Raw genomic sequence first — 72,089 nt, forward strand, 5'->3', positions numbered from 1 at the left:
CACCTCCTTCCTTTATATAATACAATCACATGACTGACTTGACTGAAAACGTGAACACTCAATGGAATAATCTAGGGATTTTTTATGACAGTAACAACATTGATAGTAAAAGTTTTACAAAAAATAATAAGCTAATGAGAAAAAACTTTTTTTTTCTTGCTAATTTTCTTTCTCTTTGTCTTTCTTCTCTTTCTTGCCCCAGATGAAGCATCGTCAGCATGGGTCAACCAAGTACAGGAACAGGTCACTGCTCTAGGATATGGGCTAGGCTTTGGAGATACCAAGAACCAAAGCAAGGTGCTTGAGGTCAAGAAGCTCACCATGTATTACAGAGATGGACATGTAACCTGATAATTGCAGTACCATGTAGCAACTATAGTGGATGTGTGTATGTGGGGGTTTAGCTACTTTTTTTTTTTACTCTAGTCTCTCACAAACACCTGGAAAAATCATATGTAAGGGACACACAAAACATCTCCCTTGAAGACATTTGGAATTTGCCAGAGTTTGTTCCATGGGCTTTCTCTGAAGGTTCACTTTACATCCTTGGTTCCCTGGCATTGACCTATAACATGACTCACACAAGAGAGTCCTTCAGGAAAATGAGAGAAATCAGGAGGCTGGAATAGGGTCCTGCACAGGGAAGGACAGACCCTGTTCCTGCCTTTCTCCACTGAGTGCATGGGTGGGGCTGGGGGTCATGCTATAAGTCAAAGGAACTCCATCCTTGCCCAGATAGCTTCCCTGTGGCAGAAGCATCATGTCCCGCCCTTGTCACCACATCTCACTGTCCACAATTACTCATCATCTCTACCTAGACAGCTCTGGAGAAGACCATCAATTGCCGATGCAATTCAGCAGATACACTTCATAAATTTTAATTACATTCCCACTGAAAATGAATGGTCAGAAAATATAAAACATCTGCCATCCAGATCATTTACATTTTTCATACAATAAATCATCAACAACATCCAAAACCATGGCTTAAATCATGTGAGTGTGGTAGGTCATGAAGAAGGGACGCCATCCATCGTGGGATAACTGTTTGGATCTCAGCCCTTCTTCCGGGAGTGGGAAGCAGGACAAAGAGACAGGGAAGCCACCCAAAAACCTAGAGACGTGGCGGAGAGCATTTTGGCCTGGACCTCATAACTGTAAGTTCCCAAGTCTTATCTAGAACCTGCTAATTGATATATTTACTACTATTTTGTCTGTAGTAAAACAGGAGCTTATGTAAGTAAAAGAGTATTTGGCCTATTATGACTGGGAAAAGCAGGCATTTATCACTCAAGTGGCTTGTTTATCTACCCTGCAGGTAGTATAAAGAGGCAGCTTCATTTTCAGAAATCAATTTTTATTAACATTATATTCATAAAACTCCCATTTGCCTCTAAGCATCTTCCATGTCGTAAAGCATGAGGTGGGGGCATTCCCATAGTGACGGGCCTTCTTGGCAGCCCTCTGGCAGGCAGGGGCTCTACTGCTAATGAGAGACTCTCAGGGAAACAGCGGCTCCACTAAGGTGTCCTAATTACCCCAGCCACAGACAGAAAATGACCTAAAATGGAATCCCGTGGAAACAGATTAAGGGACTGGGAGGGAAGGTCCGTACCAGGCCTGATGCACCCCTGAAGCCTTTTTCATTCGTTTGTGAGTTTTCTTTTTTATGTCTGGCTTCCAAACGCTTCCTCCCCCACAGAATGAGAGTGGTGATGGGGAGCATTCATTCTCCTTGTAGTAGACAGGACTATCCCTGGCTCTGGGGGAAAGCCTCCCAACCTGCAACATCAGTGCAGGTGTGGATGAGAAGAAAATGGATGTTGACCTGGGGTGGATTCAAAGGCTGAGTTGGAGGCGTGCATGATGGGGAGCTGCTGGCTCTCTCTGATTCTTGATACTACATCCAGCAGAAATCATGGGTGACCATTACCTTTTTAAAAGCCAAAGACATATTGGAGCTCTATTTCAATGCCTTTACTTTGTAGTTTGAGGACATGGGGACACAGAGGTACAATGACCTGCCCTGTCATGCTGAAGCAACTAGCGCCCATCTTCAGGCTCTGGATCTCCCGAATGCAAGTTGATGAGCATTTGCTCATGTTTCCTTTTTGTATTTACTGAGCACCCTTATAGGCTCTTCTGACTTAAATGTATGCCTTTAGAACAAAGCATTAATTCTCTGTGCAAAAGCTTTTTATCCTGATGAAGTCCCAATAGTTCATTTTTGCTTTTGTTTCCCTTGCCTCTGGAGGCAGGTCTAGCAAGAAGTTGCCATGGCCGAGGTCACGGAGGTTGCTGCCTGTGTTCTCTTCTAGGATTTTGATGGATTCCTGTCTCACATTTATGTCTTTCATCCATTTGAGTTTATTTTTGTTTATGGTATAAGAAAGTGGCCCAGTTTCATTCTTCTGCATGTTGCTGTCCAATGGCATATGAATATTACTCAACCATCAAAAAGAATGAAATCTTACCATTTACGATGGCATGGATGGAGCTACAGAGTATTATGCTAAGTGAAATAAGTCAATCAGAGAAACACAAATACCTTATGATTTCACTTATATATAGAATTTAAGAAACAAAACAGATGAACATAAGGGAGGGAAGGAAAAATAAAATAAGGTAAAAACAGAGGGAGGCAAACCATAAGAGACTCTTAAAAATAGGGAACAAACTGAGGGTTGCAAGAGGGGAGGTGGGGAATGGGGGAACTGGGTGATGGGCAGTAAGGAGGGCACTTTATGTGATGATTGCTGGGTTTTACACGCAACCAATGAATCACTAAGTTCTACCTCTGAAACTAACTTAAAAAACATAAAGCATTCACATGTGTGTGGTACAGAATTTTAGTGGGAAACATAAGGAGAACAGTATAAAATATGGCCCACTTCTCAGTAAAAGAACCCAAACCTGTCTCCAGAAGAGCATATGAGAGCATGATGTGATGTGTGAAAATGACAACTGCAGTGACATTGGCAAGCATTATGGTGGGTGCAGGGCCCTGGGCCACGTACAGGAAAGGCTGTGTACCTGCTGCTTGGGTTTCTTCTCACCCTGCCAGCCATGCCCCTCTGGCCTCGATTCCATGGGAGGATGCTACAAACACGCACCTTTTCAAGGTTGTTTTGACCACATTGGAGCAGGTGCTCCAAAATCAAACACACAACTTAACTCTCTTCTTATCCCTACAAGGACTCTGTATCCAGAGTCTGGTTGGGGCGTCGTCCTCTGCGTGGTGTATCTCCCTGCATGTGGCCTCGGGACATCCAGGCAAGTGTACTGGCCTTGCCTGGGGTGCATCCAAGTGTGCCTGGGCCTGTACTTGTGGACATCCTCGACCCAGCCCCTTCCTTCAGAGGCTGCATGGAACCCCAGACTGACCCTGACATGGCATTTAACAGCTTGCTTTTGCGTTTCTCACTGAAGTGAGCTGGGATGCCCAGTAATTTCAAACGATATACATGATTTGATACACATGAACACTTGATAAATTCATTAGAAGGTATCATTCAAAGTTAACGGCATTTTTTCTCTCTAGTATAGTCATTGCTTTGGTAGACCCTTTTTAAAAATAAAATTTTAAAGTTTACTGACTTTTTTTGTCTATTCTATTTTGAGTGAGGATGTTCTGGCTGACTAACATTCTCTTTTCAGATTCAATTGGATATGGTTCTCCACTGTTTCTTGGCTTTAATTATAGTGGAATGTGCCTGTGAGTTGTCCCACAGCTGCCACGTCCTTGTGAAGGGTAGCTGCTTTTGCAAGCCTACCGCTGGATAGCCTCAGTGAAAGTGAACTAGAAGTTGCCATATTTGTCTAGATAATTAAAAATGAGATGTGGTAAAAATGGGTCTGAAATTCAGATAGGCACTTTCTATCCTGCTTGAATGTAACTTGAAAGAATGCAATTGGTTTGGCATTAGCATATTTATGCTTCCTGGGGGAAAATATTTTTCATTGTAACCATCTGACAGGTCTAGAATCCTCTAGAAGACTGAGAGTCCTATCTGCCTAACAGGCAAATATTCCACGCACCTGTAGAATTTAATATCGAACGTAGATAATATTTTCCTTTCTATTCAGTTGGGTGGATGCTTCTGGCAGTGTCGAATTGTGAATCTTTACTTCTTTCTCATAATTTTCTAAAATCAAAATTAAAAAAAAAAAGATTAAAAAAAAACTAAAAATATTTATAGGAAGAGTCCCCTCCCCCCCCTTTTTTTTGGTCTTCTCTCAAAACTTCACTTTTGGGAGCTCCTGAAACAAATTTATTTAATTCCAACATGTATAAAAGACCAAACTTTTAAACCTCTCTAAGCAAATGAGATAAATTTTGGCTAAATGGAAAACATTAACCATTAAAACTTTTCCTGGTCTAGACTTCAATGAGAAAAGGTCTTAGGGAGCACCTAGGTGGCTCAGCATCTGCCTTCAGCTCAGATCATGATTCCAGGGTCCTGGGATCGAGCCCTTCATGGGGCTCCCTGCTCAGCGGGAAGCCTGCTTCCCCCTCTCCCTCTGTTGTTCCTCTTGCTTGTGCTCTCTGGCTCTCTCTCTATTAAGCAAATAAATAAAATCTTGGAAAAAAAAGGGAAGAGGAAGAGGTCTTGGGGGAAATTTGAGTGAAAAACAATAAAGTTAAAGCAAAGGAAAGTGGTAGGTGTACAGTGGGGAAAGCACAGCCCTGGGGACCAGGGAGCCCCTTGCCCTCACCGACATTCCACAGACATGGCATCTGGCTGGAGGGTAGCTCTGAGTTTGTGTTGAATTTGTAGTTTTCAGATACAAACAGAGCCATCCAAATATAGTCAATCACAAATCTCCCAGGCAGCCAGCGTTGTGTCTACCATCACATCAAAATAGAACTTATGCAGGAGTGTCTGTGTGAGACTCTCCCATGGTGGGAAATACCAGTCTGGGAGGTCTGTCATCCCATCAGTAAGCTCACCTGAGGACCTGGAGTTGAATCAGAGAAGGGGAGGACCAAACATGTAGATTGTTATTTTAAAGCACCCATTAGTATTTTCTAAGAATTGTTGACAAATGTGTTTAGTAAAATGATAAAGGAGGACAAATTAATGAATGAGATTTGCTTATATTTTAATAACAAAATAATTTACACTATGGCCAATGAATAAAATTAACAGTGTAGATGTTCCTTATGCCAGAATCAATAGGACCTCTCTGCAGGACACACAGCAGGCAGTCCCACTCTTTCTGTGTCAGACCACATGGTGCTGACACATACATGGTATTTCATTTAACCTCCTCCTCACATGGCTTGGCTTTCAGATCAGGAAACCATTGCCAAAGGCTTAACGGCCCTGTAGATGGGGTCAACTTGGCATGCCACTCTTCTGTTTAAATCCTACGATGATGTCCTAACACCTTCAAATGGAATGTAACTATGTGAACAGGTTATAAGAAATTTATACCTAAGGTGATGTCCTACTCCCTGTGTCAACAATTGAAAAAATCAGGTCTACTCTTCTATTTCCTCAGACTATATAGTTCTAAGCTTATCAATTCCTGAAAATTCCCTAATGTCTTAACGATTACTTTTTTTTAAACCACCGACTGATGACATTGGTAATCATCCCTGCTATCCTCTGGTCAGCCTATTTTATCATGTGGTTTTCCTCTTATTTTCCAAGTACATGTACAACTTCCAGCTGAGCCTCTGAGATTTTGGTTCAGTGACTCAGCTTCTTTCTCTGTAAGAACCTTTCTTGGTCACTTTGCTAATGTTCTGCTTGGATCATGAACATCAGCCGGCTTTGCAGTGCAGCCTCACAGAGTCTGCTCAACTTCCCTCAGTCACAATTTGTTTCCCTGAATTTTGTATGCCTTACAGATTTTCGACTTTGGTGAAGTTTTCTTCTGCCAGGAAGCATCTGAGTATAGAGCAGAGTGGGTGGCTTTTGGAAGACTTGCGTGTTCCAACACTGGGCTGAGGAGATACAAGCCACTGTCCCAGTTCTCACTGAATCCACATTTCCTACTGGGAATGGGGTCCTTTAGAAGGAGGGGTTTTGTTTGTTTGTTTATTTTTTTTTTATTTTTTTTATTTTTTTTTTATTTTTTTTACCAATAGGAAAAATTAACATCTCTTAACAGGTAATCTGTCCTCGTATTGTGACCTTGGTACTGATGACTTCCAATTAAGTCAGTTTATTTTTTCCTGACATCACAAGCTACATACTTCTTACACGTTCCTGCCCTGAGCAGCAAATACACTGCTTTTTCTGGTTATTGCTTTAAACCATACATAATGGGGTCCAGAATTATGTATCCACACTGAGTTCATCTCATCATCTGAGCCCAATCAGTCCTAGAAGAAAAGGTTTCTCATGTTTAAGACTTAAACCACTTTGGTGTGTCCCTCTGGTCTCAGCTCTAGATGCCTTTGGAACTGTCCAGTTTGGACAAATAGTCGGGAATAGACATCTTTCCTCTAGTCCCTAGCCTCTGCTCCTATCTATCTAACTTCCTGATACTTCCAAATATAGATTAGTTAAGAGAGGAAACATGAGAAGACAAAAGACCCGAAAGACAAAAAATAAAAATAAAACACACCACTGCCACTCATCAAGTGAATTAAATTTGTTTTCTATGAGTGATTAATTTTATATTATCCAAAAAAATCTGTGAAGATAATACACAAATGTAGAGATACGTGGATATTCCTGAATTTTAGGGAAAATCATAGCTAGCTAAAGTGGAGATTTAAAACTCAAATAATCCTGACAACTCAGCCTCAAGGGTATGTCAGTAAATGATTGTCTATGTTTTTAAAAAATCTGTGTGTGTTACGTGTACATTGTGTGTGCTTGGAGTGGTTTCCCACTTCCCCTCTCTCCCCCTTGGTCACTCAGGTAACAAAGGTGGCTGGTCATATGTATTATCTGTTCATCTTGCTTGGAGTACATGCTTGCTAACAGCAAGGTCAGTCAGTGTTGGTTAACCTCAGTGTATTTTGGGTCTGATGAAACAGACTAATCATGCATCTGCTGCACAAATATTAATTTTGAGTAGGAGACCTGCCATTTTGTGAATTCACAAGAAATAAAGAGATGTATACTCAGCCTGAGGATGTGTCTTTTTTCTTTAAAGATATATTTATTTGTTTGTTTATTTGAGGGAGGGAGAGAGAGCAAGAGGGGAGGGGCAGAGGGAGAGGGAGACAGAGAATCTCAAGCAAACTCCCTGCTGAGCTGGGTGCCTGACACAGGGCTCAATCTCACGACCCTGAGTTGGTGACTTGAGCTGAAATCAAGAAGCAGATGCTCAACCTGCAGAGCCACTCAAGCACCCTGGTCTTTTCTTTAAAAAAATGAAGCCATTGATAAAATATCCGTAAAAGTATACTTCTTATCTACTTTATGTTCTCCCAATTTCCTCCATAGTTTTATGTTAGGGTAGTGATTTGGGTATGTTACTACAGGGTCAGAGAAAGGAAAAATATAGACTTTCCGAGCATTTTTCAAACCATATTGTATGACTGGTTATCGATACAGCTGATACTATAGAAGGCAAGCACTGGTGTGAGAGACCTGCCCCTACTGGTTCCTGCTGCCTGGATCTGCCTGTGTGCCTGCTGCACATCTTCCCTTGACCTGGCCGATTCTACCTTCTCCAGCTGCTCCCTCCTGTGTTAATGGTCCTTTCCTCATTTGAGCTTATCAAAAGCATTTCTACCAAGATTTTTCCTTCTGATTTTGATTTGATGAGATAAAATACTTTTTTATTATTTTATTTGCAATATTCTTTTTCTTAGACTATTCAAATTTTATATTCTTTCACGTTTGGTGTCTCTACTGACATTTCTTATACCATAACCCCGTTCTCTCCCATAGCATATTCTCATTCTGCTGGATTAGGCACTATCAGGTTTCAAGACACAAAGTCAAGCTCTGGCTACCTTAGATGGTAGAGGTTTATTGTAAAGACACCAAGGGAAAGAATGACCACATAATATACGTCCTTGTCCAAATCTGCGCTCTATTGAGAGTAAAAAGAGGCACTATTAATTATGCCCTGCCACCTATGTAACTGGGACTATCCTGGTCAGACAGAGATAGGTCTTCCTTTCCTCCTCCTCTTCCCTCTCCCTTCCCTCTTTCTTCTCTTCCTCCCCCAACACCTTCTTGTTGCCCCACTAACTTCTGCTCATAGGGGAATATATCATTTCTCTCTCTGGGTCTCTTTTATCTATCATCTATCATCTATCTATCTATCTATCTATCTATCTATCTATCTATCTATCTATCATCTATATCTATTTATCTCCCAAATATAAACACTAGATCACCAGTGAATAAGTCTTTTTTATAAATTTTTGATTCTAGAATAATCCAATGCTGGGCTCACTTGCTAAATTCTTAGATAACTTTCACAATGGAAAATAATAGAGTTTTAGGGTTTAAGTTAGGATATGGATTAAGCTGTAGAGACAGAGACACAAAATAATAGTGGCCTAAACAATGAGGAGATGCATTCCAGTCTGACATAAAGATCTAAGCTGGTATGGTGGTTCTGCTTGGCAAAGTTGTAAGGAGCTTAGGCTTCTCCTACTTTACTGTTTCACCTTCCCAGATTTTGTCCACTTCACATGATCAGAGATGATTCACTGTCATATCCAGTTTCCTGCCAGTGGGAAGGCAAAAGAGTAGATGTGAGCACACTCCATTCCCCAATGTGTCCTCTACCATTCATGGCTCTTCTACTCAAATCATTTGATTTCCATTCATAGCTTATAGGCCAGAATGTAGTCATGTGTCTTCTATTAGCCACAAGGAAGCCTGAGAATTGTAGTTTGTCCTCTGAGAAGCCAAAATTGGCTAATTCCATTAATAAGAGACAAGAGGAGCAAATACACACTTTCAATCAATGGTTTCTGCTACATTTAGCACTGTAATGCTGGAGGATGTATTCATATTGAGACAGAAAATTCTTGCTGTTGTTTCCTCTTGGTAACTATGCTCTGTATTTTGTGGTCTTCAACTTACCATATTGTGATATACTCTAGGTAGCATCTACAAGAGCATTGTTATTTTGACTCAGAAGTTCTCATTAAAAATTATACAAATCTCTAATTGTGAAACTATTATTTTAGTAAATTACATGAAAAGCTTACCAGATATACCATTCATTTCCTAACCCAGACATTTTATTGAACTTAACCACAAAATCTCAAAGTGTTTTCAAGAATATAAGACTTTCTGAGGCTCTTTTCATTTTGTACATCCTGCATTGTAATTTATAGCTGAAATTGCCTTTTTCAGAGTCTAAAAATCTATTAGTCTGAATTTATCTTTTTTCTAACCTTTCTAAACATTCCATCATATCAAGGAGATGATGATGCTCATTATGGTCATTAAGATTCTGATGCAATTAAGTTGTATCCCAGTTAAGTGATGGGTTGTGATCCTTTCTCAGAATGGGACAATTTTCTATAGGCCCACAACTTCCACATCCTCATTAATTTGCAAGGATGTTTTAGGAAATGTGTTCTTGACCTTGAATGAAGTACATCTCCCAACTTTCAGCAAATCATTGCATTAATGTTCTTCAGATTATAACATCCATTTTAAAAAATCCCTCACCATTGTCCCCAGGAGAGTCTATAAAAATGCTCCTGTGCTTTGTTTGTGGTCACTTAGATAATAGGAGAGCTCCCCCTACTGATTGACATTGGGGAATTATGGAGGAGGGGCTAATCTGAGGCCCTGAGCTCTTGATCACCTCACTAATGCTCAGGCACAGACCTAGATGAAAATCAAAAGAAGCCTGTTTGACATTGGCTTTTGAAATACTTAAAAACATCAGCATTTGTCAGGTAGAAAGATTTTCATTTCAAAGTTCTAGCAGGTTATTATTATTCCAAGCAATGGAGAGTTAAAAAAGGTTGAACAACTATAATAATGATGGTGTCTGAGTGTGGGGAGTGATCAGGTTTTATTGTTTGTTTGCATAAAACTATCTCACTTAGTTTTGTTTGGGGTATGATGAAGAAATGTAGGCTAATTAGACCATGCAAATCACTTTGTTTTCTGAAAATTAATTAAGCTTTCATGGCCTTCCCAGGTTACAGGGCCAGGCTCACATCCCACACAGTTCCTCTGGAGTTACGTAGGAGGTGAGCCTGTCTCATGCTGAACTGTCAGATGATTCCATCATGGAAAGAATGGAGTTTAGTAATGTGGCGTTTGAAAGCTTGTTCAAGTTGTAAAATGTTGGATTCTATTTTTATTAAATCACTTAAACTTTCAACATAGTGAAAAAGATTTATTTAACATACATTTCACAAGCCATTTTGAATACATATTTTTTTGTGGAAAAAATACAGCAGAGGACATTTTTAAAACAGAAGTTATTGTCCTGAAGGGAGAAGACAAATGAGTTAACCATTGAAGTCCTATTGTTTCGTCAGACTGTTCATAAAAACATTTAAGATTTTATATTTGTAGTGTTATGAGGAAGCTATGTCCATCTCCTTCAGATATACAGATGTAAATTCTCTTTATTATTTGGGAATATTGCATATAATCCACATAAAGTTGTAGAGGCTGCAGAGAAATGTGTTATTGTAAGAACCCCCAAGTAAAGAAACTAAACCAAGCATCTGGAGAAGCATGTAATGTGGTGAGCTTGATAAAAATGCCAGATCTATGTGAAGAAAGGCTATTTTTAGTAATCTCCTTTTTGTATCAAAATGCTTTTTTTGAGATATGATATTTATTGAGACATGATTCATGTGCCATAACATTCTACCATTTAAAATATACAGTTCAATATGTTTCCTATATTTACAGAATTGTGTAATGATCACCACAATCTAATATTAGAGAATTTCATCATCTCCAGAAGAAACTCTGTACCCATTAGGGGTCATTCCCTGTTGTCCTCTCGCTCTTCCAAACCTCCACCCCAGCCCCAGCCAGATTCAGATAGAACTGACCCACTTCTATCTCTATGGTTTACCTATTCTGGACATTTCATATAAATGGAATAAAACAATATTTGATCTTTTGTAACTGGCTTCTTTTCACGACAACATTTATCTTTATAGTACATATGCCTGGTTCATTCCTTTTTTTTTTTTTTTTTGTATTACCAAATAGTATTCCATTTTATGGACATACCACATTTTGTTTATGCATTTAACAGTTGATGGATATTTGGGTTGTGTTCACTTTTTGGCTGTAATGAATAATAACTGCTATGAACATTCGTGTTTGAGTTTTGGGTCATATACTCTCATTTTCCTTGGGTAGTTACTAGGAGTGGAATTGCTGGCATATATGATGTCTCTGTATTTTACATTTTGAGGTACTGCCCATCTGTTTTCCAGCATGACTCTACCATTTTACATTCTTACCAGCAAGGTAGGTTCTAATTTCTCCACATCCTTGCCAGTATTTGTAGCTGGCTGTCTTTTTGATTATAGTCATTCTAATGGGTGTGTACAGGTATCTTATTGTGGTTTTGATTTGCATTTCCCTAACGGGTGATAACGTTGAACATTTTTTCATGCCCCTTTGCACCATTTGTATGTCTTCTTTGGAGAAATGTCTGTTCAAAACCTTTGCCCATTCTATAGTTGGATTCTTCTTTTTTAAAAAATTAACAAGTGTAGTTGATATATAATATATTAATTTCAGGTGTACAATATAGTGATTCAGCATTCATATACATTCCTAAGTGCTCTTACAATATTACCATATGTATTACCATGGTTAGCTCATTCTTTTACATTTTAAGATTTTTAAAATATATATATTCTGAATACAATGAAATTGAAAACAGAAAATCAACAAAGAAAAAATTTAAAAACCTGGTTCGGGATCCCTGGGTGGCGCAGAGGTTTAGCGCCTGCCTTTGGCCCAGGGCGCGATCCTGGAGACCTGGGATCGAATCCCACGTCGGCTCCCGGTGCATGGAGCCTGCTTCTCCCTCTGCCTATGTCTTTGCCTCTCTCTCTCTCTCTCTTTCTCTCTCTGTGTGACTATCATAAATAAATAAAAATAAAAATAATAAAAAAATTAAAAAACCTGGTTCTTTGAGAAGACTAATGCAATTGATAAGCTTCTAGCTAACTAGAAAAAAAATGACATAAATTATTAACATCAGAAATGAAAGAGAGGACATCATTTCAGGTATGACAGATTCTGCCAAAACTCACATAAGGAAAAATAGTCTGCCTGATTAGGCCCATATCTATTAAACAAATTGAACCAATAATTAACAATCCTCTCAAAGCAAAAGCACCAGGCTCAGATGAGTGCAGTGGTAATTTCTACCAAACACTTAAGGAAGGAGTTATACCAATTCTCTAAAGTCTCTTTCAGAATAAAGAAGCAGAGTGAATAGTTCCTAACTCATTCCAGGAGCATTACCCTAATATCAAAATTAGACAAAGACATTATAAGAAAAGAAAATAACAGACCAGTACATCTTATGAGCATGGATGCAAAAATCCAGCCCCCCAAATACTAGCAAATCAAATGCAATAATGTATAAAAAGAATTATACACCATGACCAAATGGGATTTATTGCAGGTATCCAAGACTGGTTCAACATTAAAAAAAACCCAATTAATGTAATCATCAACAGACTAAATAAGAAAAATCATATAATCATATCATACAATAGATGCAGAAAAAGCATTTGACCAAAATCACAATTAAACACCCATTCACAATTAAAAACCTTGAAAATTAAGAACAAGGGAACTTCCTCAATTGATAAGGAATATTTACAAAATCCTGCTGTTAAATTCATATTTAATGGTAATTAACTAGATGTTTTTCTGCTAAGATCAGGGACAAGGCAAGGGTTTCCCCCTCTTACCACTCCATTTCAACATTGTATTGAAATTCCTAGCTATACAATATGGTAAGAGAAGAAAATATAAGATATACAGATTGGGGAAAAAAAAGATACAGATTGGGAAGGTAGAAAAAAATCTATTTTGGTTCAAAGGTGACATGGTCATCTGTATAGTAAGTCTGAAGGAATCAATAAGACAACTGGGACTAATAAACAATTATAACATGATTGCAGGATACAAGGTTCATATACAACAGTAACTTGCTTTCCAATATTACCAACAATGAACAAGTGAAATGTGAAATGTGAAACACAATACCATTCACATTAGCATCACCCCAAAATGATGTAGTTAGATATAAATCTAACAAATCATGTAAAAAATCGACATGAAGAAAACTGTAAAACTTGAAATAAAGAAGAATTAAATAAATGGAGAGATATTCTATAATTATGGGTAAGAACAATCAGTATTGTTAAATTCTTCCCAAGTTTATCTATAGATTCAATGCAATCCCAATCCAAAATTCCAGCAAATTACTTTGTAGCTTTTGACAGAGTGATTCTTAAGTTTATAGGGAAAGGCAGAAGACAGGATAACCAACTCATTACTGAAAGAAAAGAACAAAGTTGGAAGACTGACATGACCTGACTTCAAGTTTTGGTATAAAGCTATAGTAATCACGGCAGCATAGTGTTGGTGGAAGAATCGACAGATAGAATAATGGAACAGAACAGTGAACCCAGAGATATGTCAACTGATGTTTGACAAAGGAACACAAGTAATACAATGAAGACAGGATAGTCTTTTCAACAAATGGAGCTGGAGCTGGAACTGGGCATCAACATGCCAAAAAAAAAAAAAAGAAAGAAAGAAGAAAAAGAATCTAGACAAGACCTTGTACTTACTACAAAAATTAGCTCAGAATGGATCATAGAGTTAAATGTAGAACGAAAACTATAAAACTCCTGGAAGGATCATGCAGGAAAAAAACCTGGATAACCATGAGTGTGGTGATGACTTCTCAGACACAACACCAAAGGCACAATACATGAAAGAAAGAATTGATAGACTGAACTTCACTGAAATGAAGAACTTAGAAATAATATTTGTAAGTGACAAATCTGATGAGTGACCTTTGTTCAAAATATCTAAAGAACTCTGAAAACTCAAAATCTGAGAATAAACAGCACAATTTAAAAATGAGCAAAAGATCCGAATAGTCATCTCGCCAAAGAAGATATACAAGTGGCAAATAAGCATATTAATAGATGTTCTATGTCATATGTTCTCGGGAGACTGGAGAGTAAAACAATGAGATATCTCTATACATCTAGTAGAATGGCCAAAATCTAAAACACAAACACCACCGGGTAATGGTAAGGACCTGGAGCACCTGGAAGTCTTTCACTGCTGGTGAGAATACAGAATGCTGCAGCCACTATGGAAGACAACTTTGAAATTTCTTACAAAACGGAACACACTCTTACCATATGACCTAGAGGTCATGTTTTCTGATATTTACCCAAAGTATTTGAAAACTTATGTCCACACAAAACCTATCACATAGATATTTATATCAGCTTTATTCATAATTGCTAAACCTTGGAAGCAAGTAAGATGTTCTTCGGTAGGTGAATGGATAAATAAACTATGGTCCATCCAGACCATGGAATATTATTCAGTGCTGGAAGGAAATGAGCCATCAAGTCATGGAAAGACATGGAGGAAACTTAAATGTGTATTGCTAAGTGAAAGGATCAAATGTGAAGAGGCTACATAATATATAATTCCCACCATGACAGTCTGGAAAAGACAAAACTATGGAGACAGTAAAAGGATCAGCGGTTGCCAGGGGTCAGTGGGGAGTGAGGGATGAACAGGCGGAGCATAGAAGGTTTTTAGGGCAGTGAAACTACTCTGCATGATACTCTCTAATTGTGGATACAGGTCATTATACTTTTGTTCAAATTCATAGGATGTATAACACCAAGAGTGAACCCTAATGTAAAACTGTGGACTTTGGGTGATAATGATGTGTCAATATAGGTTCATTGATTGTAACAAATGTACCACTGCTGGGGGCCGATGCTACTGGGGGAGGATACGCATGTGCAGGGGCAGAGGGGTCTATGGGGAATCTATATACCATCCCCTTAATTTTTTTGTGAACATAAAACTGCTCTAAAAAAATTAAGTTGCTTAAAAGGAGTTAAAGTCAGGGCATGATAGTTGGAAAAAAATAGTGGTTTTCCATGTAAAGTGCTTACAAGTGTAGTGAGCACTGAGTCCATGCTGGCAATTATTATTATCTCAGTCTCCCTCCAGAATTCTGATGAAGTTGGAAGTTGAGGCCACTCCTGATGGCAGTTCATTTTTCCCATAACCCTGAGCAGAGAGAATTTGCACAAAGAATTAAGATGAAAAGTCTGATTTTGTAGCAATAAACCTCTTCTTTCTTCTACATTTCCCCTCCATGTCCTTTCTCATAATATATCAACTTAGACATATTTTTTTTCTGTTATCTTTCCTACTTAATCAACCATTTCCCTAGATTCAGCCCACTGGAAATCATTCCTATCAAAATTAATGACAATATATTTTAGCCATTTCAATGAACTCACATTTTTGTGAGTTTTTTTTTCTTTTTGTCTGAGGATATGAGAGCCCATCTTAGCTATTTAATGGTGGACTAAACTATCAGAAACTAATTTGCATTAATAAGGGCCCTGTGACAGAGTTGAGGTTGTTGACAAAATTTATGTTGATTAGCAACATAGAAATCACAATACCTGCATTTATTTCTGTCCCCGTCATTACTGACAGTAATAGTACAGACATCTTGTCAAACATCTCCAGGCTTCGGCTTCTACAACTGATAAAGACCTCTGGTAGCTAATAGGAATATTGAAGGTGTCCACGGACGTTGATAGGGATCCCACACTCGTCCTGTCCTGAGACAGTAGGCACAGAATAGGTAGAGAGGCCAAGGTTGTCAGCTGCTATCCAGTGAATCCAGGGCTTTTTGAGTCCAAATCTTCACTGTATCACCCCGTTGCTGATGCACAGAAGTTCAGATAGTGTGATCATGGGGTGCCAAAATTCCCATGGCTCTAAATCCAGAGAAATGTAGGATCCCAGCTCTTACAAGAGAGAAAAGTAGTTGAGAGCCAGCCCAGAAGAAAGAAGCAGAGCTTCTGGTTGTGCACATGGCAGCCCGAGGCCGCCAGCCCTCCCCATGTGTGGGTGGGATACTGTGGTCCCTGCACAGTCTCAGAGGTCCCTGTCTGTGCAGAAACCAACAGGGCAGCACCCCCTCAGCCTAGCATTGCAAGACCTCCACCAGCAACACCTCGCACAGCAGACCTTTAGTGATGGGTGATTGATGTATCGCTTTGGTAAAGTCGAAGTTATTAATTTCTCTCAATCTCTTCTTTAGCTTTTATTTTGTGTCACCAATAGTTTTTCCCTACTATGTTGGGTCTCACTTCATCATGGAGCTCATACTTTTTTAGGGCAAGAAAGACAAATACGCAGACAAGGACGTGAGGCACCTCGAGTCAACCATGATTGTGGGATGTCAGTCTTACACACTTCTCCCCCCAACCTGCTCTTGCTGTCTCTAACAGCTGCTTCTGACTTAGAAGTCAGCTAGGTAAAAGAAGTTCCATCCTTTTGGAAGACTTTTCCTTGGTGTTATATGAGCTGTATCCCTCTTTGGCCCTACCCTCCTTTTTCGTCATCGGTTTTGTGTCTCTCTCTCTGTGTGTGTGTGTGTGTGTGTGTGTGTGTGTGTGTGTGTTTGATGCAATCTCCTAGAAATGTGTCAAAATTCCTGGTTTGCTAGTAAGATAATATTCATGAATCCCAACCCTGGGCTATAGCTAAAGGATGTTTTAATTGCTGGTTATTTCCTTATTGTGATAGTGACTCAGGAGACAATCTCAATGAGTAAAAATTTAGTGATGTCACCTTTTCCATTTGACCCCTTCTTTTCTTGCCCAGGTAAAATATATATTTGAAATGGCTTTGTATAAACCATTGGTTAAAATAAGACACCAGATCTATTGCTTAAAATAAATTCAGCATTATATGTTTCTTAATTATTTAAGGAAGGAGTTTTCCTTTGACTCAACATCAAATATGATGTACTTGAAATCAAATAGGTTTCTTTCTATGGTGTATGAATAGATTATAAATTCTTTAAAGAAAGGGACCATGTCTGAATCATGACTTTGTCCCTAAAATCTAGCACAATGTATGTTTAACAATATTTGCCTAGTGATTTCTAGATGACTGAGTTATTGTAGCTATAGAAATGCTCTTATGAACTGTATGATTCTGCTGTGTGCATTATTTTCTTTGTAAATCAGTGATAGTAAGAATACTAATTGGGAAAAACATCAATTTAAATATAATCATTAAAAAACACGCAAATTTATCAAAAATTAAATTGACAAATTTTGGACAAAATGGTCCTTAGATCTCTTTAGAAAAAAATGGTAAATTTATCATGACAATAAATGGATCTCAGTGTGATCTAACATATCAAACTTACCTTTCCCACTTTACATGGCCCCAGTTCTTTGCCATGTTGCTTGTCGCCTATCTATCTATCTATCTATCTATCTATCTATCATCTATCTATCATCTATCTGCGTATCATTATCATCTATTTTATCAATCTATGACCTCAACATTATTATGGTAGGGAAATTCTCCAGAATATTCTCTTAGAAAATTTTAGAATCATGAAGTTTTAAAACAACATTCTATAATGTCACTGTAAATAAAAGCAATGTGATGAATCATATATTTTGAATAACAATAGACTGGAATCTCTAAACCAGATATTAAAATATTTATTAGACATACATCTGTGTCTGCCAATAGATCATGTTTTCATTAGACATGACATTAAGTTCCTGCCCAATTATTTTGGCTTTTACTAGGCCTAATATGAGTCTAAAGGTATTCACATAGCTATCACTGGGAAAAATAAACCAAAAGAGAGAAAGAATTGTTCGTTGTTTTGGGATTCTGTGTAGCTAAAATGGTGGGGGAATGGTAGATAGTGAGGAAAGCACTTGAAAAATAAATTTTTCATAAACACCTTATGATGACTTCTTTTTTTACTTTCTTTTTTATTTATGTCAAATAAGTAAATATATATTATTTATGGGGAATAATGGGGACAGGGTCAAGAATATGTTCTATTACTACTTAAAATTTATTTTAAGCACAAATGTCATTATATAGACTGGCATTTACCAGAATATTATTCTGGAACATTAGACCTCAAATAAATTTGATGTTTTAAATGGACATTAGTTTAATAACAAACTTGTCTAAGTTTGTTCAAGTTAGCATTTCTCACACTTGTTTAACTAAAGCTGTATTTTTTTCAACACACCTTAAAAATCCTATGGACCCAGTGTTCTGAGAACATACTCTGGAATGCAGGTATGCAGCAGATGTATGCTTGACTCAGACTCCATCCCTTGATAACATGCAGTGTCCTTTGTGTGTGCATAATACACACACATATGCAAACATCACACGAGGATAGATTTGAGTCATAGGTTAAATATTCTTTGGCAAATAATTCTCTGTAGCTCTTATTTATGAAACTTTTCTATAAATATCCTTGAAAGTTGCTCCAACTGACACTTTCATCTGGTTTGATTGCTTCCTATTCACCCCAATGGGGAGGGAAGGAGGTCTCATCCCCAACAGTATCAGATGGCCAAGTACAGGATGCTTGAGACTGCACAGATGAATTCAAACAGAAACTTATTAATTCAGCATACTCACAGCCCCCGAAGAACTCACGGCATGCCATGCAGGCCACATGGGGGTTGTACTGGGGAGCAGAGAGAACCAGCAGGGATTGTACAAAGCAGGCTCAGCAGTAACAAAAGGGCAAGGTGCCCCTGGTTCCTGTGGGAGGACATCGCTGCCTTGTTGAAATAGTTTTGTGGGCTGGCAAGGAGGTGATCCTGTTAGTTGAAGATGGGTGGGGGTCAGCTGGGTCAGCTGAAGGGAAACAAGCTGGGTAGGGAGGCTTTCCTGCTTTGGAGGGGGAAGGGTCATATCTGGTAAGAGCAGGTGAACTCATGGTTAAGTGGCTAGTGCCCTGTGAGACTCGAAGATGTCAGGGCAGCACATGAAATTCTAGGCCTTACCATACTACCTCCCTGAGTGCCTGGAGGTCTATGCCCAGTCGTGCTCTGGACGCCTCTCCTTCCTCTTCCATTGCAGAATGCCTCTCACAAGCTGTCAGCTTTCTCCATACCAGATCACAGTGTTGATTCACTTGGTATTCAAAGTCAGCCAGATTTTCATCCAATACAGTGTTCTGGAGATCCCCCCGGTGCTGCTCCTTGCTATCCCAATTGATGGTGGCCATTATGCTTGATTCATTGCATGCCATTGATCTTCGAAATTTTGATTAATGACAGGGAAACCTGAAAAGTTCAGAGTTTGGCTTTGGTTCAAATGAGCACCCAGAAGTTCAGATGCTTAATTCAAGCTGTCTAAGTCTCTTGGATAAGCAAATGTGGTTATGCAAAATTAGTCTGAAAAATCTCCTGGAAACAGCCCTTCTCTTGGAAATTTCTGGTATTTCCTGCTTCTGCTTAGACTACAGGCTATAAATACTACAAAGACATTATTTCTTTCTTTCATTTGTTCTGCTCATTTACTTCTGGCCAGCGCCCAGGTTTCTAGGTTTTTGGGGGACAGGTAGCAAATCATGGTGGGAAAGTTCAGGGTGGCATTGTTTGGCTGTCGGATTACACCAGACGTACATACATTTTCCATGCACCTGGGCACACAGACAGATACAAGCACATCAACTCCCAGAGTTCAGGGGAAAGAGCTATCTATTTATCCCTGGCAAACTGACTTCTTTTTCAAATCCATGAGAATGTGCTAGTACTGTGTGAATACTCAGGCGTCATCTAGACAAAGCAGGAGGTTGATAAATGACAGTGGGAGGAATTCCCTCCAAAATGCACAGTTAACTCTTCTCAGCATTCCCTGGCTTAGTCCAGGCAGAGAGACCTACAGAACAGACCATTCTGAGGGCCACTCTCTAAAGGTAGAAAGGGATGCATACTTGCAGGTTCATAAGGAAACACCTTTGGAAAAACAGCCTCCTGAATGAGAATATTCAACAATCTTATCTCCTTCCCTTCTCCAAACACTGTCACTAAGTTCAAACCAAGAGTTCATTAGCCAGAGTGTCCTCGTTTACCTGGGTTGTTCATCTTAGCATGCTGGGTTTAGGTTACCTAAACTGAATGTGGCAAAATAGAATTCCATGGGGCTCACCTGGCAATTGTTATCAGTCTATGTTTTGTTTGCAATAAGTGACCTATTTCAATTCCTTTGAGACTAACCAATAGTAATAATGCACATGATAAAGTGTGCATTATAATGAGAAATTCTATTAGGATTGGGTTTATCCTGAATTGTATAGAAGATAAATTAAACTTTCTGATCTTGGAGATGCACATGTATTTCACACATGTTGCAAATTCCAGGAAGAATTGGAACATGCATTGACTGTAAACCCTGCAACTCAGAACTCTGGTTGAGTCTTTAATTTGCTCTTCCATTCTCTGTCACAGGCTGTTCATCTGGATGTAAATAATGCCACGTTTATACCTGGTGGTAGCATAAGGCAATCAGTAATAATTTGTGCTTTCCCAAATTGTAAAAACCAAACCCAAAGTCTCCAACTTCTGCTAAGTGAAAAAGGTGATCCCATTTGAAGACCAAATATTTTTAGAATATTTATAAGATGGCTGTGTTATGCCCATATCATGCTTCAAATTTGTTAATTGAACAATAAAATATATAGTGGCTTTCGACTTTAGGTACATATTCTTTCAGAAGGAATACACAAATCAATGACTCAACAACCAATTAGTAAATTCCAAATGATTCTAGACAGTTATGGAAGAGCAATGGAAAATTTTGCATTGAATTACTTACAAATTTAGTTTTAATAATTTTGAAGTTTAAAGTTAATATATAAGGACTTTGTATTCCCATGAATTTCCAGTTTGGTTGTGTAAAAGTAAAAAATTTGAAATTTTATTCTTCTATTTTGTACTAAAATGTAATTATTTTTTAATTATAAATGCTCAGAAATTGAATGCATTGGCAAATATGTAAAGAGACATTTCAGTGCCACACATTCAGTGGGTTCTGTTCTATTATACAGATACTATATTTGCTTAATTTATTAGACTTCTACAATTTTTTTCCTCAGGGTCTTTCTATGGTGAAATTTATTTAACTAAATGGACTCTTACTGGATTGGCATGTAGCCGTCTTTTACACAAAATTACCCTATTCGGGTGTAAATATTGCCTGTGAATGATAAATGTCAATATTCTCTAAAACTCTTTTTTTTTTTTCAAAAAAAGATTTTATTTATTTATTTGAGAGAGACAGAGAATGAGAGAGAGAGAGAGAGAGAGAGAGAGCTCACAAACAGGTGGGAGGGGTAGAGGGAGAAGCAGACTCCCTACTGAGCAGGGAGCCCAGTAAAGGGCTTGATCCCAGGGCCTGGGATCATGACCTGAGCTAAAGGCAGACACCTCAGCTGAGCCACTGACTGAGCCACCCCCCAGGTGCTCCAGTGTTCTCTAAAACTCATCTTTCTGTGTGTCTGGGTCCCTGAGGAACTGTGACCTTACTGCCTTTCCTTTAGAACCAGGGTCTCCTTAAATAACATGACCTTCTGGGGAGCTTACAACTAGCACGTGATGCCACAATGAGCTCCAGGGGTCCCCAGGTGGCCAAAGGCAGGGCTCTCTTTTTAGCCCCGTTGCCCTTTGGCACCAACTTTCATGCTTGCTTTTCCAGGTACTAAGGGGTAGATGCCAAGGCAGGAACAGAGGGCTCCGGAAAAGCCCTCTGGTTGGAGGAAATATTACCAGAGGCCAACAACTTCTTTAAAATGGAAAATATGGCTTCTTTTATGTAATTTTTAAACCGAAAGAAAGAAGTTGGGAAAAAGATATGTTTGATATCAACTACATCTCTGTTTCCAAATTGTTTCTTGGAAATACTAATGGCTTAAAAAAACATATTTTTATTTTTGCCTCTGAAAAGTCACTTGTTATTCAGGCAATGCAGAAAGGTCATAAATTACTTTGGAATAGAAAAATGAAACAAAAAAGCATTTGTTTTTCCCTCAGCTGTTACAGCCAAATAAAGGGTGGCCACATGAATGTTCACAAGAGAGGAATCATCTTATTTTCACAAACATAATTACTGTTTTTAAAAAACAGCGTCATATAGACCACCATTGCACTAAATCAATAGGAGTTTCTGAAACGTATAATGGCTGAGTTTATAGCAGCTTCATTTGTGCAGTGACATATGGAAAGACCTCTAACTCACACAGGTGAGATCCTTCCACTTTCCTGAAGGATCTCTGAAGAGAAGAAAAATGGAACTGATCACACATTTAGTGTCCAATTATTTTCTCTCATTGCAGAAGCCAATATTCCTAAATTTGGTGATTCCATCAAAGCTTTCCATGAACAGTTTCTTGGAACTATTCCTTTCAACCAGGACTGCAGGGGGACTTAGCAGAAGGGCTTCCTGGAGCAGAAAGATGGCATGAAGAGGCTGGGCATCTACCTGGACTTGCTCTTCTGTCCTCTTGCATCCTTCTCCCTCCCATCCTACCTCCCACCCATTCTACCATATGAACTTACGTCTGTCTGAGATTTCCAGAGGTTGCTAAAATTTTAGTCCTGGATATCATTTCAAGGCTCAAAAGTCCTGCTTAAATAATTATTGATTCTAGGATTGAGGCTGTGAGTTTGGATTAAGGTCAATAAGAGATGAATGAGCAACATCTATAAATCTCATGGTCCTTAAAAGCCCTCAGAGTACTCTCTTCTCTGATTATATATGTACATATGACTATTTCTAATAAAATATCCACACCCCTCTGTATATTTCCCTTTTCCTTCCCAAACAGTATGTTAGAAATGAAAACCCAAGTCTGCCTGATGGACAGCCACTTAGCAAGGAGCAGACACAAGGTAGCATCACCTCCCACATAGTGGGCCTCCAGTAGCTGTTGCCCACAATTCTGGGAATTTGGTCCATTCTGTGCATTTCTTATGTGACTTTAGTCACATCCACCTTTCCACAGTGAGTTTGTTCTATGTTGCTTAGCATGAAAAGATTTGGGGAATAAAAAAATTGGGGACACTAGCATAGGCCTTGCCTTGATTTGCTCCCTCAATCTTCATATGTCCTTCCAGAATTTCTCTGTTCTTTCTACTAATATATGGAAGTCTCTTTTTCCAGCATCAGAGTGACAGTGAACTCTGCCACAGAATGATTTGCATAGGAATTAATACACTCAAACCTTGAAACAAAGCGGAGGGAGCTTAAAATATCACTCCCAGTACCTGCTGAATATCACATGTATATAATTAAACACCAAACATTCCTTCTTTCATCTCATCGATGGAACAAAACAGCACAGAGTAAATTCATTTTGTTAGAAACCAAAGAAAATAGTCAAGCAGCATCATGCTCTTTTTGTTCACTCTGCCATGTAAATTTTATATGTAATAATGTTAAATATAAAATATAACCTGGGTTAAAGAAATATAAGCTATTTCCAAAAATCATCTGTGCTGTATCCTGGCATCAAGGAGTGCATCCCACCCAAGCTGATGATTCCCCATCTTCAGGGAAGAAATAGCTCTTACCATTATTGGGAATCCATTTTAGAGGACAATAACCTCAAGCAGAAGACCCTTGAATAAAGAATAATGGGGTTGTTCCAGAGAAACAGAATTTAGCAACAGGAACACATGTCTAATCTTTAATAAGAAGTAAAGTGGCCATAGGTTTAGTTTTGAGTGTAACTATAATAAAGAAGTTACCATAAAAAACATGGTACCGTTCTCTGGTTTCTCCAAGTGTAAAGTTTTCTGTGGGAAGCAGGGCCATTTCAAACATTCCAAGGACTCTTTCAGGCTGCCAGTGTGCCCCTCAGTACCTATTGGAGCATCCTGATCCCATCAGAGCATCTCTGGGCTAAAAGGGATAGTAAAAGCCAGCACTCCACCCAACTCAGTGTCCAAATCCACACAGCAACTGCCAGGTTTAGATAATGCAGCCAAGATTGTTTATACGTTACAAGTTGTCTGAATTAATAGATTATAAAAGGAATTAGTAAGACATAAATACTTCACTCAGGTCCCTGCCTTACCTAGTAAATAGTGAAGCTTGGATAGTTGTAAATTCTCTCAAAAAATAAATTACATTACAAATGTGAATTTGAATGGCAAGACTGATTTATGGCTACTGCTGATTTACAGCTTTTCTATATTGCTTGGTTGGTCCATCTGGCTATTTTTGCAGATTCAAAGTTTTATCTTACTTTGGTTTGTGTGAGTCCCTTTATTCCTGGAAAATCAAATATAACATTTTAATCAAAAAGAAAGGAAAACAATATTATGTGATTTCTATACAAATAAAGGAGAAGAGAAACAGAAGCGTATTCATCAACATAAAAGCCAATACTGAGATAAAATTGGAACTTCCTGGCACTCATGCATTTTAAGATGAAAAGAGAAGACTTTTAGAAAAAAAAACTTTATGAAATAAATATGTTTGAGGATATTAAAGAAATAATGAAATTTTACCAATGCGTTGGAAAAAGTTTAGGGTTATAAATAAAAATACAGTTTGTTCAACTGGATTAAGAAAGTGGAGTGTGGCATTATTTACTTTTTCTTGGTCTTTCAAACACTAAATTTTATATCAGTATTCATTTGCATAAGTTCAATATTTTAGATTATACCTTGTTTTAAATTAATTTGTGTGTGTGTGTATTTTGTGAATATAATGTAGGTATTGCCAAAGTTGAACCAATATGATTCATTTAGTGGCTTTGGAAGTTTGAGGTTTATAGGTAGTTTGCTACTTTAAAATCGAATATAAATCTTCCCTTGTTTGGTGCAGTCTGTACCTTTGGAAATGGTTTTCTCAGTCACGTCGTAGTCGTTCAGAAAGGGAGATATGCCATGTTGCAGTTGAGTGTTTGTAACTACAGAATTTCATAAAATATTGGTTTGAAGTTTTGAATTCATGAGATCAGTGAACACTTTTGTTAACAAAATTATCTGTCTGCCCTTGGGTAACTAATTCTTGAAAACTGAGCCTTGACGTTAAGTTGTTTTATAGTTGGGGGGATAGAAAAAAATGTTAACATTTACATTTATCTATGAAAATTCACTGCAAGTCATTTTGAAGCAAAGAATGGAATAAAAAGTTAATATTAAATGGGAAGATGCTTATATAACATTTCATAAATATCACACAGCTAGTTTATAGATTTCATGTGTCTTTTGGGGCATTCCATGATTTGGTGACATTGCTGCCACTCTTCAAAGAAGGTAGTGGTGCCTGAGTGGGGCTCCCTTTGCCTTGACGTCCATCCAGGGGCTGTGCCTAACTGCCTAACCCAGTGTGTTCACCTGCTAATTGCATCTCATAACTTATACACTGGTACCTCCAGAAAAACTCCTGTCAGGGAGCTTTCAATTTGAAGACACTTCCTACCTGAAAAAGGCAGAAAAAGAAGAGGAGGGGAAGAAGGAAAAGAAGAGATAAATAAAAGATTCTCCTTGGTTTTCAGTGACATATATTGTAGGTCCATTTTGGTAGGTGAGCAAAAACAGCTTTTATTACGCACAATTGTTCATCCAATCTGGAGTGCCAGCTCTCTAAAAGGTGAAGGGATGAGTAAGCAACCTCACAGAACTGAGGTCCCAGAGTTGAACAAATATCATGAAACCTTACAACTAAAAGAGTTACCACTCTTCCTTGAATATATTGTTTGAACCACGCTTCCTTGAATATATTGTTCAGACATCTTTGCATATCCTAGTCCGTATGCAGCTGTGGTGGTTCTTTCTTCTCTTCTGTGTCCAAATCATACCATCAAGGACTCGGTTGAAGGTGAGACTGCAAGGAGCATGGAGAAGTCCAATCTTTGCTGCCCAAAGGGTGGTCCATGAAGCAAGTGGCATCAGCATCACCGGGGGCTGGGTAAAAACAGAGGCTGGCAGCCCCACTCCAGCTCCACAGAGTCAGAAGCCGCACTTTAAACAGGATTCCTGGGTGATTCCTGAGCACATTCATGGTTGGAAGCACTGATCTCACTTCCTCTCATATCTTCCCCAGCAGGGACGCATTCACCCAGACAGTGGCATTAATGGGAGAATTTAATGGAGAAACCAAGTTGTCAGATTGGAACGTTTAAGATGCATATACCCTATTTCCAAGTCATGAGGTTGTTTTGTTATTTATGTGCAGCCATAAAACACAATAGGATTTTTAAAGTCTATTTATATGCATAAAGCTGGCATACATATTCACAAATCAATGCATTTATTTTCATTATCCTTGTTTGATAGCCAATAACCCATAAATTATCAATCCTGCCATTGAAACTTTTGCAAATCTTAAAACTGGGTATAATGTACTTTTTAGGTGATTGAAATGATTACCCTAATAACTTAATTAGTTTTATCTCTGGCCCTTGGATTATAAGTGATCTGCTTCTCCCCAGAATTGGTAAGAAAATCATGCTTGTAATGTGTACACACCAACATCAAATCAGAGCTGATCCCATCCACTAGATTATTTCAACTCTCTTGACAATAAATCCTAGTTTCTGCATCTGTGTCATGTAGCAATTTGTATGAATCTTAAAGGTGATTTGGCTGTATCTGTGCTGATAGTGGAGACCTAGGCATGGAGACAACTGGTCGGAATTTAAGTACCTTGTTGTCGAAGGGGTTACATGAGGCAATTTAAAGATTATTTAGGGATAGAGAAAATATATCTGTTGTATTGCAAGACCAACCAAAATTCCACAGAGAAAGGATGAGCTGAATTCCACCATCAGAAATTCAAAGCTGAAAGCACCTGCTGGAGTTAAATAAAATGCACACTTACAACAGCCCTCCTCCACCCCCATCTCCTATAGAAGGCCAATGGGAACCTGATGCTTTGGTGATGGCCAGCTGTCTTTCAGACCTGCCAAGTTTTGGTGCTCTGAGATGTTTGGACTTAAGTTCAAATTAAATAAAAAATGACTATCCAATTAAAATACATAAACCACTTCTGTATTTTTTCTTTTCTAAATTGCATCAACACAGTACCAAAATAATTGATGGATAATTTCTTGCTGAAGTGGAGAAAGAGTGAGTCATGGAGCACCGATTATTTTTTCTGCTTTTAAAAGTGACCAGTTAGGAAGCTAAGGTTGTAGGAGCAGCGGGAGGGGGGGGAGGGGGGGCAGTGAAAAATGTATAATTGTCGTCTTATTGTTTTCTTTTGAATATTGAGCACATAGCTGGCATTCAATAATTACTTATTAACTGGATTACACCTCTTAGCTTAATTCCCACTGTTGCTAAACAGTCACAGCCGTCCTTGGGAGAGAGAAAGCAATCAATGCAGGCTGTTCTCCTTCCTGGGTCCAAATGCTGGCATTCGTCCTGGGGGTGGAGGGGACAACTATGTAATTCCCCAAGGCACATTTCTTTCTCATCTATTCAATGGGGCCTCGTTTATAGCACAGAATGATTTTAGGGATTTACAATTCTATATAAAAGTGCTTAAGACCATGGCTGGGATGTAGTTTGGCTCTGTGCATGGCAGTGCTTGTCCTAATGTGAAGGTGTGTGCAGTACCCTCACCCGTGCTGCCTGCCCCCTCAGTGGCTGAGCAGGTGGGGCTGGGGGAGGCGAGAAAACGCCTGTATGTGGACATCCTAACCTTTCACCGTTGCCTTCACCATTCGCTTGCATGTGCCGAGCAGGTATGGATCAGCAAGGGGAAGGGAATGTGAGTGGGCAACTGTCTTCCTAGGCCCCAGGACATGTGCTACTCACCCGCTCCCATAAGGCTTGTCTGCAGCAGCCAAGTCCTGCTGCCTATTCACACAATTAAGATGAAACAGTGTCGTTGGAAGGTCTCTGGCTACTCATAGGTCTCGGGAATGAGCTCTAAAATTCTGTCCCTTCTTAAAGAAAACTTTAAGTCCTGGGATTTTCTCAGTTAGCCAACACAAAGAAATTCATTGCAAAGAGAATGAATGATTGGATGGATTGTTTGCAAAGTGGAGGAGGTTTGAGTAGAGGTAGGAAGAGGAAGGAAACATGTCCTCTGCTGTTGGAGGAGCTCATGACCTTTATTGTACTGCCCTGGAAAGTAGGGCTCATCCATAAATCCCTGAAAATGTCACATGGGGAGACAGTTGTGACCTCCGCCTTGGTTTAGAATTTGGCCCTGTGAGGTACAATTACCTGCAGTTTGAACATCCGGGGCCTCTATGGGTGCCTTTCAGAATGGCCTCCAGGACGTCAGGCAACTTGTATGTACCACCCGTCACCAAAGCATCTTGAATCGTGGAGATAATTCCAGCCTTGTGTTCACTAGCAGTATTTGGGAAGCCAGGCATACAGTCCGACAGAGTCTGTGAAATGAAAATAAAGCTGCTTGAGATTATTATGTTGACATATGTACGTTAGTGTGTGGCTCCATCGACATGTGCATCTTATATAGTCATCTGGTAACATTCCAGCAAAATCATTACAATTCATCATACGTTGTCTTTCTCCTCTTACTATTTCAAGATGAAAGTTTTCAATACTAATGCTGTAAAGTGGGTATTATGTTGATTTATGCTAATCGGTTTCATGGATACTGTCATATTACATTGTTAAGCAATGACACTGGTGAAATATTCTTGTGTCTACTGTTATCTTGCAAACAGCCCAGTTGTGCCAGAGCAGAGCATTCAGGGACGCGCCACCTTGCTGCTGGATGGCTTCTGTCCGGGGTGGGTGTGCTAAGGAGAGTGGGAAGGGAGGCAGGGAGGGCTGAGTCTGTGCTGTTACCTGTCCTCTTAAAGAGCAAGACAGGGTCGATGCCCTGTGTATGTGTGTGAGTGCGTGTGAATTTATAGTGGCTTCGTTGCCGCATACTATTTTGACCGCAGTACTTCTGTAAATGGTGTGTTAGTACCTCCTTGAGGAGCTTCTGGTTTTAGGATTTTACCGCTGGCTCATAAACCAGTGAAACTCGACTGTTAAAGCTAAAGCTTCAAGAGGCAGTTTTCAGAGATAAGTTTATTTTAAAAGAAAAGTCTACAAGGGAGATTGATTTGGCGGTTTTAAATGCTGCCTCTGCAAACCTCCTTGTGCTCTGCTCCCCCGCCCGTCTCTGTGAACCTTTGGAGCCACTTTATAGGGAGCTAGAGGATCGTGTGGACAGAGGTATTCTTCCCACTAATAAAGATATACTGCCAACAGAGTCAGCCCGCAGACAGCTGGTGGGTAGTCCAGGGTTGTCTCCACCGCCCTTCTGCCTGTGGGCAGACCCCACTTCATGCTCAGCATCTCTGTGAGGTGTCCAGTGTCCCTGGTGTCCCCAGGTCTGCCCCCAGGTCTGGACTTTACGGGCAGAAGGACCTTCTGTCCCTACACACTCTACCCCTGTGCTCTCCGCTCGGGACCTATTTGGCTAATTGGCTATTGAATCTAATAAGATAATTCAAAAGAAGTATTCATGCTAGATAGGAACTTAAAATTCTGTCAATCAGAAACTCCAGTTGCCTTTCCATGACCTGCCCATGTTTTGTGAGCTGTGGTAGTGTCAAAACAAGAGGTACTCTCAAGCAGGCCCAACACTCTGCCTTTGTCACTATGGGAGTGGCCTACTATCGAATCTGTGCCTGGAGCTTCCCTGCCTGTCAAGGGGAATGTTCTTGTCTCTGGACTGTATGAGGCACCTGCCGTATGCAAAGTGTAACTGGGACCTGGACCAAAGGGTCCAGGACGTGAGGAACAGTCTGTGTCACTCAGGAGCTAACATCCAGAGGGTCCTTATGTTTTATTGTGATTATTAGTGTGTGTGTGTGTGTGTGTGTGTGTGTGTGTGTTGTATGAAGACCTGAATCGTGCTCTCTTTATCTTTATATCATGAGAACCTCTATCCAGAACTTTTGGCAAAATGGATATACCATATGAATTAAAGAAAAACCAATAATAATGTAAAGAAGACTATGATAACTGTGAAACTAAGTAGTTGTTAGCTTTGTGCGTATTCACAAAACATGCATAAATATCTAAAGGAGGGACCTACAGTCTTTGGTAACAATGGCTGAATAGATACCTAAGGGTAAACCACAATGTCATTTAATGAAAACTTGGGTCTATGGTAATTAAAACCTAATCACCAATAAGGAGCTCTTATTGGGATCCAGTTTTCCACTTTAACGCTTTAAAAATCATTTTCACACAAGGTTTATTAAAGTAGCATAGTAATTCTTTGGTCACCTCAAAGCCTGGGGTTTAGTCACTCATTGCTCACATGAAGCAGGAGAGAGCAACAATCTGACTGAGCTTGCTCCTAGGGTTCTCCTTCTGATCATCATATTTTTATAACCAGAATGCTTCCACCTAAAGCAAAACCCTCTGAAATGCTGGAAGTGGAGGATGCCACAAACACTGTGAAGACTTTTGGATGGTAGCATTGCCTGAAGAAGCTATAGACCTGATATGCTCTGTATTCTGCCTCTGGGCAGAGGGCAGCATTTGGCATCCTCTTCAGAAGTGCTACGTTTTTAAAAAGTGAGCTGAGTTTAATCAAAAGAACGCACTGATGGTTTAGCAGTGGTGACTCAACCTTGCAAAACATTAAAAAATAATCATAGCTGCCACGTCACTGTCAGTGATCTTCATGGAAAATCAATGACCAGCAGTGAGGGGCACACTCCACCCCATTCTGGTCTCTTCCTTCTCCCTACTGTTTGCCCCTGCCTCATGTTTAGGCTCTAAGAATAATCATGACATGAGGGACCAACTGGAAATTAAATACACTACTTTTCTTTTGACAACCATGACTTGTTTTCCTAAGGAGCAACTATATGTGAGGTTGGTGGAGCTTGGGGAGGGGAGACTGAGGAGTAGGGCCTGGTATTTACCTCACGGATAGTGTTATTCAAAGACCAGACAAGAAATCCAATGTTTGCTGCGGCTAAATGACAGTATTTATTATGTACTCACAAAAGGGTAAAAAAAAGCTACTGTTGATTATTTTGACATTAAATTGCTTGCAATACATGAGGGATTAATTATGACATGGCACACTTCATCCTGCCACCTGAATTAGCTGGAGTTTTAGAGAAGGGTCCATATTCAAAACATCATTTGTCACATGGGGAGAATACGGATTTCTCTGTGCTCTGGTTTTCTTTCTTTCTTTCTTTCTTTCTTTCTTTCTTTCTTTCTTTCTTTCTTTCTTTCTTTCTTTCTTTCTTTTTTTTACTAGAAGTTTTGATCATGAACTCAGGGGCCTCATGGAATGAAAACATTCCTTATTCAGATCAAAGAAAGGTGTACAGCTGGTCTTTTTTAGATAATCTTCTTGCATGTGGCCTGCTTTTCTAAACTCTGACCAGGCTTTGGTTGGCTTGGTTTCTAAAGACAGATCTGTGTAGAAAAGGTTCCATCTCGTGGTAGGAAGGTGATTAAGGCTCTTTGTCAAGTAGCCAGTGTCCCCAAGTACCCATGTGGGAATATAGACTAGAGTGTACCTTTGGATCCCAGATAGACATCTATTGAGTTTTGTTGGTAGAAATACTGAGGTCTAGGTATGGAAGCTACGGGGAAGAAGGGCAAGCACCAGGTGGTAATAGGTGGTGGTGGCCCAATGCTCACCCAGCATAAATGCCCTGAGTATCCACCACACTGTTGGGAGACCAAAAGGTTCCTTGCCTCTGTCTTGCTGCTTTACAGACAAGGAGATGTTGTAGCCTGCAGGCACTGAATAATTGTAATATTCACAGTTCCCAAGGGGAGAGCAGCCTCAAAGCCTTGGCATGTCGTTCTCAATGTGAAGAACCAGAATGCCAAAATCATCTCAGGAAGAGGAAAGAATGGCCCCAGGGAATGGTATGAAGAGCACAGGCAGATCCTGGATCTCCTTCTCCTGCAGACATGTGAGCACAAAGACCCAGGAAACAGAGGGTGAGGGCAGCCTGGTGGAGGGGAGCCATGAGGACAGCCTGGGGATTATCCCAATGGACCTGATGCCTTCTGACCACTAGACTTTAAAGGTTCTTTCACAGTGACTCCTGGTAAATATGCCTCAAGTTCATTGAAAGAACCTGGTTATTAAGAACAAAAAACAAATATATCAAAATCCTGAAGGGCTGAACTATACAGAATAAACATGATGAGGGTCTCAGCCTGTAGCTGGGGTTTAAATATTTATTTATGACTTTTAGAGCACTCTACATGTGAAAAATCATTTCCAATTCTTTTGAGTAATTTTTCTTTATGACAGTCCAGCGAGGTAACCTAGGATTGCCACAGACTAATAGGTGGTGACATCGGGGTGAGAAGGCTTTGTGAGGTCACCTAACAGGCAGATATCTATATCATCTATATCTATATCTATATCTATATCTATATCTCATCTATATCTATCTATCTATCTATCTATCTATCTATCTATCTATCTATCTACCTATCTATCTATCTATCTATCTATCTACCTATCTATCTATCTATCTATCTAGAGATTTGGGGCCAGGTGCACAGTCTCTGTGGCCCCTAATGAGTCCATTGAGCTCAAGGTCCCTCTTCAGAGAGGGTGCAGGATACAGTGCTGGGAAGAACACAAAATGGCTCTTCTGGTCAACTCCAAGTTTGTTTTATAGAATGAGAGAGAAGCTTCCTTACAAGCCAGATGACTATGCCTTCTGATCTCAGAAGCCACTGAGTAGGAGGGAGAAGTGTGAACGTTCCAGCTCAGAGAAAGGAATTCTAGCCCCAGGATTGTGCCTGAGGCAACAATCCTTTGCACCAAAGAGCCTGATCCTCAAAGTAGCACTCAGGGATCCGTGTGGTTTGTTCATTCCACTCATGAGAACTTTAAATCTTGTGGAAAATGTAGTTATTGTAAATGTGTGATGTCATGTATTTTGCAAGAAAAATGATCTTTTGTTGATGAACTCTTACTGCTTTGAGAGAAGTACTAGAGCATCTTACCTTGGGATCCAAAGTAACCGTGATCCTTGAAAGAATTTCCCTGCCCCATTTCTGAGCATCGGTACAATTTCTATATCTAACATAAAAGAAAAATCCAATAGCATCGAAGTTAAATAATACATTTTTTCCCTCCTAGAACCAATAAATCTGTTTAAAGATGCATTACGACTTTTCTTGAGGGATAATTTAGACTATGTATCAAAAAAGGAAAATCAATAGCTTTTTCTATTACAAATAATTGCCTGTTTGACTCTTTTCCACTTTTTCTTTTTTATTTATTTTGTCTTCAAAATATTTCTACTGAAAACGTCTCATGCTTTAAGTCCAAACCAGCATGAGTTTTTCTGTGAGACTATGTCTATCTGTGTCTCTCCTGGATTTGGTAAGATCCCCATGTATTGTATCAAGAGATTAAGAGCAGGCCCAGGTACTCATGGGAAGTGCTTTGGGGCATAACTGTAAATTAACAGAGCATGCCCACAGAGGTGCACACATCCCACCCGGCTGATACCTTGGGTTGCCTGGTCCCATGAGCACAAAGATTTATCCTTTATACCTAGGTTTGAGATTGTTAATTATAAAACTGATTTTTGTGTAATCTTTGGTCTGACCAATGCAATCCAAGATCTCTTTTTAAATAATTAGACATGACCAGATGGTTATCTGAGAATATCTGGTTTGCAATACCAGTATCCATAGGATGTCTGAGTTGTCAGTACATAATGGAATCCTTTATTTTCAGACTTTTTTTAAAAAAGAAAAGAAATTATTTGAGAAGAGCCAACATTACATGGACTAAGCTAGAGAGAAATTCACTAGATTAGCTATATATTCATCTACCAACCCACAACAGAAATTTCTAAGTGTTCTATGCCAGGCCCAGAGACGAGGCTGCTTATACACAGATCATGGTGGGTGCCCAGAGGAGACTGAGGGAAGACTTATCTGGGGCAAGCAGAAAGGCTTTATTGAGGAGGTGACAGTTGAGTGGAGCCTTACAAGGCAGGTGCATGTTATGCAAGAGAACGGTAGGCAAAGTCATCTCTAGAAAGGGCTGCAGGGCAAATGCCCAGGAGTGTGAGGTAGCATGGAGTGCTTAAGGATGCACGTAATTCAGGGTCATTGCTTGGATTATTGTTTGGCCAATACCCCTTCTGTATTCCTCCCACTATGAGCAGAGTGTATATTCCCACTTCACAGATTCTGGGTTTGGCCACATGCTTTGGCCGGTAGATTAGCAGATGTGATGTGGGAAGAGGGATTAAATCTGCTTGCTCAGTTTGGCATGTCTTCTGTGCTATAGTGATCAGCCACAAAAAGAGCAGGCACTTGATTTAAGTCTGGGCCCCAGAACACACACAATGGAGCAAATTTACACCCAAACTGCAGCTCAAAGCCCACATACCAGTCAAGCCTAACCTAACCCATGGAGCCAAATCAGAGTGAACCTACAGACCTGTAAGCATGGGGATGGTTGTTACATGGCATTACTGAGGCAAGGGCTGACACTTGCACCCGCTGAGGCTGAAACATAGCCTAGGGATAGAAAGCAGCCTACACATGGATAGCCTTGTATTATGCGAAGATGTTTAGACATCTCCTGCAGTAAAGAGACCATGTTCAGGAAGACAAGCAGTGATCTGATTTGCATTTTAGGGAGAGAATTATGGCAGCAGTGGCAATTGGCCTTGTGGATATGTGAAACCAGAAGCAGTGTGATAAATAATTATGATAGTTGACACCTACTGGAAACTTACTATATGCCAGGAACCCTTTAAAGTGCCTTACCTATTTCATATTAATTTAATCCTCAAAATAACCACATGAGCAAGTGTTCAAATCACTTTTATTTTATAGGTGATATAACTTGGGATTGGTTCATTGGGTACTATGAACTCTGACCTGGGAAACGAATCTGCTCATTGCAAAATTGGGGTAAATGTGGATCTGAATTATGGCATGGTGGTAGAGAGGAGAGAGGTTTGATTTGGGAAATTGAGAAGGAAGAAGTAGGTGGATTTGCCCATTGGTCGCATGTGAGATTTGGGTGTGAAGGAGGCATTGTGTCTGCAGAACCTCTGGGGCCTCTGGGTTAGGAACCAGGGCAAAAGATGGTGGTTTGCACCAAAGGTGAGAAGGGAGGCAGGTAGGTCAGGGCCCCTGGGGGACAGCTTTATGAAGATATATAGTGAGCAGATGGAAACTGGAGGTCTGGAGCCATGAGAGAGTGAATTGAAGATTTGGTGTTTGGGGGGACAGCACATCATTTGTGGGGGTAGGCAGCACTCTCGGAGAAGTGATAGAATGGAAAGAGAACAGGACCAACATCAGAGCCCTGGCGACACCATGTCAAAGACATGGGCCGAGAAAGATGATCCAGTGATGACATGTCCTTGTAGGTCCATCCAGTGTGGCAAGTGTCCTGCTCTGCTGGGGTCAGAGGTCTGTGCGGCATCTCTGTGCCCTCCTCTCAATGTCACTGAGAACCTAAAACTGCTCTACAGAAACATCTATTACGATGAATGAATGAACGTAGCAGGAAAACCAGGAGAAGGTGGCTCCCCGAGGAAGCAGGCAGCAGCAAACAACCATAGAGATTCTTTGGTTTGGGGCACTTGGGGCTGCTGGTTGCTGGGCTTCATAGAGAGGTGATAACAGGACATTTAGAGAGAAGGCCGAGTGCAGGGGGTAGAAAAACAATTGGGGGGAAGGGAAAGGTAAAAAAGAAGGAAAAATATTGATAGGTTTGATCCTGCAGAAATTTTTAAAAATCACTCCCATAGATAAGAAATGGAAAAGCAAGTGACAAACTGGCAGATACACTCTTAAGAAATACACTAGAAAAGAGTTTTCTTTCTTTCTTTCTTTCTTTCTTTCTTTCTTTCTTCCTTCCTTCCTTCCTTCCTTCCTTCCTTCCTTCCTTCCTTCCTTCCTTCCTTTCAATTCAATTAGCCTACATATAATACATCATTAGTTTTAGATGTAGTTTTCAATAATTCATCAGTTGCATATAACACCTAGTTCTTATCATGTCACATGTCCTTCTTAATGCTCGTCACCTGGTTACCCCACTCCACCCCCACCTCCCCTCCAGCGACTCTCTGTTTCCCAGAGTTAAGAGTCTCTCATGGCTTGTCTCCACCTCTGATGATTTCCATTCAATTTTTCCTCCCTTCCCTTATGGTCACTTGCACTATTTCTGCACATGAGTGAAACCATATGATAATTGTCTTTCTCTAACTGACTTCACTCAGCAAAATACCCTCCAGTTCTATCCATGTTGAAGCAAATGGTGGATGTTCATCATTTCTAATGGCTGAGTAACATTCCATTTATATATAGACCACATTGCCTTTATCCATTCATCTATCGAAGGACATTGTGGCTCCTTCCACAGTTTGGCTCTTGTGGACATTGCTACTATGAACAGGTGCCCCAGCATTTCACTACATCTGTATCTTTGGGGTAAATCCCCAGTAGTGCTGGGTCATAGGGTAGCTCTATTTTTAACTACTTGAGGACCCTCTACACTGTTTTCCAGAATGGCTGCACCAGCTTTTATTCCCACCAACCATGTGAAAGGGTTTCCCTTTTTCCACATCAGCGCCAATATTTGTTGTTTCTTGTCTTGTTAATTTTAGCCATTCTGACTGATGTAAAGTGGTATCCCATTGTGGTTTTGACTTGTATTTCCCTGATGGCAAGTGATGTGGAATATTTTTTCATGTGTCTGTTGGCCGTTTGTATGTCATCTTGGAGAAATGTCTCTTCATGTCTTCTGCCCATTTCTTGACAAGATTATTTGTTTTTTTGGCTGTTGAGTTTGATAAGTTCTTTATATATCTTAGATACTAGCCCTTCATTTGATATGTCATTTGCAAATACCTTCTCCTATTCTGTAGGTTGCCTTTTAGTGTTGTTGACTGTTTCCTTTGCTGTGCAGAAGCTTTTTATCTTGACAAAGTCCCAATGGTTCATTTCTGCTTTTGTTTCTCTTGTCTTTAGAGACATGTCTTGCAAGAAGTTGCTGCAGCCTCACAAAAGCTGCTGCCTGTGGTCGCCACTAGGCTTTTGATGGATTCCTGTCACACATTTAGGCTCTTCATCTATTTTGAGTTTATCTTTGTGTATTACTAGTTAACTCCAAGTTGTAGGATTACATGTGATTTTTATTTCCTTTCTGTATGTTTTGCTATGTTTTCCAAATGTTCTATAATGAATGTGGTTTTTATTTTTTGGTATTTAGAAAAAGGTCAACAATAAGTACTATTATTTTCAAAAAGAAATAACAGTGAATGGTTGATTTCCACATCGCTCGACTGGTAAAGGGAAGGAGTAGGATGAAGCTGGGATGATAAGGCTAGAGGGAGGGTTCTAGGGAATGGCTCACTGTTCTCAGATTATAGGTTTTCTGAAAGTGGGCATTGGAGAGGAAAGATATCAAAAATATTGGAAATAATTCATGGCACAGCATCTAAGATGGAGGGAGAGGGAATAGAGTCAACCACAGAGAAGGGATGGCCTTAGCAGGAGGAGTGGTGGCCCCTCCTTTGAGAGGTAGAGTATAGGTGTGGCAAGCAGCTCATTAAGGGAATCCAGGCTGGTTTTCTCACTTTCCTTGGAGATGCAGCAGTCAGGCCATTTTCTGGATGGTGGCGGAGCTGATGGCCTATGAGGGTGGACAAATTTGACATAGCTGCTGTACCAAAAGTGTTGTCGTCCACAGAACCAGGATCCCAGGGCTGGGGATGAAGACCATGGGCTAAATGCAAGATTGAGGACCTGGGGGGGGGGCATGAAGAAATGCACAGGTAGGGGTGCTGGAGTGATGGCAGGTAAAGGGTTCAGAGTAGCTTGGCATCCTGATGAGTGAGGTTCTGTGTTGAGAGGCGGGAGGAAAAGGGGCAAAAGTTGAATTCTCAAAGTCAGACTCAGGGCAGAATGAAAGAGTGGGGTCAGGGCAGGTTGTAGGAAGTTAGCGTTGAAGCTTGACACTGCAGAGAGAGGGCCATTCACAAGGCAGAGAGCAGCCCTTAGCAACTGAGCTCTTCCATCAGGGCAGAGTTCACACAACTCCCCTAGTCACATCATGCAGTGTTCCTCGGTCCACAGTATTTCTGTAACCTTGATTATATCTGAATTTTGGGCCAGGTACTCTCACTGTGAAATTATTTGAGGAGTATATACATGAAAAGTCACACATTTTACACAGCTGACATTAAGGATGGCATTAAATAGAGATTGCAGGACTTGCTCTGCCTGTCAGAGTCATTATTCTACAATCAGCAACTATTTATTGATGCTTCGTTCCAAGGACTAGAGACTGGGAGGCCTTCAAGAGCCAGACAGGCCACAGAAAGGAGGGATGAAGAACAATTCAGGAGGGGCTGGTAGGGCCTGTGGTAAGGTAAGATGTGAGGGATGCTCTGTCCAAAGGCCCTGGAACAAAAAACGATCCAAGAAGCGCACCCACCTGACCAATATATTAGTGGGCCTTGTAATACTGCTTCCCTGGGTAGCATGTGAGCTTCCTGACTTCCTTTCCTTCTGAAACCACACCCAGTTCCTCTCCATTGGGAGAATTAGCTTTCCTCCTAGAAGGAAGCTGTTCCCAAGAGCCTACAATGAGTGTTTGAAACACCCAGAAACACCACTTCAATTTGTGCAGGGGCAGTGTTCTCTGCTGGGGGCAATTTTGCCCCACAGGGATTAGGTGACCATATGTGGAGCTGTTCATGGTTGTCACAAATTGGTGGCATGAAGGTGCCCCTGGAGTCTATTGGGTGGAGGCCAGGATTGCCACGGGACATTTTTACAATGCATGGGATGGTGTCCCCACCGTGAGGAATTGTCCAGCCCCCAAAATCTGCACTCATGGACACCCATGGACTGTCCCTCCAGTGTCCATCGTTCAGGGATGGGGAGCCTCATGGTGGCTGCTGGCTGCCTATCTATCCCATGATCCACCTTCCCGAACTTATCAGAGATGATAGCTACATTCACTTTGTCAGTGGTAATATGATGCTTTTTCTTCTGCATCCTCACCTTGTGGTGTTTCCTCTTCTCTTTATCCTTCTTTCAGGCTTTTCTGGGCCACACTTACTAAAAGGATCCCTGCCCTCTGTCACCACAGCCTTGTCCTAAAGCGTCACCACAGGGTCAAGCAGCAGAGCTGTTTCCATTCATGCCTGGTTGATCTCGGGATGGAAGCTTCAGTCCAAAGCCCAGGAAAGCAGCCCCACAGGGCAAGGCATACAATTTTGAAGCCCCTCCTTTTGTCTCTCCTCCCACCACCCCTTCCCTGGAAGCTGTAGATTTGAGTATCTATTCTACGATGCAAAGTGCAGGGCTTATCAAAAGATGAATCTACCTGCCCATGAAAATAAACACAGATGGCCTTCAGGTGCCAGGTGCTGTGCTGGACTCCAAAGAAGCCACGTGGTATTAGACCAAGTCCCTGCCTTGTGTGAGGTCTTGATCTGGGGCAGGAAGTAGATCTATAAACACACCAGGAGGGTGCAAACAAGGTAAGAACAAGTTCAGAGATATTCAAGCTGTGGTTGGAGGAGGTACAGGGGTTGGGAAGGAGCAGTGGACTCAGCGTAGAATCTTAAAACCAAAGCCCTGAGTAGTCTGAGGTTTATGGGAAGTTTCTTCTTTCAAAGTTTCATAAAGTGAGACAAAATTTCATTCATCTATTAAGAAAATTTTATGCTGATTGTCTGCCCCATGCCACACACTTTCTAGGTGCTCAGAACATGAAACTGAGCAAGCATGGGAAGGTTTCCTTGTCACCGAGTCTGCACTGGGGTTGGAGAGGAAAGACAAAAGCATAAGCCATACTGACATATGATGAGATAGTGACAAACACTATGACATAAAAATAAGGGGGCTAGGGAAGAGATGCATGTTCCCAGGTGGCCCAGGGAAGGCTCTTGATGACAGGGGAAGGCTCTTGATGACAGGGGTATTTAAATTGAGATATGAAGGATGAGAAGAAGTAGCCATGTGACAGTGTGGAGAGACAGTACTCCAGGTAGAGAGAGATTCGCAAGTGCGAAGGTCCCAAGGCTGCAAGGCCTCACACTCTGGGAGGAAGGGGAGGGAGGCGGCTCCTGAGGTCTGACACATGAGCTACTTGGTGGTAAGATCTGAGGTGCCAGAGTCTGAGGTACCATTGTAAGGGGTCTGGATTATATTCTAAATACAATGGGAGCCTTTAGAGGGTTTTCAGAAGGAAAGTAACACGGTCTGACCTGTGTTTAAAAGATCATGTTGGACAGCTTTGTGTGGAAAGGAAGCAGGGAGACCAGCAAGAAGCATTACCGAAGTTGATCAATAGAGATAATGCCAGCAGGTATTGGTGGTGAATAAAATAGTGGTTTGTATTAGTAAGGATTAGAGTCGAGGATGAGTGACGCAAAATTCTAAGTAGAAGCAGTGGCTTAAAGGGGACAGATGTTGATTTGTCCTACAGAAATCTAGGTAGTAGTACCCAGCTGGTATAGTGCTCCATTGTGCAAGAGACCCAAAATCTTCTATCTTGTCTCACACTCCTATTCTGGAGCTTACCTCATTGTCTGATGGCCGCTCCAGCTCCAGCCATCAGGTTTTGCATTCCAGTTAAAAGCAAAGAATGAAGAGAAAGGAGGAAGTTCTGTTTCTTTTCTTGAAGGGATTTGCTAAAAGTTCACATACTATGTCTATACATCTAATGAACCACAACTGGCTACAAAGAAGGTTGGGAAAGACAGTCTTAATGTACCTCATGAAAATTCTCCAGTTCTATTAACTGGGAGAATAGGGAGATGGGTACTGGGGTACCATGAACACATGAGCAGGCTTAAAACACATTTTAGTTGTAAAGCCCATAGGTCTTGCTAGTGGGTTAGACACCAAAGTTTAAACCACAGAAAGTGTCCAGGATAAAGAACAAAATATGTGTTTTAGGGCATATTGAAAGAGATAAGTCTTGGTGATCCAGAAAAGAGAGCTAAGTATATATTTTGCAATAGAGAGTGAGTTTTTTATTCTTAATCACTTGGGTCACAATCCCTGGGTGAGCTCTGCCAGCAGAGAAAGGGGCTTCCAATCCAACCTATGACCAAGGCTGTGTCTACACGGGTAAGCCTGTGGGACCCTGTTGACAGGTGGACCACAAAGTCATCTTGATCTCCACCATTCTAAATGTGTCCCTGAACCGATTCAGTTTCTTAAAATAGGGCCACACTACCTTGTGGATCTGGGCCATCAGGGCCTGAGCTCTGAGCACCCCACCCTGTGGACCCTTCTACTTACAGACCGAATTAGAAGAGGCCCCTGGGAGCTGTTGCTGGTGGAAGCCCTGCATACCCTGGTTAAAAATGAGCATACACCTCACCGTGGAGCCATGATGCAGCCACAGTCTCTGCTTTCTCAGAATTACCCTGTGATTGATGTGGGTGCAGCTCTGATTTTGCAGCCCCAAGACAGGGACAGTTCACCCAGGGGCCAGGACTGAATGGAGAGGAGGACACTCCCCTGAGACTGTGCCAACACACTGGGGATGAACCTGGGAGTCAGTCCAGCGGGGTGATGGCTGTGCACTGTCCTCCCCGAGAATGCAGAGGGCTGCTTGGGGAGCACTTTGACCTCTCTTCCACGACCGTAGTGACCTGGAGACGGTGCGGGTGAGATGAGGAACGGTTCATTCTGAGATGCACTGAGCCATAAAGCAGATCCTAGATTCTCCTTGGAAACGTGGCAACGATCTCACTCTCCCTGTATGTTCACTTAAAAAGAGTGACCATTCATGCCAAAATGTAGCACTTGGGAATGAACCAAGATTTTTCTGTTTTTCTAGGAAAGCAGTAAGCATTTTTGATAACACAACACGCCCCATATCAATCAGGTTTCAATAGTCCATCAGGAAAGTAGGGAAACTTCTGTGTTGTTTGGGGGGTGCAATTGAATATTGAATTTTCCCTGCAGGACATTCCCCCCAGCAGCCCGATATCGGAGACCTTTGTCTAGTCAGTCATGGAACGGGGGTTGGGGGTGACTCACCTTCCCAGCATTATCACAGGAACAGGTCACAAAGACTCGAGGAGGGTGCATGTGCTATATGCAAGGTCTGCACAAAAGCTCCGATTAGAAAAAAAATCTGGAAATTGAATACACTTTATTCTGGCCGAAACATCTAATACTTTTGATATACCTCACGGGAATATATGTTTTACAAGAGAGATGAATATTACCTCACAATCTGCCACAATACCTAATATCTATCACATTTCAAAATGAATACAATTATTGCATAAAGCTCAGCATTGGCAATTTTCCTCTCTCTCTGGAAATGTTTTTTAATTGAAAGCATTTTAAGGTTTGAAAGAAAATGCACCATTTATTTCCGTTAGATACTTTAAATGTATTTGGTTACTTGGGAATAAGATAGCTCCGCCTTCAAAGGAAAAAAAATCCTTTAGGCTTACGTGGCAAATGTATTTGGTAGAACAATGAACTGGAGTGCCAGAGTTTGCAGAGTGAATGAATGATTGCACAGTCTACGTAAGAAGATGCAAAATCAAATTCTCAAGAGAGGGGACCTTCTTTCACAATTTTGAGAACAAAAGCATTTATGTAGGAGAAAATCTGCACGGATGTGCTTTCCTATTCATGTCGTTGTAGCCACACAGTGTTAGAAATCCTGAAAGAAAGAGTGATAAAATAAATTTCAGTCTCAGCCATGAACATCCTGTATGCGGGTTTACCTTTCCAATGAAAATTTAACTCTTGCTCCTTTGATAAGGCTGAGCTGTTAATACAGAATCACCTAATTTAGACAGAGGGGATTCAGTTCTCACACCACGATTGCAACATCAGCCGTATTTTCTTTCAACCCCGTTGAAACGGTGTTTTCCTCTGAAAATTGCAAATTGCTCAAATTGTAAAACTATAGACACTGCTGAGGTTTTATATATATGTATATATATATATATATATATTTTCCTACAGGAAAATAATAATAATATTCAGGATACACAGAGCACTGTCCCTCAGTTAGACACCTCAATTTAAATTTCAGGTGACAAATGAACTCACCATTTAACCTGCCTGCACGTTTTGGCAGTTAGTATTGAAAGTACTGCAAATTCTTTGCTCTTCCCTAGTTGATAAACAATCACTCCACATCCTACCCGGGCCAACAGAAGCTATTTTGATTCATAACAACCACTCCTTGGCCCTGGGGTGTTGAAAAGGAAGGGAAGAGAGAACAGTGAGCTGTTGGAAGAGTGGTGTGTTTGGAAGTCTGCGCTGCCAGAGAACTGCCTTCTGGAGTCATAAGCTGGGAGGACCAAGTGCAGCCTGTGGGAGGACACAGGCACATGGAAACTCCTCCTCGCCTTTTCATCTCCTGCTTTCTCTTTTGATCACATCTTTCATTCATTCTTCACAACAAAAGCATTTTCAGAGGAATAATTTGAGGATTAATGGGCGAAGGGGAGCATCAAAGTCCAGGAACACCTCTGTGCAGAGCAGAGGATTGGTGCCTCCCTGGCAGGCAGACGCGGTGTGGAAGTTCTGGTCTACCAGATTGGCCCTCGGGCACTTAGGAGCAGCTCTGGCATGTTCCCTTATGCTTCGACTGTGAAGGGAAAATGATAGAATCTACTTTTCGAAGATCTCTGGAAATTAAATAAAACGATATGTAGCACACCAGATATTGCCAGGATTATTTTTGGAACTCTGTAAAATAATTCAAAAGTGCAGCTGGAAGGAAAATAAGAGATGTCCCCATTATTTGAAGTACTCCATAAATCAAAAATTAACATCACAACAGAAACTGTTTTTTTTTTTTTTTTGGTAAACAGATGAAAAAACCGAACTTGAGAAATTTAAATGAAGATCTAAAGGATCATCTAAAGGATGGTAATAAAACAGGTATTATCTAACAAATAGCATTGAGAAATCAGCAGTTCAGGGGAAACAAAGTTGTGTCTTCTCCCTACAAACCACGCTCCAAAAATTTTCTGACAAATTCAGGATTAAAGGGAAAAAAAAGAAAATTATACAAAATAAGAAAAATATGTTAACTATTTAATTGGCTCCAGAATAGGGAAAGACTATCACATAATTAAAGGATACAATGAAAGAATGACTGATAAATTTACTGTGGGAAGGATAATTACTTTGGGCATCAAAAATCATAGCCCAAACTAAACACACATGACTCATAAAGAAAAGATCTCCAACAATCATGAAAGTAAAAAGTTAATATCCGTAATATATAGATAGCAACCCACAGGGAAAACACAACCTTTTTTTTTTTTTTAAAGAGACATGAACAGATATTTTCCTGGAGAAGAAAATGGAAATTTATCAATAAGTGGAAAACCCATCCTTTAGAGAAATTTAAAAAAAAAAAAAAGCCATTTAACTCATCAAACTGGCAAAGATAAAACACTGAAAATCCTCGGTACCAGCATGGGTGTGGGGTCAGGGACTCCCCTGCTTTGCTGGGGAGGCATGTACACAGCTGAAATGATGTTGGCCTAATGTGGTCAGAACCCAGACACAGTCCATACCTGTGGACCCAGCAATCCCACTCTTCAGGTATTCCATCCTCCCCCACATCCCGGACGCCCAAGCAGGAGTTACCCTGCCTGCACCTGCTCACATACCACCTGCATACAACCTTCAACCCTGTCTGTGCAAAGCACCTTCCACAATTATTCCTTAAAGACCCCAGAAAACCTACACAAAACCAGCTAAGAGCCACGATTATGGTTACCATGGAGACCATAAAGCCTTTGCTTTCTCCTGTGCTCAAGAGGCGTCTGGAAGGCTGCACGCCATTGCAGGCCTCACCTGCTGATGCGCCTCCCCGCCAAGCACACACACTTGAGAGAACACTGCTGTCTGGCCAGGGACATGGTCTTCAGCGAGCTTATAGTTCGGACCCTAGGGGCACAGTGGCACCTGTCCCAGGAGGCCCTCCCCAAAGCAACTTTCTCTGTTGACTCCTGTTGGGGGTTAAGGGTCAAGTTCATGGGGCCAGGCAGATGGGCTGTGCTTCTCAGGCCCATCAACCCCATTCCTAGAAATTCGACCAGAAAAGTACTCCTCACTCTCCTTCAACCCCGACCTCTTTCATCAACAGCACCATGGAGGGGCTTCATCCACCTGCATCTGAGTTCCAGTCTGGGCTCAGGCTGTTCCCTTCACCAGGAGGGGCCCTGGCAGTTCGTTCCAATGTCAGAACGCCAGATAAATTAAATGCTGGCAACCGAGGGATGATTATACCCATCGTGGCACCGTGAATCTGCTTATAATTCCTCATTCTCTCCTCTCTCTGCCCCTCTGCTCCTTCTTGTTTCAGGCCCCAGCTCCATGGCCCAGCTCATGACCTGGCACCTAATGAATGTTGATTATTTGTGGACTGCATTAACAAAGATATTCACGAGACAGATTATTGTACGGCATCAAGAGAGCTTTTTTTTTTTTTTTTAAAAACTGTTTAATAACGGTAGACGACATTCAGAATGAAAGGTTGTTTTAAAAGCAGAATAAAAAGTGTATGTACAGTGTTATGCTAATTTCATTAAAAATTTGGCTCCCGGAAGGACTGGGAGAAAATGCACCGAAATGTTGAAAGCATTTATGTGCAGTAGATGAAATTGCAGGTATTTACACATTTTGTTCTTTATAACTTCTGTATTTCTTGTTTAGCCATGAACATGCATGTTATAGTGAGAGAATTGCATAGGCATCTGTATAGAGCCTGTAGATTTATCAGGAGAATTTAAGACATGTAACTAAGGACACAGGCAAGTGGCAAACGAAGATCAGGACATTCCTCTGCTGACACCAGTGTTTGCTCCCTTCTGCTGTCAGCTGCCACGTTCCCACCCAGTGAGCCAGCCTAGAATCTTCTATATCATCTGCCAACAGTAACTGCCACTGGCTCGTGTCTGCTCCTCCCATCTACCTGAATGCACCTGCTCCGTAAAGTTGATCCTCCGTCCCTTCCAGGTGAAGGGTGTTGGAGGAAATCTCAGTGGAAGAACGTGTATGTGGGCTGCGCCCGCGGGCCAGAGTGCCATGGAGCCCCCCCCCACACACACCTCTTCTTGTCCTCTAGCCTTCCCAGCATGGGGAAAAGCCCACATGGGAAGGAGACTTGCGTGGAAAGATGGGGCCATCCTAGAGGTGCAATTCCTGTGTGTCCACCCCTCCCCTGCAAATAGTGCTCTCATGGACATTATCTTGGGAGTTTTGGAGCTTTCCCGTGATGTTATCTGCCCGATGTGCATGGCTTTGTCCTTCAACGTTCAGTACCAACTGTTATGCATTAACGTTGCAGAAGACACTGCTCATGTGCTCCGTCGTTGTGAGGCATTATTTTTTTCCTGTTCTCATCCGTGATTTTTCTTCCATCCTTTGTCATAAATCCCACCTCACTGGCCTCTGGAATGGGAAGTGAGCCCTTCACCATTCTGTTCCTTACAGTCTTATTTTTTATTTCTTATTTTTCGAACTGGCATTCTGTCATCTTCCAAATACCTCTGCCAATTTTTTTCTGGCTTCTGAGAAATTAATTTCAGTGCTGCCATTGTGTACATGGAGTAGGTGCCGGGCCACCCTGCATGTCCAGGCCTCCGCCTGGCACAGGCACTGGCCGCCTTCCTTCCTCTCCCTGCAAAGTCCTGCTCCTTCACGGCCATCCACTGCCTGTGTCCGCCTGCGGCCCTGGGGTGAGGAGGAAAGTGTTTGGGCCTGAGAGCCCAGGTGCTGGTGGAGAGCTCTGGGCTCTTGTGTGGCTGGCTGGCTGAGCTTGGCTTCCATGAGCGGGCGTGGGGCATCCGGGGATGCAAACCTCTCCCCCAGGAAGGGGGAGGCTGGACATGCACACACATGGTAATGGTCACATGAACCCAGCTCCAGCCCCCCTTCTTCCCAGAAAACTGTGGATCCACCGCATCCTTGGTCTGTCCATCTACTCACAGACTCAGTGCCTTCTGAACACCTGTCAGACCCGGGATAACCAAAGACACAGATGGAGCGGGGAAGGCAGACCAGATGCACAGACCATCGTGACAACTGTTCTAATGAAGGTGTCCTCCACACGCTCGTGGTGTGGGCACAGGGTGGAAGAGTCTGCTCTGCAGGGAATTTGGGAGGTGGCTTTAGGAAAGAGACAATGGCTGAGCAGGATGGGGCCTTAGACCGTTGGGTAGGAGCTCACCATGCACAGAGGGATGTGCTCCTGTTGAGGACAATGCACAGACCTGTCACACATGAGGGAAGTAGCCAGAAGTATCAGAGACCTACCAGGTAAGCAGGAAACTCAGGAGCCCACCTGGTCCCGCCAGATCGGAGCCCCACGAGTGAGGGCCCCAGGTCAGCAATTTCAGGGCAGTGTGTTCCAGCGCCTTGCAGACAGAACACTGCTCCGTGGCCTCTGGTCCCTCGGGACCCAGACACGCGCGGCCCTCTGGCTGTTGAGGGCTCCCTGGCTCTCCCGCCTCTGGATTTGCCCACACGGCTCCTTCTGCAGGCAAGGCCCACTCCCTCCTTCTCCAGTTCCCACTTATCCCTCAAAATGCAACCAGGCATCAGCGGCGTGCCCCATGGACGAGACGCCCGGTCCCTGCCCCACGCCCCGCGGAAGCCGCCTGCTGGGACCCCTCCCGGGATGGGCACCTGTGTGGAGGAGGCAGCGGCACCCATGTGGCTGCAGACGTCTCCCGTGGGGGAGAGGGTTCTTCCCCAGACCCCACTGCCCCCCGCGGCGCCCTGCTCTGCGCTGCACACCCCCGATCCTGTGGGCACACCCGCCTCCTTCTCCCGGGGGGCCTGCTGCAAAGCCCACAGGCCGCGCCGCTGGAGCAGCAGAAGCCTAGTCATGGCTCCGTCTGGAGGCTGGAATCTAGGCGAGGCTGCTCCTCCTGGGGCCTCTCTCCCGGTGTCCTCACAGGGCCGGCCCTCTGCGGTGAGGCCTCATCTCCCCCACTTACAAGGACACCCCCAGTATACAGTCTTAACGATCTCTCTGAAGACCCAGCCTCCAAATGCAGCCCCGTTCTGGGGTCCTGAGACTTGGGGCTCCCACACGTGTATTTCGAGGGACACCTTCAGCCCTGAACACCTGCGGGTGCTTGTTGCTGCTTTTGCTTTCTCAGTGATGCCCAGTCCTTGCTTTGTGCTTCCGAGGACGTCAGACAGAAGCATTTCTCTTAGAGTCAGGCTTCCCCGAATCTCTCCTGCCGTCTTGCTGACCATGTCCTCGCCCAGGATGGCCTCGCTTTTGTTCCATTCTGGTTTTAGTGTCCACAGCTTCTGTCCCCCGCCCCACAGCTCTGAACCCCGTCTCACTGCTTCCCTTCCTTTTTACGGCCCCAGGTGACTTCCCTTCATTTATTTATCTTGGCAGGTGTTACCAGCTTATTTCTTTTATTTCCCCTTTGCCTCTGGTACTTAACACCAGACCATCTGTGCCAGTCTCACGGATTATTTATTCACCAAACCTTTCCCACCCCTACTATGTGTCAGGCACCGTGCTGCCAAGGCCGGGCAGTCCCAGATGAAGGAGACCTCGGCGCCGGGCTCGGGGGGCCACCCAGGGGCTTAGCCCCACCGCCGGGCCCAGGGGAGGCTCAGTCAAGTAGTGAGCCTTGCAGGGTTCTCAGCACCAGGTGCTCCGAGCCCTTGCAGCGGCATCACCTGGACACCCGGGAGGCACACACCTCGTGCCTGAGCCATGCATGGGCTGACCTCGGGCGTGGACAGGTGCACAGGAGCCGCGGGGATTGCTCCATGTGGTAAATGTGAAACATGGCTTTCCTGCCACCCTCGAGGGGGAACAATAGGTAGATGCGACCATTGCTGTGGTGGTGGTGACGGCCAGAGGGGATGCAAAAAAGAAAACAGTGAAATGTGACCTTGAAAGAAGAGTATCAGCTCACCAGGGAGACAAGGGGTGGGAGGAAATGCTAGAAAGAGAATCGGCAAGAACATATGCCTGTGACGTTGCATGGACAGAAGGGTCTAGAGCCAGAGAGAGGCATGGGCAGCTGGCAGTCTCCCCGGGGGTGGAGGGGTGTCTAGGGTGGGCCACAGGGCACCCCCGGGGGCACATAGCCCTATTCCAAAACCCAGACCTACCTCCTCTGCGCCATCCACACAGCAGAACAGCCTATGGAGCTTTCTAGAAAGCGGCCCCCTGGGCCCACCTCCAGAAGTGCTGACTCTGCTGGTCTGCAGTGGGCTCAGGCCTCTGTCTGTGAGTGTCCTTCGTAGGTGATGGTGGTAAAGCGCGGTGACTGAGCCCCGCAAACAACACAAGCCCCGCTGGCTGTCCCCACCAATCCCCTGTGTCCCTAGTGACGCTCACACAGAGTTGACCTTCAGAGGCATCTCTCCATTGCCTCCTGGAGGCTGAGCCCACTCTGTCTCCTCTGTCCTTTCCTGCAGCAGCAGAGAGGACCTGAGGAGCCACAGCGGGAGGCCCAGGGACCCTTGAATCCCATGGATTCTGAAGCATGTCTCTCCCTCCCTACAGAGGGAAGAAGCTCACTTCGCCCCACCCAACGGCTCTCCGGCTCTCGGGGTGAGAGTGTCTCAGGAGGTGACTGTGCCTCCCCCTATGCGTCTCTTCCCGCCTGCATATGCCTCTTCCTGTCCTGCTTCCCTGTTGCTGCTGAGACTGGCCCCCAGGCCCATCCTTCTCTGGCCCCTGGGAGGGAAGTTCCTCTCTTTGTAGGTTGCCTGCCACTGGCTAGAGGCTGTCACTGCAGGCCATGCTGCACCCCACACCCGGCTCACCCCCGGGCTCTACACCCCGCACCTAGCTCACCCCCAGACTCTGCACCCCGCACCCAGCTCAACCCTGGGATCTGCATCCCGCACCCGGCTCACGCCCAGGCTCTGCTCTGGGGAACCTCAGGTCCCATCCTGCTCCCCTCCCTCCACCGGAACTTCTGACTTCTCCCTCCCCGGGGCATGGGGGGTGCTGTGCCTGTGAAGTTTGTGCAACTCCCCCGCACCGGCAGGACACACAGGGGAGGGGGGCAGGGTAGCCAGTACTTCCCATTCTAACAGTGGAGAGATCGACTGGATGCCAGGTAATGGATTCATCCAAGATTGTCTCACTCTCTTTCCTAGTCTGGGCACTCAGAGAAAATGTAGCATTTCTCTTATTTATGAATGGTTTTCTAGAGGATATTCACCCGTGGCACGGTTGCCAGAATGGAAATCACTTGGGGCTTGGGGTGAGGGTATTTATTTTCCTTTCTTTAACAGTTTCCTTTCTTTAACCCACATACGGAGAGGTACTTGCTGGAAGACGGGCGTTCTGCGTCCGGGTGGGGCCGGTTAAGCGGTGGCTAAGCTGGGAAAGGCCTCTGGCCGCTCAGCCACAGGGCCTGCTTCCCGGTGGTCCTTCCTGAGCCCCGGGAAGAGAGATTAGCTCTCCGCTGTGCCGTTAGCCCGCACGCCTGACCCAGGCTCATTAGGCGAGACAATTACTCCTGGCGGGAGCAGGATTATCCTGTTGGAGGTGATGCATCTGGAACCACACATTTCAGCACATCTGGAGAGTCGAGAAAAAAATAACCCAGAAGCAAGGCATTGGTAAATGTCAGCTGTTTATTGACTTTCCTATTTGGAAGCAAAGTACTAAAGCAAAGCAACGAGAGCTCGACTCCAAAAGCCCAGTGCCGGTGGCCAGGCAGCTGTGGGAAGGTGGCCCGGGCTCGGAAGCCGCATCACCTGGGTGGCTGAGCATTTCCTGACTCTCCTTCCCACGCGGGCAGGATCCTGTGATAATGAACTCACTGCTATGGTTACACTAAACACCAACAGTACGGGTTATTTTAATGGACATATTGCTTTAAACTGAGCGTTCGCCATCTGTTCAGTCCCTCATTTTGAATGCAAAAAGAACATATTTCACAATTACATCTGTAAGTAATGATATAAGTAATTTAAATGCATGTATATGTTCACACAATGCAGCAGACAGCTGGGATATTTCCCCCACACACACACTCTTATGTTTCAGGCACAAATCAAGGGGAAATATTCACTGTTCCTTATCTAGTGCATTTTCCCATTTATGCGAAGGAAACAAGGTTTTCTGCCCTCATAGTACCTAGGAGTTCAAGGCAAGCTTCATAAACTAGATCACAAAGTCGTTTTTACGATGCTCGCCTTGTCTCCGTCCAAATCCCTCCTGGCTTGAATGACAGCTTGGCAGATGCGAGGCATTAGATCAATCAGTTTCAATAGATGTTCACGAGGGGCCAGGTCGGCTGTGTGGGCCAGCCTTTCTTTCACTCTCTCCCCTGGAGACAAGCCTGAGAGATGGGCCCCCACAAAAGGAGGAATCCGAGGCCAGTCAGCGTGCCCAGTGGATGGGACGTCCGGGATGGGAGGACAGGGGCCCTGTCAGGAACGCCAGGTTGCTGGGCGGAGGCCTGGCACAATCAAGGGAATGAGCGCTCACGGGGGCTGGCGGGGAGTGGGTGCCGGGGACAAGGAGGTGGGGAGCCAGTGGCACGGTGGGTGCCCCAGGGCTCACGAAGGCCATGGGCCCATCTTCGGGTCCAAGCTCAGAGGCGGGGTGCGGAGGATGCCGCCCCAAATGCAGAGCGCTGCGATGCAGTTAATGCTCGCACAGGATTCCAGGGTGACTTGGACAGAGAATCTGCCAGATGGCAACTCTGATATCTACTTTTCTCTTTTAAAAACTCGGTCTTTGAATACCAACATGTTATAGATAATGCAAACTGCGGGTGCTTTTTCTGAAAGAGAATTTTTTTTTTTTTTACCCATCACCAACACATACAAAAAATATTTGCTTTTGTGATGTCCCACGACCCTGTAAGAAGATAGGATTGTTTAAAGGCTTTTGCATTGTCCACATTCTAAGCAAGGAATGGAGGAGCTTATAAATCCTCCAGCGTGACATCATTGCCGTTTTATATCTATATACTCCATATTTATTGCGCCTGCTTTTTTTGGCATCTGTGACATAGCTGACAGAAGTGGATTTGCATGGGGACTTATGTTACCATTTGCAAGGACTCCCTATAGAGATGCTTCCTGAGCTTGCTGTAGTTTTGATTTTTTAACTGCTTGTAGGCGATGCATTTATTATTTTTTTCTCAGACAAAGGTGCTAGCTTGAACTGATGGAAGGTTTATTTTTGGAACATTATTAGCAGCTTAAAAATTTGGAAATGTTGTGCAAAGGGATAAAATTGGATTAAGAATTCTGCATAATACATTTTTTATTGACTGTTTCTCACAAGGACCCATGAGAGAGGTCAGCCCTATTCGCCTTGATTTAACAGATGCTATTGTGGGCATGTATTTAGATTAAGAAACTATATACAATCTTGGCAATTAAAGGACTACCTGTTTTTCTGAAATATCAATTTATTTAGAAGAACTTTCAACTCTGAATTCACTGTTAATTTAATATTTATTCTAAATTGGATCAAAATTGCCAATGAATTGCCACCTCAAAAAAATTGAATTTACTAATTAGACAGTCCCCCCCCACACACACACAATGAGATCTAAAGCACACAGAGTTCTAGACAGTGACAATACAGCCATCACTCGGGGGCTCTCAGTCGAGCCCTGACTTGGTCCACAATCAGCTGGCTGTGAGTTTTCAAGTGAAGGTTCCTCAAGATGGCTAGAGACAGGCAGTCATAAAAGTCTGCTAAATTTTCAGCCTTTGGAAGGGAACTCACTGATCACATGTCTTGCACAGATCCTACTGGATGCTCCATCCATTGGTGTGGCCATTAAACGTGTGGCTTTTTGCACTAGTCTGCCTTAGTTTTCTCAGCTGCAGAATGGGAACACTGGCCTCCTAATGTACATTATTTGGGGAAGTCTGCACACAATGAGGGTGGGCTGCCTAATTATGGGTCATTATTGACACATGAAATGCGGAGTGTTTGTGGGGAGGAAGATTGATGCTTTGTCACTGTTTCAGCACTGACATTTTAAGGAATTCTTATCAAATCCGAAAGTTTGCCCTTCAGCTCAGACACAAAGGAAAAAGGGTTGTGCCTTTGGTTTGTCTGACCTGCCATCGGTAACAGGCGAAGCAGGCACTTCCTGCTGCAGGACATGGGAATTCCATCTGGTTGCATGAGCTGTTGAAATGCAAGGTCCACACGCCATAGACCCAGGGGAGGAGGTCGTGGGTCTGCACAGAATGGTTATAGGAGCTGAGAGGTCTGGACACCACAACCAACATACTGCACTTGTCACTCAACGTTCACCCGCATTTTTTTTTTTAAGGCAGAAGTAATGTAATCAAATTAAGGAAGTGAATAAAGCAAAGGGTGTGATTGAAGGTGGAGGAAAGACAGAGAACACATTTCCTCTCTGTATTTTAAGTTAATAAAAAATGTTTTTTAAAACCTCATGAAACATGTCAGGATGTCAGCGCTCAGGTCAGGCCCAGGGAAATCTCACACTGAACATTTAGAAGATTTTGCAATGTGGGAGAATGTTCTTTTGGGTGAAACAGAGATAAAACATTGAATTAGGCCTCTCTGATATCATGCTTTAGACTTCAAAAATGGTTCCTAATGTGCTTTTAGCAAAGTAAGACAACTAAGCAGAAATATTTGTTAATTTGACATTGATTAATTTACCAGTTTGTGAAGAAGGAAGGCCATCAACATGGGCATGAATCTCTCAGAGTGAATATTTGGCTCGTAGTTTAATATTTGATTTGTAAATCACACTATATCTGGAGTATTTAACATTCTGGGTATAAGTAAATTCTCTGCTTCGTATTGTTGAATTGAGATGGGATTTTTTTTTTTTTTATTCTAAAGCATAAGGAGAAGGTGAAAGAAATTTCTAAGCTGTGGGAAGAGCCAAATCCTAGAAATCCTTGTGACCTCTCCTGAAAACACATAGGATTTGCTGCTGGCTTGAGGCCATGATGATTGCGAGCAGATATGAGTTTATCCAGACATTCTAGCTGTCTGGCCTTTTAAGCCAGTGACAACAGAGGGCTTGGAGCAGGTGAAGTGTGAGTCCCTGTAGATGACAGAGCAGCTGTGCCTACTCACCAAGTGTGTCAGAGCTTGTGTTGAAGTCGGGGGAAATGATGGATGGCTGTATGAAGGAGAACCTGTGCAAGAATGGTGGCCCCACAAGGTCAAGGACCCATGGACTTCAGTGCTCTGGGAGGGTTCAGGGGAAAACAAGCCGGTAACAAACTTGGTATATACGGGCATGCAAAGCACAGTAAGGAACAGATGAAACCCTCACCAAAACCCAATAACCCAAAGCTGCCAGGGAGACAGGGTGCCATGCAGGCAGTAGTAAGCCAGATGCAAGTTTACTGCTAGAATGAGATTCTCACTCAGGGACCCGAATCGAGTGTGATTGTCTGAGTTTACTAATTAAGCAGCCGTTAAGAACACCTACATTAAATAGTGGTTTCCATACGGAAAGCTGGAGCTGTCTGCCACAGGCCAGCTTCTTATCTCCCATGGACACATCCATTAGTTTTCATATGGCAAACGGGAGAAATCCATGGGGCAGGATGCCACACAGACACAGAGTCATAACCTACATCATCCTCTGTGTTTGTGCTGGTTTAAATATGTGTGGTTAGGAGTGTGGAGGGCCATTGGAATAATGAGTTTAAGGAATTCGGTAAGAGCTATAGAGGGAATTTTGGTCCATCCTCCCCATGTAGACAGATATTCAGATCGGACATAATGAGTACTTCATATGTAGAAAGGGAACAGAGGATGGTATTGATGACATTCTTCCTTTGATGGGAATACCCACTGGTATCTTAATAAGAAATGATCTTAAAAAAATAAAATAAAAAAAATAAAAAAAAAAGAAATGATCTTAATGATCCCTAAATATCTCATATGCCCACATTTTTTAGGTGTTTTTTTAAAGACTTATTTTTTTTATTTTTAGGGGGGATGGGTAGAGAGAGAGGCAGAGAGAAAACCTCAAGCACACTCCCCACTGAGTGTGGGGCCCAACCCTGAAATCATGAGAAAAAAATCCAGAGTTGGCCACCTAACTGACTAAGCCACCTAGGTGCTCCTTTAGTATAGTTTTTTTGTTTTATTTTGTTTTGTTTTTAACAATCTCTGATTGTCTATACTCTTCTAGATTTATTGCATGCCACAATTTTAATATTGGTCACAGGAAAAAAGATATCTTGATTAAGTTTCAATATTTTTTTTCTTCCAGTCAATGGGTCGGCACCATTTAGAATAGAAAGTGATGCAAATGAATTCAAATCTTTATGCTTAACCACATGTTGTAAAAAAGATAGTTTCTGATAATTTTGCCTTTGTTTTAGGCTCGGTCAATAGATAGATCCTAAAACTCATTCATCATCCAAAAATGCAGGTATTAAGCGCCCACCAATTATAAAAGACCACTGATTAAAACCAACGTGAATGTGTGTTTGGGGTGAGGTTGGGGAGAGATTGAGAGAAAATACAGTTTAAGAAAATTGTTCTAAGGTGGGATATTCTTGGGTAGTTTCGGGAAATCTAAACACAGGAATATTACCACTGAACCCAAATATGACAAAATGATATTAGCAGGGAATAGGAAAGAAACAGATTGTTCCTGCCAAGCTGAGAGAAGCAAATAATAAACAAAATTATCGGTAAAGAGGAGAGGGATTTCGAGTAATTTATGTTCTGAGCAGTAGAGGGACAGATGACATATTTTCCCAGTCCTGGCTCCTGTGATGAATTCTAGGTCTGTGGTTGAAGAAGAGCTTAGGGGAGTGAGCCTCTGAAGGCTCCCTACATATGGACTGTTAAGAGTCCTTAGGACTGCAAATGCCCTGTACCCTGTGGGTGTTGAAAAAAGTGCTTAGAGGGGGGGTGCCTGGGTGGCTTAGTTGTTAAGTATCTGCCTTTGGCTCAGGTCACGATGTCAGGGTCCTGCTATAGAGTCCTGGTCTCCCTGCTCAGTGGGGAGTTTGCCTCTCCTTCTGCCCACCTAGCCTCCCACTCATGCTCTCTCTTGCACACACACACTCCTTCAGATAAATAAGGTCTTTAAAAAAGAAAAGAAAAGAAAAGAAAAGTCCTGGAGGTGACACTCTCTAACTAGGTATTAGAGGATTGTGATCAGATTCTGAAAATTGTATTAGGACCTTTTCAGAAATACCTGCTAGCTCTGCTTAGCTTCAAGATTAAGAACATCATTGAAACCCAAACTGCCTCAGAAAAAGCATCAAGCATAAATGTCTTTTATAAGTTTGCATTATCACTCTATGTGTCATATACGTATTATATATAGATAGCCACACACCAACATATATACCCATATTTATACCATATGTATGTGTTACCACTTAAAAAAATACTTAAAAATTTGCTCTGTGATTTTTGGTTCTAGTGATAGTTTTGGACGGTTCCTTGAACTCAGGGTATGAGGGAATTCTCTGTAACATGACATCAGAGCAAGCTTGCACGTGAAGGGCCTGACAGCTTGCACAGGCCGCGTTCCCTCTGTGCACATATCACCTGCTCGCACCTCCCAACTAGCCAGTGCAGTGGGCTTATGACGGAAACCCTAAAGCGATTCCTATAAATATTGGACTTGGCCATGTGGTCAAACAAAGCAAACATTGGAGACATTTATGCTTTCTGTTATAATTGGGGTCCTTTAAGGGTACTCTGAATGATTTTGTTACTTGTCTCTCCTATCCTGTGCTAATTTTGGCCAAAACAGTAACATTTCAAAACAATGAGCAAACAAACATCAGATAGAAGACATTTCTAATTTGTTTGAGTCTAATAATCATTGAAAGAACATAAGTCCTGCAGGGATAGGTTTCCTCTCTTTTCTTCCCTTTCCTCACTTTTTACTGTGTTTCCTGGAAAAACACCTGTACCCAGGGAGCCCTCTAGAAGCACTTGGAGAAGGAATGCATGACATGAGGTTCATGAGTGTACTCACATTACCATGAGATCCATAAAGGACATTCCTCTGCAAGATGTGACCAGATACAATTGGTTCAACCTTCCTCTAAATTTTGAGCCTCTGAAAACCCAGATAGACCTGACTTGATGTTCCCCCTCCACTCAAAGTAAGTACTTAAAAAATATTTAATTTTAGGACATTCCTAATATTTTTCAGTCACTTGTTGGGACCTCTACCACCTTATGCTCCCTTCTGGGAGAGTCTCAAAGCAGGCTTGAAGGATTCCCCAAAAGAAATAATAGCCTATGCATGGCTGCATTTGGACAACCTCTGTGTCTTTCTCCAAGTTTCCAAAGTGGATGTGGGGGGTGAAGGGCAGGCAGGAGAAATTTTCACTGGGACTGGCAAAAGCATTGGCTGGAATAAATATTGGATATAGGATCAGGGTCTTCAACCCAGGAGGTGCTTTGGCTCCTGAGAACAAATGTGCCACAGTATGCAACGTGTGAACTTGGATAATAATAGCTTAATGTCTGCAATGGCTTTTCATACCCATTACCTTATTCAATTCTTGATCCAATTCTGTAAGGGAGATTGAGCATTATTACCTTGGGATTCATAGTAGAGATGGAGACAGAAAGGGATTAGGTTGCTACTAGAGATGGGGAAAGTACATTTACCATTTACTCAAAATATGTTTATAGACCATCTACTGCAGGCCAAATACTGGTGGAGGGTGGATGAAAAGACTCAGTCTTTTAATTTGTTTTTAATTTAAAAAGTCAAGTTTATTGAGACAGAATACAGTTCAACTCACTTTTCTGATTGTATGACTTTTCTTGAAGGTGTATAATTCCCAAATGCTCCCTCTAACCTCACTCTTCTTCCCCACCCCAGGGTCAAAGCACCTACCGATCTGATTCTTCTCCTTACAGTTTCACTTGTTTCAGAATGTCGTATAAATATATCATATAACACGTAGCCTTTTGTGTCTGGCTCTTTTCACTTAGCATAATGCTTTTGAAATTCATCCGTGGTGTTGCACTTATCAATAGTGGGTTTCTTTTGATTGCTCAGTAGTTTTCCATTGTGTGGATGTGCCGTGAGTTCATATCCATTGATTTGTTTATAGACATTTGGGTTGTTTCTAGTTTTTATCAACTGTGAATAAAGCTGCTGTAAACATTCGTATATAGTTCTTTGGGTGGGCTTGTGTTTGTATTTCTCCTGGATGAGTCATAGGAGAAGTACAGGTTTAACTTTGAAGAAAGTGCCAAACCGGTTTCCAAAGTTATTACAGCATTTTACGTTCCCACCAGGTGTGTATTAAACTCTGAGTTGAAAAAAATAAATAAATAAACTCTGTGTTGCCTTGCATCCTTAATATCTCTTGGTGTGGTCAATTTTAGGTGTTCTGATAACATACTTAGCCCAGCGGTTTACAGCCTGCCTTGAGCCCAGGGCATGATCCCGGAGACCCAGGATCGAGTCCCGCGTCGAGCTCCCTGCATGGAGCCTGCTTCTCCCTCTCTCTCTTCCTGTGTCTCTGCCTCTCTCTCTGTGTTTCTCATGAATAAATAAATAAAATCTTTTTTAAAAAAGTATGCAGTACTATCTTTCTGTAGTTTAATGAGGTCTAATGATGAATGATGTTGAACTTCTTTCCATGTGCATATTTGCCTTCTGTATTATCTTCTTTTGTAAAGGATCTGTCCAAATCTTTTACTATTATTTTAAATTGGATTGTTTGTCTTCTTATTATTGAGTTTTAAGACTTCAAATCTTTTAAAGTATGTTTTGGACGTGAGACCTTTAACAATCATGTAATTTGAAAATATTTTATTCCAAACGGTGGCTTTTATTTTGATTCTCTAAACAATTTATTTCAAAGACAAGAAGTTCTTAATTTCAATGAGTCCAATTTGCTCGTATATTTTTTTCATGGTGGATCATACTTTTGATATTGTGATTAAGTATTCTTTTGTAGCTGAAGAATTGCAATATTTTATCACGTTTTCTTTTTAAAAATTGTAATTTGGGGTCTTACATTTAGATATGTGATCTAACTGGATTAATCATTTTGTAAATAGTCTAAGATATTAAGAAAATCTTTTTCAATATGACTTTCATAATATCATTTGTTAAAAATTATCTTTTCTCTACTGAAAACCAGTTGGCTGTAGATGTATATATCTATTTCTAGACTATTTGTTCCCTTGATCTATTTGTCTATCTTTAGGCCAATACCACATTGTTTTTATTACTGTAGCTTTATGATAAGTCTTGAAATCAAGTAATGTAAAGCTTGCAGCTTTGAAATGTGGAAACCTGTTAATTTCTACAAAAGACTGCTAATAGTTTATAATGGAATATCTCTTCTTATATTGACAATTTATTTAATTTTTCTTAGCAGTTTCTTGTAGTTTCCAGTGTACCCATCTTGCACATCTTTTGACAGACTTATCCCTAAGTATTCTATATTTCTTGACATTATTATAAATTGTTTAATTTTTAATTTTAATATCTAATATGTGCTGCTACCATATAGAAGTATAATTGCTTTTGTATACTTACTTTGTATCCTGCAATCTAGCTAAACTGACTTATTATTCTAGTGGGCTTATTTTATTTTGTTTTTTAGATTCTATAGGATATAGAACTTGGCTTGTACTTCTTGTCTTTATTCTTTATTCCCCTGTACATTGTTCCACAGCTCACCCATCCTCTGTATATATATATATATATACACACACACACACACACACACACACACACACACACATACTTTCATGTCATCTGTACATAAAGACAATTTTAATTCTCCCTTTCCAATTTGGGTGTCTTCTAGTTCTTTTTATTGCTTTATGACCATAATCTCCAGTACAATATAGAATAGAAGTGATGGGAGTGAATATTTTTTACTTGTTTCTAATCTTAAGGGGGAAATTATTCTGTTTTCTGTTGTTATGTCTGAGATTAGTTGTTTATGTACTCTAGTAAATGTATTTTATCAGTTTGATGAAGTTCTCTTTTGTTCTTAGTTTGTTTTATGTACTAGAATTTGGCTTCTCTTAGTACGTTTTTGTACACACTAGAAAAAAATGTGTATTTTACTTTGGCTAATGCCAATTAAGTCAATTTAGTTGATAATATTAGTTAAGTCTTCTTTATAATTATTGATTTTGGGGGGCTAATTATTCTACCAATTACTGAGATGGGGTGATGAAATCTCCAGTATTAATTGTGGATTTATTTACTTCTCCTTTCAGTTCTATTAGTGTTTGTTTCATGTATTTGAAACTCTGTTATTAGATGTATAAACATTTAGGATTGCAATATTCTCTTGATGAATTGGTCCCTTTATTATTATGAAATGACTATTCCTGAAAAATCTTTGTTCTGAAATCTACTTTGTCTGATATTAATATAGTGACTCCAGCTTTTAAAAAATTAATGTTTGTACAATGTATCTTTCTCCATTTTTAAACTCCTGCAATTGTATCTTTATATTCAAGCTGAGTTTCTTGTCAGCAGAATATAGTTGGGTTCTTTTTTAAATTTAATCTGTCAATCTCTGTCTTTTAATTGGAGTGTTAAATCATTTACACTTAATATAATCACTGACATGACTGAATTTAAATCAACCATTTTGTCATTTGTTTTATGTTATACTATTCATCATTTACCCTCTTTTGTTTCTTTTTCTGTCTTCTTTTGGACTATTGGACATTTTTATTATCCCATTTTATTTCTTTTGCTGGCTTCTTAGTTATAACACTTTGTTTTGTTTTAGTGGTTGCTGTAGGATTTACGGTATCTATCTCTAACTTATAAAAGTTTACCTTCAAGGTATATTTTCTAACTTCACATACAGTATAAGAATCTTATAAAAGTATAAATTTTTTCCTGCCAGCCTTGTGTTATTGTTGCCATTATTTTATTTCTATATATGTTGTAATTTTCTGACTGCATTACTATTTTTGCTTTAAATAGTCAATTATTTCTTAAAGAAATTTAAACAAGAGGAAAAATGTCTTTCATATTTACTCACATAGCAATCATTTCTAGGAGACTTTATTTCTTTGTGTTGACCAGTAATTCTCCACTTGAACAATTTTTCTGCCTCTAGGGGACAATTGATAATATGTAGAGACTTTGGTGATCCCCACAGGGGAAGGGGAGTGTTACTGACATCTAGTGGGTACAGGCCAGGGATGCTGCAAAGCAGCCTATAGTGAACAGAAATCCTCACAACCAACTATTTTCTGTTTCAAAGATAAGTAGTGCCACAGTAAAGAAACCCTAATAAAACCAGATTTCCATCTAGGGGGATCATTTTCTTTCTGCCTGAAGGACTCACTTTAACATTACTTGTATGCAGTTGAACTGGTGATGAATTCTTTCAGTTTACATATGTCAGATAAAGTCTTCCTTTCACCACCATTTCTGAAGGCTACTTTTATTGATACAGAGTCTAGGTTGACCATTTCTTTCTTTACTTTCTTTTTTTTCCTTTGCTTTTCTATACTTTAAAAATGCTTCTACACTATCTTCTGGCTTGCACTGCTTTTGACAAGAACTTGGATTGCAGTTCTTATCTTCATTCCTCTGTACATTGTCCCACAGCTCACCAATCCTCTGTCACTTACAAAAAACAAAACAAAACAAAACAAACAAAACAAAACAAAACAACAACAAAAAACTGTTGTATTTTAGATTGTTTCTATCACTGTGCCTTTAAGTTTACTGTTTTTATCTTCTGAAATGTCTAATCTGTTGTTAATCCCATTGAATGTATTTCTAATTTCAGACACTGACATTTATCCCTAGAAGTTTTACTTAGACTTGTGTTATAATATCAACATCTTTATTTAATATGCTCAATCTTTTTCTAGCTCCTTTAACATATTGAATATAGTTATCCTAACTTTTTGTCTTTATGTATCTTTTTCTTTTCTTTCTTTTTTTTTTTTTTACCATTTCTGTCATTTCTAAGTTTTGGTTGTGTGAAATTTCATTTTAATATTGGTCATATTAAATAGCTGTTTTGCTTGATGAGCACTTTTTTATTAGATAAAATATAATGTAAGTTTTACTATGTTGAGTGAAGGATATTTTTGCATACCTATAAGCATTCTTGAGCTTTATTCTCAGTGTTGTAAAGTCACTTGGAAACAGTTTGATCCTACCTCTTTTATATTTTTATCTTTGTTAAGTAGGATTAGAGTAACATTTAGTGTAGTATTTTCCCCTATACTAGCAAAAAATCATATCGAGAACTCTTCGAATGCTCATCTAAAATCATGGATGCCAGAAGAAAGTAGAATAAAACATTTTCAATTGTGAAAGAATAAAACTGTCAACCTAGAATTTTATATCCGGGAAAACTGTCCTTTAAGAATACAGAATAAATAAATATATCTTTACAGAATTGAAAAAACTAGAATTTGTTGTTAGAAGGCCTACTTTTTAATATTGGCCAAAGGAAGTTCTTCAAACAAAAAAATTTTTTAAAGGTTTTGAGTCATGTAGAAGAGAACAGAACAGCAGAATGAGTAGTAATATGGATACACAATAGATTATTATTTTCCCAAAGGTTTTATAAATTTTATTTCATGATTGAAACAAAATTTCAACACCATCTGTTATTGAGGACAATGATATTTTAAAGTGTGGGAGATTAAAAGGATCTAAATGGAGGTAAGGTTTCCCCCAGTTAAAGAGATATAATGTTAATACCAGTAGACTGTGATGTCACATATGTATATTGTAAAAGCCAGAACTACCACTACTAAAACTATACAAAGAGATACATAGAAAGGCACCCGTTCAGGGCAGCCCAGGTGGCTCAGTGGTTTAGCGCCGCCTTCAGCCTAGGGCATGATCCTGGAGACCAGGGACTGAGTCTCACGTCGGGCTCCCTGAATGGAGCCTGCTTCTCCCTCTGCCTGTATCTCTGCCTCTCTCTCTCTCTCTCTGTCTCATGAATGAATAAATAAAATCTTTAAAAAAAAGAAAGGCACAGGTTCTTGAATAACTAAGATAGTATTGACGAAAATAAAGTATTGACGAAAATTCAATACCAAGTCAGAGTTGGTGGAGGGATAGACACATACATACATAGAACAGAATAGAGAACTTAGAAATAGAACCTCAAACATACGCTTAACTTATTTTTGACAAAGGTAGAAAAGAAATTCAGACTTTTCAAAAAATAGCTTGAATAATAGATCATAGGCCATAAAGAAAAAGAGACTTAAGTCTCACACTTTATAGAATAATTAACTAAAATGGATTATGGATTTAATGTAATAGATAAAATTATAGAACTTCTTTAAAAACATAGAAAATTTTTAGAATCTAGGTATAGACAATTCTTAGGCTTGACACTAAAAGCTCAATTTATAAAAGAAAAAAATGATTTATTGGTCTTTATCAAAATTAAAACCTTTTGATTTTCAAAAGCTCATATGAAGAGGATAAAAAAACAAATTACAGGCTGTTAGAAAATATTTGCAAACCACATAACCCATAAGGACTAGTAACTAGAATGTAAAAAGAACTCTCACAGCTTGACAACAAAAAAGTAAACAATCCAATTAGAAAATGGGCAGACATGAATAGACATTTTACTGAAGATGATTTTACAAATGGCAATAAGCATATTAAGTGATGTTCAACATTATTAGTTATTAGGCAAACACAAAGTAATGAGCTGTCACTACATGCCTATCAAAAAGGTTAACATTAAAAATAGTGATATCAAATGCTGGTGAGGATGTGAGCCATATATGCGCTGTTGGTGTAAAATGGCACACCTACTCTGGAAACGAGTTTTGCAGTTTTGTTTTTTCTTTTAAAGCTAAGTATGCAAATATCATACAACTCAGAAACTGAAATTTTCAGCAGTTATCTCAGAGAAATGAAAAAAAAACTGTTCATACAAACAGCTGTAACATAAATATATGCATATTTCCCTTAATTTTTGAATAGCCCCAGACTTGAAACAACCCTGATATCCTTCAATAAGTATGTGGTTAAACAGATTTATCTCATGGAATATTACTCCTCAATAAAATAAACGATTAGTACATAAAAGAACTCGGATGAATGGCCAGGTAATTATGCTGAATGAAAAAGCCAACCTAAAAGCTTACATACTGTATGATTCCATCTATATAAGCATCTTTAAATAACAAAATTTTGGAAATAGATATAAAAGATTAGTGGTTTCTAGTGGCTAGATATGTTGGGAGAGGACAGGAGGGGGTAGGTGTGGCTATTACATGGCCATAAGTGGGACCCTTCTGGTGATGTCTGTTCAGTATTTTGACTGTGGTTGGTGGAAACAGGGACCCACATATGTGATAAAATTTTATAGAACTAAACACAGACATGTGAATGAGTATGAGTAAAATTAGCTACATTCGTGGTAATTTGTTATGGAAGCCATAGAAAACCAACACAATACTATATGATTCTACATGAAGTTAAGAACAGGTAAAAATCATCTGAAAGAAGCAGAACAGTGCCTATCCGCATGGACGGTCAGGGACTGGTCAGGAACAAGCATGGCAGAATGCTCTGGTGTGATAGAAACACTTTTTATCTTGACAGAGCCTTGGGTTACACAGATGTATGCATTTGTCAAAACTTATCAAACTGTACACTTGAGATCTGTGCATTTCAGAAAATGTAAATTATACCTCAGCAAAAAAAAAAATGATCTCATTATAATTTGAAAATTGGATGAAATGTTCTGAATATTTTGTAGCTAAATGAAGTCTGGTAGAATTATTTCTCTAACTCATAACGGATATTGAATTCAAATTTAAATGCTTTCATTCAATTGTTAATATTTGTGTAATAATTTTGTAGTATCAAGCTATTTAAATGAGAACTAGGTGATGGTGAGGACCAAGTATTTGCATTTGATTTGTGGTCCTTCAAATCATGGGCTCTTGGCTTTCAGCAAGTTAGAGAGCTTCTCTGAGCCTTGGTTTCTACTTGGAACAAATTGAATATTAGTGCTGACTTTGCAAATTTATTGCAGGGTAAATGAAGACATATGCAAAGCACTTAGTATATAGTAGGTCTTCAATAGGCTGGATGGCTCTTGTTATTTCAAATTATAGACATTTCTGACATTTATATTATGACATAGAATTAATTAATCTGATGGAAATCTAATGAGAAATAATAGGCTAGTAAAAACTCTTATCCTTAGGATTATATTGACTCCTTATCTTAAGATACCGTCTAGTGATGGGAAGGTCTTATGGTCAACTACATACTTCCATAGCCAGTGGGATTCCCACTCAATCCATTTTGAGAGTTGCAAGCAGTCATGAAACCACTGTTAGGTGCAATGTCTACATGACTCACAATTAACAATGGGGCAGTTCAAATAAAACATGTCACCACTGCTGGAAATAATAAAACATAGACTGACTCCAACAGGAGACAGTTGGATACCAACAGCTGTTATAAACAACTTAGCTGTCCAGGTGTGAAAAGAAGAAGATACATTTTGCTGCTTGAGACTCTGGCTTGTTGCAGCAGAGACTGGTTGGTGTGTCCTCCTACCCTTAGCCCTCGGGGGTAGTCTCCCAGCAAACTCCCCTTGGAATTAGGTCTTTCTCAATTGGAAAGCCAGCCAGGGGGAACCTGCTAACTGTTTCTCTGACATAGCTTGGCAAGGCCACTGTGGGTAGTCATCAAACAGGAACATGACTTGCTAACTCCAACCAATATTTTATATTTTATTCCAATTGGGTGGAAATACATCATAACGTCTGAAACACCTGACTTATTTAGATGGGTTGCATGTTTCCCTCAAGGATGGCCGATCCTTTATATGAATGTCTTGCAGTTTCAAAATGCCCACCAGCCTCACAGAGGCACAGATGTTCGTTTGCAAACTCCCTGTTCTGCTGTGCCCGTATGGGCAGTTAATAAATATGCTGAATTGGAGAATTAAAATAAAAGGATTGGGGTAGAGAATTTTTTCCCTCTATGTGAAATCAGGAGTATAAGAGAATAAACAATGGGTATTTCTTGTACCATTAATTAGCTACAGAATGAGGCATCTACCACAGATGTGGCTGTGGGTAGATCTCAGCACTGGTTTCAAGACTTCAATCAGCGTATGACTCACAGTGAGAGAAACACCACTGAGGCCATACAAGAAGAGCATAAATATTATGTGTCACTTGGTATCATAATTAACTGCATGCTTCAAATATTTCTTTCATGTCTGCTTTCACAATAGGTAATATAATTTACCGTTAATAGGATTAAAATGTCTTTTTTTTTAAATAAAAAAAGGTAAATACTTCAGTGGTTTAAACTGTTTTCTATTTGTTTTGTACTGATACATATTTTACCGCAGGCAATCTCTTTATACCCTGCAGAAGAAAATAATGAGGAAAATTGGAGATAATTTATGCGGTCCAGAAGCAAAAGCTTTTCACGATTATTATTTTTTTCTTTCGCTCAATAATAAAGCAGTCTCTTTCCATGAAGCACTGAGGGAAAGCCATCCTGACTCCCTAGCTGTGGTGCAATTTTAAAGATCTGAGGTAAAGAAAGAAAAAAACACCCCATCATCGCGCGAAGACAGGGAGTTTACCCTGGAGAATTAATGCTAGCAGTTCAGAAACCTCCAAACAGAAGAGCACCCATGTTCAGGCTACTTTTCAAAACTGATAATTGAGAGAAAGGGAGGCTTGCTTAGATTCTTTTTTTAAAAAAGGCCGTTCCATTTCCTATCTCCCGTGGCATGCTCAACACACTGTCACAGAGGCTGACACAAACCAACGCAGGTTAGGAAACTCATTACAACTCTGAACTTGTGCAATGTTCAAACGGGTCAGAAATTAAAACCCATAACCTGTGGCATGGTATCTCTCGAGGAGCCAAGTTTTAATTTTATCTGCAAAGAATGATCCATTGTTTAACCAGACAGATGTCTGCATATAAGATGCCACGCAATGGAATGTGTGTAAACGCTGGTAACTCTTAGAATGGGACGGGTGTGCTGGGGGGGGGGAGGCGTGGGGGAGAGGGTTTAATTACAGATCTAGGGAGAGCGTGCTGGATAAGCCAGCTCACTCTCCTCTTGCAGAAGACTTGCTCAAGGTCACCCAGCCACCAAGTGGCAGAGCCAAGTGTAGAATCCCAGTCTGCAGACATCCGCTCTGGTGCTTTTCCCATAACATGACGCCGAGTCCAAGTGTCTCTTTGGAAGTGATCTCGTCTTTCCAGTCCTTACAGCCAAGTGGAATTTGGCATCAACCAGTGGATGTGCTCACTTCACTGCCGATCTATCTATTGACGTTTCATTAGGGAGCCATGTGCATTTGCCAAGGATGAATGAGTTCATTAGCACTGAGACTAATAAACTTTAAAAAGTTAATAATGTGAATATGTTTGATTTGGAATTATGCACACAGGCATTAGGAGTTACAAAAAAAAATGGCCTGCTTCATATGCCCAGCTTTCTAATTTCAGTGTGTGACAGACTTGGATTTTCTGAAATCTCAGGCTAACCCTCATTTTCAAGGAATACACATTGCATCCCACCACGCCTCAGCAGTGTCTCCAAAACAACCAAAAATTAACAACAAAAGTAAATAATAACACACCAAAACAATGAGTTTTATCTAACTGGCATTTTCTGTCCCTGTTGTTTTGGTTCATATTCTTATTGGACTCTACCCCTTACTTTGTTTATTGATTTACTTAGTGAGGGATCAGGGATGGCAGTGGTGGGGTCTCCATCTAAACAGTTCGGTAGGGATGTTCATGGTTGGGAACTTTATCATACTGACTTGGCCTCACCAGGACACTATTTAAGGGTAGACAGAGCTATCCCAAACCAGCTCACTTCCCCAACTCAGGTAAACACTGAACAGTTTGGTAGTGGATATGGCTCTGGGTTGAAAATGCTCACTAAATAGGTTGGCTCTTTCCTGCCCTGCTGTTAACACCTGGATGGTACTAACAGCGTCTTAGTGATCCCCATGGCATTTTGTGTGGGGAAAATGGAAGGGATTCTTGGAACATGGGACTGTCCTCTCATTGACCCCAAAGAGATAACATGCTTTGTTTCTTCATATATAAATATTCCCTGCACCAATAATCTAATACAATGGATGTGTTTTGTTTTCCCTTGAAATTGATCTACCCATGGGATGCCTGGGTGGCTCTGTGGTTGAGCGCCTGCCTTTGGCTCAGATCACGATCCCCAGGGTCCTGGGATGGAGTCCCTCATCAGACTCCCTGCAGGGAGCCTGCTTCTCCCTCCACCTGTGTCTCTGCCTCTCTCTGTCTCTCACAAATAAATAAAATAAAATCTTTTTTAAAAATTGATCTATCCATGATCATCCCTATAAGTGAAGGACTCATTTGTGTTTTCCTTCTAGAGTGATTCTCAGATAATGGGAAAATAAATGCATTTATTGGAGGGTATTTAATATAATTCCTACTTTAAAAAAAATCTTACCTTTCTTAACTGTATTGCAACTTCAGTAGAAGGCCCTTGAATACTTTACAATTTGCCAAAAGATGGAAAATGAAAGGGGGAATTTACAGAGACATGGGGACACCTTCAGAAGAAGGTAAATCATGACTGTACCGTGGGCGTGAGGCAAAGGGACAGGCTGCCTGTAACAGTGAAGAGAGCCTGAGAGGGAGTGAGCTCTCCGAAACCAGGACAGGCTATCCCTGCTCTCAGGACATGCTGACCCTGCCCCCATCACTTCTAACCCAGCATGAGGCTCTGCCCTGGGGTAGCTGGCATGGGCTCCAATGCTAAGCAAATTGGAGTGCTACTAGTTCCCCGCGTTGGTCCAGCAGTAAGTTTCTAAACTTCTTAGAGCCTCCGTTTCCTCACCTGTAAAACGAGGGAAGTGTTAGCACCTTCCTCCGAGAGTGCAGTTGTGTGCATAAAGAGAGACGATTTATCTGAAGCATATGCCACCAGTGCCGGGTCTATGGAAAACACTCAATAAATTATTATTATTATAACTCCCAACATCACAACCACCAGGAGCCTCTTAATTTGTCTGCATCCAGACTCTTGCCCTTCTGTTTTCCCAATGCACCATTGCTGAGCTTAATTCATCTCGAACACTCTGGATGAGTTTTATTTTGTCACTGTGCTGCTGTAAGCTTCCCTTGGCTACCCATTGTGATGCGACTAAGTCCAGACTCCCTAATCTGGTCTGACATTGTGCGCTATGTGGACTATGCTGCAGGTGCACAGCAAGTGCTCTGTAAGCATCAGTTTCCATTCATTCATTCATTCATTCATTCACTCAGTGACCCTTCAAATGGGGACTGGGAACCTATAGATCCTGCATCCTACAGATCCCCTGATTCTGTAGAGCATTTCTCCTGCAGTATTAAATAGATTACTTATGATGATTCGGCATTTGCACCCTCTGCTCAGCCCATTTTGCCCAGCTCTGTATCCTCATGCCCTCCATCCACTGTCTCCCTTGGGCTTCCTCCCCCCAGCTCCTGTGGAGAGGTGGAGGATGGGAGGGGGATGCTGGTAGTGACCCCAAAGCCCCTTCCTGCATGGCTCCCTCAGGTACAGGTGTCTTCTCCTTATCCCTCCAAACCTTGCTGTAGCATCGTAGTAACGGCTCTGCCAGTTCCAAGACCTTGGGCGCTGCACCATTCTGTTTATCTGCTGGTCCCCAGGCTTCATGAAGTTGCCTCTCAGCTGAACTGTTTCCATGCCCTCTCAGGTGTGCCTTCTGTTTCCCACCTCACATCCCTATCCCAGGAGCTGCTTTTAAAGATCCTTCTCTTCTAGAGAAACTTTCCCTGTGTTTTCCTCTGATAGTTCTCTGCGTTGACCAAGACTCAGCTCAAGATCTATCTTCTTGGTGAGATACTCCCTGTGCATAGGCCTCCCGTGTGTCTCTGAACTCATGGCAGTTCCCTTTCTTTAGTTCTTACCTACAGTCAGTCAAATACAGCTCCTCATCATCTAACATCACCTAGCATTGTGATTTTGCTATTGGAGACTTAAATTTCACATGCTCATATGTTAACTCTGCAACAAGGTGGTGAGCTCCTGGAGGCCAGAATCTGTGTCTTCTCATCATTCTCTTGTTCACTGACCTATAATTATTAAGCATCATCTGTTGTCCCATACTATGCTGGTCACTGGAACACAACTTCCAACAAGATGATGCAATTTCTGCCCTGTGGATCTTCTAATCTGGTAGGAAGTCAGGCATTGGATTGTCAACTCTAATGCAGTAGGAAGATTATTTTGATAGATGTGAAAGAAAATAAGAGAGTTCTCTGAGTCTTAATAATGAAGAAGAGACCAGAAGGGAAGGGACAAGTCAGCAGGTGCTGGGGAAAAGGAGGCCTTCCAGGTAGACATATGGACAAAGGCCAAGGAGGTGTGAAAAGAGCAGGGAATTTCTGAGGAACTGAGAACATACATGATAGAGGGTTGCAGGGAAGTTATGGTGAGCCTGGTGAAGACAATGATGGGAGTAAACTGGGGTGGTTGGGTGAGCTTCATCCGCCCAGTGCGGCGTAGGCAATGGGAACCCATGGAAAGCCTGAACAGGGAAGGGAATGATCATATTTGCATTAGGAGACAGGTGGCTGAGCTGTGGAAAAAGAAGTGTCAGGGCAAAGGGCAGAGGGGCCCCTATGATGCTTTCTGAAGCAGGACTAGGATGGTGATGATGGCCTAGCCTCAGGCAATGGTGATGACATTGCAGTGAAGCAGATGGAGCCTAGAGCCATTTCCAAAAGAGAAAAAGTAGGTCTTACTCTCTGAATGACTGATCAGACTCAAAGGGTGAGGGAGAGGGAGCCTCATAAGTGATTCCAAGGTTTACAGCTTGGACTACTGGGTGGAAATGCCAGGCAATGAGATATGGAACCCTGGAGAAGAAGGCTTCAGGAATGAAATGGTTAGTTCAGTTTTTGGACATGTTGAATTTGTGGTGCCTGTGAGACTTCCAAGCATAGGTAACCAGCAGGCAGATGGATAAATGCACGTGACGCTCAGTGGAGAGTCTGAAGTAGAATTTATCAGCATAGATTAAATGATGTAGAAAATGTCACTGTATTAACAGCTGTCCCCATAAGGCTCCCAAGAAAGGCACTGGGTTTATTTAGAAAGAATTCCTTGAGAGGCCCCCATGGGTTCCACATTAAAAGCTGGAGGAACCCAGCCATGGGCAAATCGGAAAAGGCAGCGTGGTTTATGTTCTGGCCCTCCCCATGGGAGATAACTCTCCCAGGTTACCCATGTCTTTGCACTTAATTCTACTGGAACTTGAAGAAAACACTCATCAAGGGCCAGTGCATCATACTCACATTGTTTGCTAAGTAACCGAAGCACCAGAGGGATGGTAGCTAGGGAGAAACATGAAGGAGGAAGGCAGGAATTTTCAGAAATCTTTGGGTGTGCTCTGGACTCCGGGTGAAATTGGGCCATGCAGCCCCAGCCCATTCTCACTATTGAATTCCAACCATGAGCTTAGAGCTTTTGTCCATACTGAGGAGAAAGGAGTGAGCTAAACAGACAGGTTTCCTGCCCACATAGAGCTTATACTCTAATAGAAGGAGTATCTATGGCTGTGTAACATGTTATCAAAATCTTGGCAGCTCAAAGCAAACCCCATTTACTGTCTAAGTGGCTGTGGGTCAGGAGTCTGGGCACCAGTTTTCTATACTCTCTTCTCAGTATCTCACAGACTGAAATCCAAGTATGTTCTCACCTGGGGCTTAGGGGTCCTCTTCCAGGATCATCCTGGTTGCTGGGAGAATTCAGCTCTGCAGGCTCCCTAGGTCCTTGACACATGGCTTTCTCACAACATGGTGGCCCACTTCTCCAAAGCCTGCAGGGGAATCTCTGTCCAGCCTGCTACAGCAGGTGTGGCTATCCCACCACTTTGTCAGCATAACCAATCGAGGAGTGACCATCTCTCTACACTTAGAGGCCCCTCTCACCCAGGGAGGGATCACAGGTGTATATTCATCAGGTGCGGGAATCTTGGGGGTCAGTTGAGGAATGTGCCTGCCACAGGAGGACTAAAAACAAGAAAGGAATAAACAACAAATATGTAATATTTTGGGTGATGTAAGAGGCCAGGAAGCAAATGAAGGAAGGGAAAGGGAAAGTCTTGTGGGATGAGAGCCTAGAGGAG

This window comes from Vulpes lagopus, chromosome 24 (genome assembly GCF_018345385.1).
Source record: "Vulpes lagopus strain Blue_001 chromosome 24, ASM1834538v1, whole genome shotgun sequence".
Classification (NCBI taxonomy): Eukaryota; Metazoa; Chordata; class Mammalia; order Carnivora; family Canidae; genus Vulpes; species Vulpes lagopus.